General features: G+C 35.9%; 2 protein-coding genes across 12 annotated transcripts; both read right to left on the minus strand.

Moving 5' to 3' along the window:
* Positions 1-31793: 31793 nt before the first annotated feature.
* Positions 31794-36916, minus strand: LOC112803596 (ATP-dependent Clp protease proteolytic subunit-related protein 2, chloroplastic). 11 transcript variants are annotated; one of them, XM_072198362.1, is made up of 10 exons: positions 36570-36904; positions 36286-36319; positions 35289-35461; positions 35085-35207; positions 34177-34297; positions 33855-33992; positions 33626-33742; positions 32669-32737; positions 32476-32571; positions 31794-32147 (listed from the first exon to the last, which is right to left on the minus strand). In XM_072198362.1, exons 3-10 carry the CDS (start codon positions 35327-35329, stop codon positions 32010-32012), a joined length of 843 nt encoding a protein of 280 aa, XP_072054463.1. In that variant the 5' UTR covers positions 35330-35461; positions 36286-36319; positions 36570-36904; the 3' UTR covers positions 31794-32009. The 11 variants fall into 11 exon arrangements, with proteins under 11 accessions (XP_072054463.1, XP_072054448.1, XP_072054458.1 ...); XM_072198347.1 differs by having other exon boundaries at positions 33855-34013; XM_072198357.1 differs by having other exon boundaries at positions 36269-36319.
* Positions 36917-40292: 3376 nt separating this feature from the next.
* LOC112803623 (protein cornichon homolog 4) lies at positions 40293-43025 on the minus strand. The gene is made up of 4 exons (XM_025847111.2): positions 42602-43025; positions 41785-41966; positions 40637-40759; positions 40293-40554 (listed from the first exon to the last, which is right to left on the minus strand). The coding sequence occupies exons 1-4, from the start codon at positions 42671-42673 to the stop codon at positions 40518-40520; spliced, it is 414 nt and encodes a 137-aa protein (XP_025702896.1). The 5' UTR covers positions 42674-43025; the 3' UTR covers positions 40293-40517.
* Positions 43026-72089: the final 29064 nt, after the last annotated feature.

Here is a 72089-nt window from a genome sequence, read left to right on the forward strand (position 1 = left end):
CAATTATTCAATGTAACTATCTATATGCAATCTATCTATATGTATGTAACTATTCTACTTTATACTATCTACCAATGTGCATTTACTTAGTAATTTCCAAGAAAGCATCTATATCAATCAAGGGCTAATACAATCATATCCAAATCACATTCACAATTGAATTGAGTTATATAAAAGAATTTAATCAAACTTGTAAGATAAGCAATGATCATAGGTGGAAATATAGAATTGAGTAATTGAATCCTCACCGGATGTGTATATACACCTTAGTCACTCAAGTGTTTAGGGTCAATCCACTCAATTCTCCTCTAATCATCCTTTCTAAAATTTTTTCTTCATCTAACCAATCAACAAGTATTTAATGTACATATGCAAAAATCGTGAGATCTTTTCAAGGTTGTAGTAGGGCTAAGGGTAAAGGTAAGGATATATATATATATATATATATATATATATATATATATATATATATATATATATATATATATATATATATATATATATATATATATATATATATATATGGCTAAGTGAGCTTGCATTTGAATCTTTGGTTAATCTAAGTTCTCACCTAACACATACACAACCTATACAACTCTACCATAATCTCACTTTTATATATACACACACTCATGCATCAAATTCAATTCCATCACATATGCATTGATTATTGAATTCCATATTGGGGTAATTTTGTCCCCTTTTTATTATTTCTTCTCTTTCTTTTTCTTTTTCTTTCTTTTTTCTTTCAAGAACATAATTTATATACCAACACATCAATGCATATGGTTTCCATAATCCTACATGAGCATGTATCCAAATTCCCAAGTTTTTTTAATAAGAATTAAAACACATATTTTCATCAACCAATGTTTCCCATCTTTCCCCACACTTAGTTGACACACACATTCACTATCCTAAGCTAAGTAAAGATTCAAATAGGAAGATCAATTATTTTTCACATAGGGTTAGTGGTCTGGCAATATAAAGAACAAAAGGGGATTAAAAAGGCTCAAAAGTGGTAAACAAAGGTAAATAAAATGGTAGACTATTTGGGTTAAGTGAGTTATAAAGAAATAATGACCTCAATCACATAAATTCATAAATATACATTAAATAATGGATATATAGACTTAAACAAACCAAAGATTGCAATTATAGAGAAGAGCAACACACAAGAATGAAATAAGTGGTCAAATGGTGTAACCACACAATAAGGTTAAAAAACTCACAAGTTGTATATTCTTTAACTCAAAACAACATTCCACAATGTATAAATCATGCAAGTTTCAAAAAATCTCAACTCAATTCAATTTGAATTTCAATGCCCTATATAAAAAGTAAGCTTCTTAGAAATTTCATTAAATTGACTAACATTTATTCTATATATGTATATATAATGTAATTGGATGGAAAAGGTCAAAAATCCTAAGTTTAATTCCTACTTTCAATCAAATCAAAATAACAAGTGTATAGAAAATCAAACTAGGTGCAATCATCACATCATCCAAATCACAATCATAACTAAAAATTAAAAAGCATATGTAAAAGCCAAAATTAAAGGCAAAATGTAAAGATATGCATCACTATAATATAATACTAGGTTATGTACAAGCAAAATTAAAATGTGCAATAAACTAAGAAAGTGCAATAAACTAAGTAAAAAGGTTTTCAAAAAGATAAACTATATACAAAACAACTAAAAAGCATAAAAAAACTAAACTAAAAGTGTTCGGAAATGAAATTTTCACTCGAAAAGTGCTGCTGAAGTTGGACAACCTCCCCACACTTAAGATGTAGCACCGTCCTTGGTGCTCAAGATCATGCCGAGTGGAAGGTGTCGTTACTGCGTCACCTCCATCGTTAGCTGGTGGGTCTCGTGCCTCCTCCGGCTCATGATGCTGGGCCTCCTCCTCCTTAGAATGCTCGGATGGAGTGTCTGGTATCGTGTGGAATATCGGTGCCACCGGAGAGGATAATCCTTCTCAAGTGAACAGAAGCAGAAAACTGAATCACAAAATAATATATATATGAAGTGAATAGATAATGTAAATTTGAATGGAAGCATTCATGAGATTCAAGTTAAAAGCAAACAGTAGTAACAGTTATCTAAGATAGCTAACTTGCTTGTTTATCAAAGATAAAGAGAAGAAATGAATGTTGTTGCCATGCACAAAGAGAAAGAAAACAGTTAGAGGTTAATGTTAGTTGAAAAAGAAAAAGAAAGTTAAAAGTTATGTAAGAAAAAAGAAAATGGTTAGTTGAAAAAGAAAAGAAAAGTTAAAAGTTAGGTGAAGAAAAAGAAAAAGTTAGTTGAAAAGGAAAACAGAGGTCAAAAGTTATGTGAGGAAAAAGAAAGAGTTATTTGAAAAAGAAAAGAAAAGTTAAAAGTCATATGAAGAAAAAGAAAAAAAAAGGTAGTTGAAAAAGAAAATAAAGGTCAAAAAGTCATGTTCATAGTAAAAACGTTCCTTAATTCCAAAAGTTTCCAAAGTTTCAAAACAAGCAAGTTTGTATTCACTTCTCAACAATTCAAGATGCCAAAATAAGTAATGCAAATGTATGTGTAGAGCACATAATCAAATGAATATCAATCACAAGCAATTGGCATAAGTGCAAATAATTTGGTGTTGACAAAATTAAAACATTGAGAAACAAGTTAATCAAGGAACATTCAAACACTAAATTCCAATGAGGCATGAAAGTCACAAAGTTGAGTCAAGAATTGAAAAGTTAATTTAGCCATGGAGAAATTGAATCAACTTAGCTACATAAGTAAAAATAAATCTGCAACTTTGTAGGGTCATGCAAGAGAGGTTTCAAATTAAAAGAAATTCAAGTTTGTGGTCAATTTGAAATTTCATTTAAGGCTTTTTCAATGCTCAAGTATAACACACAATTTAAAACAAGCAAAGAAGTTAAACAATTGACCAAAACTTGTAGGGAATCTCATGAAGAAATTTTGAAAACCATTTAGCAAACAAGATTCTTTTTGACACAGAAATCCGTCAAATAGAATCTTGTTGCACCAAATAAAATAATGTCATTTAATGAAACATGGTTAGGAAAAATCCGGCAGCATTTCAACAGTAAATTGGCCTATTTCCCAATTCCAATCAAGCAAACCAAGTTTCATATAAATGTATCAATAACTAAACACACAAAAACCACATGTGAATTCATATGAAATAAACATTTAAGCCAACATACAGCAACAACAGTAGTGAATAATTAAGCCATAACCCATTAAGTAACAAGCAGCATGCTTTGTTTGAACAATGAACCAAAATAATGGCTTAAAATACAGTACCCAAACAGCACAATAAACAAAAGTAATATATTCAAGCAGTATTCTATTTGTTGAATTCAACAACCAATTACAAGTAAGCAATAAGAATTCAAACAATTACACCCAATTGAATCCAACAATGAAGGTCACTTTGAAACAAGAACTTAACAGCAATAACAACTTAAATTTATACATTGAGCAAAAATAATCACTGCACAAGCAACCATTAACAATATTTAGTAGCTGGTTCACTCCAAACAACCATGAACAAAAGCACAGTAGCAAGAAATAGGCGTGCACCAGAATCAGACAAGCCAATTTAGCACTGGGCAAATCAAGATGAAACAGCAACATTTCCAAACAGCAACATTAATAAAAATAAGCCTAAATCCATTATCCACGCCATATTCTCTAACCACCTAATTTAACAAACTAATCTAACCTAAGTAAAATGAACTAGATAGAACTAACTAACAAGATTAAACTAACTGTAAAAACCAAACAGACTAAACAGAAAGGAAAGATGGAGACCTGGGAAGCAAAAAATTGGAGCAGGGAAGGGAAGAAGACACTGGAAGTGGCAGACCAAGGTGGCGACACGAGACTGGAGCGGCGGAGGGGATAGATAGTGTCGCGCGGAGGAACAGGGATCGCCCCCTGTCCTTTTCTTCGAACAGAATAAGGAGGATGAGGTGGTGGAAAATGAATGGAAAGAGGAGTAATAGAAGAAGACTGGTAGTTGTGAGAGTTTGAGGGGTGAGGCTGCTGGAGCAGAAGCGGCGGTCTGGTGGTAAAGCGGCGGTCGGGTGGCCACACCGGCACTAAGGGGCGCGGCGAAAGCAGGGCAGTAGTAACGGCGATGGTGGAATCGTGGAGGTAAGAGAGAGGAAGAAGAGAGGAAATGGGTGAGAGGCGAGGGGCGAGGGTTAATTGACGACAGTGGTGGGTGGTCGTGAAGTTCGAATGGAAGGGGAGAAGGAAGAAGGTAAAGAGAGGTGAACGTTGGGCAAGGGGAAGAGGGGTATTGAGGAGTCACAGGATCGTACGGGGAGCGTCACGCGTAGGCGTGACTTGCAAAAGTGGAGATCTACCCGTACGCGTCTGGCAGGCGTGCGCGTGATGGGGTGAAAACAGAATGTCACGCATACGTGTAGGTCACGCGTACGCATGACAGGCATACTTGAGAAGAAGTGTGCACACGTACTGGGGTGTGCGCGTGCTCTGGACAAAAGGGTGGTATGAAAGTGTGCGTACGCACAGAAGGCAATTTTTTTTTTCAAAACATAATTTCACCCAACATTCCAAAATGCATATAACCAAGAAATTAACAAAAATATGCAACTATTTACATTAAACTTTAAAATTAACCAAAATTTTATTTTCCAAATCAAAATCGTTGGACTATTCAAAGTACTTGTAATATACATAAACAAGAATCTACCAAAACTATTTCAACCATCCAAAAACTAATTGAATATTTTAAACATGCAATTCAAGTCAAAAAGGCAATTTAAAACAAAATTTCCAACTATTCACATATGCATTTTAAAACAAAAATTTATTAAGGCAAGCTAACAACCAAGACACATTTTTACAAGCAAAAACAAGCAACCAATAAAAAATAAACTATTCACATATTAACAATAGACAACAATATAACACTATTGCAACTCTCCGGCAACGGCGCCAAAAGCTTGATGATAGAATTTATGTTGGTCTAGAATTCACAAAATAGAATCTCTTCATTGCAAGTATAGTCTAGACCAACAATATATTCTCCATCAAAATTTACAATAAAGATAAGTCACAATTCAAATCAAATAACCGGGAATTTTAAATCCAGGGTCGTTCTCCCTAGGAATTGAAATAAGGTGTCCTATTATTGGCTATGAGGGAATATGAGATTTTGGTTGAAATAAGCAAGAAATATAAATTGCAATAATTTGAACAAGCATGCAAGGAATTAAATGGAATGAGCAATTAAAGCAATGAAAAATGGAAATTACGTGGCAAAAAGAAACTCTTGGCAAGGATTGGGGAATTGAGGATTCCTATCCTAGTCATGGATCACAAACATGGTAATTGCGTAGAATTAATCCCAATTAGGCTGTCCTAACATCGAGGATAAGTCAAAAGGGCATTATTAATCTCAATCCATAAGTTCTAGTCAACTCACTAATTAACTTAGTGAAAGACTAGCGTCAATGGAAACTAAACCAACTAATAACCTAACACAATCTAGAATGGACATCCATAACTCAAGTTCACCCAATTATCCAATTCTAAGCCAAGAGTGTGAAAAACTATACAAAAGCTAAAAGAGACATTTTATCAAACACGTAGCATGCATAAAAGAAAAAATATCATAAATTGCAATAAAAATAAAATCTATACTACAAATTGCATGAGAATAATAATAGAAACACAACAAGCATTAAAGAAAGATAAAATATCAAAGTTGCATTAATGGAACCAAAATTTACAAGTGTTTATAAACTAAAAGTGGCAAAATTGAGAAAATAACAAGAGAAATGAAGAGAATCAAGACAAGAAAGCATGAAAACATAAATGAAACAATACTAAAATAGGAATTAAAGACTAAAATTAAAGAGAAATTAAACGAGAAACCCTAATATTTAGAGAGAAGGGGGAGCTTCTCTCTCTAGAAAAACTAAGCTAAAACATGTAAAAACCTAAACCTAATTGCTCCCCCCTTCATCCCTCTTCAATTTGGCTTGAAATATAGCTTCAGAAATGAGTTAGATTGAGCTCTGGAATCCCAAAAAAAGCTGTCAGAGAGTTGCAATTAATGAGGTCACAAGTCAGGACTTGTGCGTACGTACAACTGTGTGTGTACGCACACCTAAACCCCATCTCCACTATAGACATATGCGTATCATTTTGAAGCATCGAATGTTAGCTTTCTAATGCCACTGAAATCGCCTCATTTGGACTTCTGTAACTCAAGTTATGATAAATTTAGTATCGAGAGGTCAGGATTGACAGCTTTACAAATCCTTCATTTCTTGAATTCTCCCATTTTACATGCTTTTCTTCCTCACTTCTTCAATTCATATTTGCCTTCAAAACCTTAATTCACTCAACAAACACATCAAGGCATCAAATGAAATTAAAGTGAATAAAATTTAGCAATTTTAGAGCCTAAAAAAGCATGCTTTTACTTTTAAGCACAATTTAGGAAAAAATCATGAAACTATGCTATTTCAATGAATAAATACAAGAAAAGTCAATGAATTCCACCTAATTAGAGCAAATAAATACCATGAAATATAGATTCATCAGAGGTCCATATTATGGTGTAATAAGGCGATGAGTTGTGTCTGTGTATCATCCTTTAGAGCTTTGCCTATATAGATGGATTTTGTTGAGTTATCAAATAATTGCAACTTTTCGAAGTTCTCCATAGGAATTGGTTGATTTTGAATATACGCTCTTAGATCCAATTCAGTAAATGTAGGAACACTTTTTGAAATATAAACTTCATGTACATGATGCAGAGCTTTGGATTTTGTCACTGGCTGACACAAACTAGCACTATAACATTACCAACGTTCCTAATAATAGGTATGAATAATAGCAATAATGTTGTCCTACACAAGAAACTTAACAGAGAGATAAATAATGGAAATAGTAACATTCAAAGCATTTAAAGAAAGGTGACCAAGAATAATGTTATATGGACTAGAGAAGTCTACATCATGATATTAAATATCCAAAGTTGTAGTATGAGATTGCTCACTAAGGGTGGCTTGGAACAACACATAATCAAGAACTAGGACGCGGTCACTTGAGAAACCTACCAACTCATCAAAAAAGGGTTCTAAGGATTTATCAATGAGCTTCATCTTTTGGGAAGTGGAACAAAACAAGATGTCAAAATTATTTCTTAGATCCAAAAGAATTTTACGTACCAATAGGTCCCCCACTTATAAGAATATAACGACTGGATCATCCAAGTTGTTTGTTGTTGCCTACAAATTGAAAAGGTGGAAGACGATCCCAATAACAAAAACCTCAAAAGAGTTTACAGGGAGAGCTCCTTCAATTTTCCACACAATTTAGTATGTTCATTTCCTAGCAAAGTTAGTAGTACATCCATCTGCAAAACCACTAGAAATAAAATTTATGATGCGTCGAGGTTGACCAGGTTGATTAGCCAAAGTTTTCCCCTTGTCTTTAAAATGGTGTCACCCAGAAGAGTGTTTGTCGACCTGAGTTGAGTTAGGGGTAAATGTTGAACATTTTTGGACATGACCATCAATGACATGCCATACTTCTAATGGAAAGCAGAAAACTTGGATTCGTCAACATGTTTCTAATCTTGGTATATGCCAGCCTTCCGAAGAGGTTTGATGAATTTTACATTTAAGAATTATTTGATGATATCTTCCCTCGTAGTGTTAAACTGCGTGTAGGAATCTTAACGTGGGGTTAAACAAAAAGGAATTTTCGTTGTCATGATCACGATCATAATCTTTGTTACTTGTGGACTTTTCTGAATGACGAGCTTGTCGGAGCTATTCAATCTCCATTTGACCTTTTACTTTTTCTCAGAATTCAATGAGAGTTTTAGACTTGACCACTATGATACTTTTTTGGAATTTTCACTCTTTAAAGAATGCAAGTGAACCATGTGATCAAGATTAGGTATGTCCATGACGATTTTCTTAAACTGAGTTACATAATCTCAGAGGCTCTTATGTTGTCCTTGCTTGATAGTGCTGAGTTAGTCCAAATCATGAACTTATATAGAAGTAGCAAAGTTGTCTTCAAATAGATCAGTTAAATCCTAAAAGGAAAAAATAGACACGATATCAAAGATGAAAACCAAACAAGCAAAACAAGGAAAAAGAACAACAAAAAATAGGATCAAAAGCACAGATTAACAACATCATTGAACGAAATTTTTGAATATGTACCCTAGGATCACTGAGACCATTGTATGGCTTCAAAGTTGTTAGGAAAGCAAAATTTCTAGGCAACTAGAAATCCATGATGTCGAAAGTAAAAGTTGCATTAACACCAATATAATCAGAACATGCTTTTGGAACGGTTTGCCTTTGACTTTGTGGTCTTAGACACATGAGTAGGATTAGAATCATAATCCCCTTCCTCAATGTGTTCTGCCCGAGCATTCTGAGGCTCGGCCAACTACTGAGCCATCCTCTGGTTATCAGCCTGTAATGTTGTTACTGTCGCCAATAGTTCAACTTGAGTTGGTGGAGGTTGTTCATCAGCCATTGCAAATGGCAAAGGTTTAGTTGAGACAGAAAAACAAAAACTTTAATTTTTGCCCCATGATGGGCACCACATATTCTTGTTCAACACGTCATTAGTTCGTCTACCTTGAATAAACTCAAAGTTGGTTCAGAGAGAATATGAAAAATGGATACTTGAAAAAGGCATACTAAATCTCAAGTAAGTGCTTGATACATTTTTTTGAGAAGATAAGATTAGATAAAAAAAAAAATCATACATCCTTTCTGTAGAGTTGTTTCTTTTTGTAAGTATAATATAATTGTAGTTGTTGGCCAATTACTAATAAACTATTAAAGACAAATAATTGTAACCAAGTTATAATGTTCAATTCCAATTCCAAGATATAAGTCAGTAACAACGAGTTATAGCGAGTAGATCAAATATAGTTTGTTGTGTTCATATAATTTTTTTAGTTGATTTCTATAAATGATTTAAAAGATAAAGAAAGATATAATGCATCGGCCCAAGAGTCTAGGAACCATAAGTCTATAAAATAATGGAAAAACACTTACTTTATTTAGCAACATAAAGCTCATCAATTGCCCTTTTCTCACAAACCACCAAACCAAACGGTTTTTGGTCAATTGTTCACTAGTTTTCTTGGGTCCAATTTTTTTATTTTTGATTTGGTCTACTATGATCTCTGTCCAAACCAGACTGATCAACAGTCATGATTAAATTAGTTCGACTGGTCAATCTGATTCGATTTTCAAATATTGCTGCCAAAGTATATGGCACCCACAAAAACAGTTATAACATTGCATGTTAAAATATGATACAAAAATACAGCTATATAATATTAATAACTAAACACTAAAGATACTACTTACATCTGTTGATCATAACATATCCAACCTCACCCTCGTCTGCACAAACCTAACATCTCTCATATGATAGGATGGAGAAAATTCTCACCACCTATAATGCAATCATTTTACCATTATCAAGGAAATAAATAAACCTAAATTAATACACTAAACGATATAATTTTATCAAAATAACTTTACTCGGTAACTAACAAGAGGTGCAGCTAATTTTAGCCAACTCCTATTTGGGCTATATCCCAAGACCCATGAAGAAAAAAATAAGGGATTGTGAATGATTTTTCTTAGTGATTGGATGTTTTATTCTGTAAATATTGGACTTTTTTTATTTGTTAGGATTTGTGAGCTGAAAATTTATTCTCAAGGAGTTGTGGTTGTTTCTTTCTTTGTAATTGGATATTTCTTTCTTTGTAAGAGAAACATATGCATTCTTAATCCCAATAAATTTCCTATTAAGGGACAAAAAAACATCTACAACATACAAACAAAGTCTAAATTATATTGAAAAATTCAAGTTACGTGAAAAACACATCCAAATCACATTAAACTCATTCTCTTGGGATTGTAGATATTTCTTTCTTTGTAATTGGATGTTTTTTGTAATTGGATGTTTCTTTTATCTAAACTATAATACATTTCCTACTAAGGGATTAAAAAACATCCACAATATACCAAAAAAATCCAAATTATATCGAAACAAATCAATTTTCATGAAAAAAATTACAAATCACATCGAAAAAAATTCAAATCCCATTAAATTCATTCTCATGGGTTGTGAATGTTTCTTTATTTGTAATTAAATATTTTGAAATTGGATGTTTTTTTAAAAGAAACATCCGCATTCTAAACCACAATACATTTCCTACTAAGGGACAAAAAAATATTCAAAATATATCAAAAAATATCCAAATTATATCAAAAAAATATCCAAATTACATGGGAATGATGGCGGCAGAGGGCGCGATGCGATGAAGGATGGCGACGCGATGGAGGACGCATCCACTGTGGCGCAATGCAAGAGTGCTCGCGAGGGAAGGGGCGCGATGCCATGGGTGACGGAAGGAGTGCAACGTGATGGCAAGGGCACAGCACAATGGGCGACAGCAGCGCGATAGGGGGTAGGAAGCAAATGTCAACAGTGACAGACGTCAATGACACCAAGGATGGGAGGAAGAGTGATTAAGAGAGGATGAGAGATCGTATAGTGAGTGATTTAATGTCTTGCGATTGTACGACGCAGATATGTAGAGAGTGTAAAAACCTAATTTTTTGAATTTCAAAATCAGATTGACAGGGGAGTTGGCTGAGTTGGATTATAGGGGAGTTGACCCCGTATACTTTTTCTTATAAAAATATTACCTAGAAGCGAATGGCCAATCAAATGTATTGTAAGGTCTCAATGACGGGAAACACCAAAAAGTCAATGAATGGAGTAGTATCGAAAGACCTATTAGCTAGATAATATTTCGGTTAGTTATGCGACATATGCAACGGTATTACAGTACAACCATGCCAACATGGCGAAGGACCAACTGTACTTTCTCAACTTATCCAGATGGGTAACATAGGGAAACCGTCGAATGTGAACTCGAGTCCTGAGCTTATCTCTGAACAGTTGGGTCGATAAATGCATCATAATGTATGTCAAAGCATAAATCTTCACAGTATTCTCATTGGTATCAGTTGGAGAATCCTATATCTCCCTTGAAACTAGGTATCAGTGATAGTGTACTTTAGAATATACTTGTCAACAGAAAACTCACCAAATGACCGAATAACTCCTAAATCAAATCTATGCAGACTTTTCTACAGGCATAAATTTCTCAAAATCTGAAAAACAGTTACTCACAACTCACCATCTATTGAAAGATCAAACTAATAATCAACATTCTATAACGTGATCGTACACTCCCCAAATGACATATTCAGAATGTGCTTATTTGGACGACACCACTTTATAAATGCACTAATAAAGACCTCATCGAACTTAAACCACTACTCATGAAACCTGGCAAGATGGTACAACCTAGCAAGTTAAAAATAAGGGGTGATACGATCATGTAATAGCATCTTCTACTGCCTCGTCATATTAATGATAAAATGGCTAGGCCACAAAAAAAATCACACAAAATGCATGCATATATTTAGATCATATTCAATCAAAGTTCAACCCAAACTAATAGCACGTTCGGATTAATTTTTTAAGACCAATCTCACATGCTTCAAGTATACAACTAATCGATTGTTAAACACAATGTATCACAACCAAATTTCTAACATCGAACAATCACCTATATCCGCTTCATTAATCTGACATGAGCTATAAGACAAGTCTACAATTATCAACATGTTACCATCTAACAGAATAAAACAATATAATTAAAAAATTAATAAATCGTAACACATGAGCAATTCACACTAAAGATATCTATTATACTCAAAACACTACAAAAATTAATAAAAAAATATTAAAATTACTAACCCCGTGATTTATGACACCTACCGTATGGGCAATTCTATTTATCTGGTATAGTTGATCCAAATAATCCCATTATTTTTTGTTGCATGTTGTAGTGAATCCCGCTGTGACATCTCTTGGCAGTGTTTGAAGATGCTAAATCGTAACTTTAGATAATGTTTTAATCATCTAGCTCTTCTATTAAAACGGCTTCACACCAGATTTATATAGCATCCTGCTTCACACTAATTCGTGGGATTTCACTATGATTTAAGCAACCTCCATATTAAATCGTGGCTTTTCACCCTAATTTATCCACACTACACAAATCCCACAATTTACCTCCATGTGCCTATGTTAAATCGCTGTGTGTTTTTCTATGTTTTATATTAGTAGCTTTTCACGCATGTAAATCGTTGTATTCACCGTAATTTATTGCATTCTGCACCTAAAATAGGTTCAGATACCATGATTTAGCCTAGCTTTCCCTCTGTCATTAATCATTGTTTTAATAGGTAGTGCTAGCGAGGGCAGGGGCACGACGCCATGGGTGACAGAAGGAGTGCGACGTGATGGTAGGGGCGCATCACGATAGGCGACAGCGGCGCGATAGGGGGCGGGAGGCAAATGTCAACGGTGACAGACGTCAACGACGCCGTGGATGGGAGGAAGAGTGATTGAGAGAGGATGAGAGATCGTATAATGAGTGATTTTATGTCTTGCGATTGTACGACGTAGATATGTAGAGAGTGCAAAAACCTAATTTTTTGAATTTTAAAATTAGATTGATAGGGGAGTTGGCTTAGTTGCCTTATAGGGGAGTTGACTCCATATATGTTTCCTTATAAAAAAACATTATCTAGAAGCCAATGGCCAATCAAATGTAATTTAAGGTCTCAATGTCGGAAAACACCAAAAAGTTGATGAATAGAGTAATATCAAAAGACCTATTAGCTAGATAACATTTAGGTTAGTGACGCGTGATGAGCGGATATTTTATACGCTTTTTGGAGGTAATTTCATGTAGATTTTAGTATGTTTTAGTTAGTTTTTAGTATATTTTTATTAGTTTATAGGCAAAATTTATATTTCTGGACTTTACTATGAGTTTGTATATTTTTTTGTGATTTCAGATATTTTCTGGCTGAAATTGAGGGAGCTGAGCAAAAATCTGATTCAGGCTGAAAAAGGACTGCTGATGCTGTTGGATTCTGACCTCCCTGCATTCGGAATGAATTTTTTGGAGCTACAGGAGTCCCATTGGCGCGCTCTCAATTGGGTTGGAAAGTAGACATCCAGGGCTTTCCAACAATATATAATTGTCCATACTTTGCTCGAAGATAAATGACGTAAACTGGCGTTTAACGCCAGTTCCATGTTGCATTCTGGCGTTGAACGCCAGAAACAAGTTGCAAGTTGGAGTTAAACGCCAGAAACAGGTTACAACCTGACGTTTAACTCCAGAAATAGCCCAGGAACGTGAGAGGCTCAAGTCTCAGCCCCAGCACTCACCAAATAGGCCCCAGAAGTGGATTTCTGCACCATCTATCTTAGTCTACTCATTTTCTGTAAACCTAGGTTACTAGTTTAGTATTTAAACAACTTTTAGAGACTTATTTTGTATCTCATGACATTTTAGATATGAACTTTGTACTTTTTGATGGCATGAGTCTCTAAACTCCATTGTTGGGGGTGAGGAGCTCTGCAGCGTCTCGATGAATTAATGCAATTATTTCTGTTTTTTATTCAAACATGCTTGTTTCTCTTTAAGATGTTCATTCGTACTCAACCATGATGAAGGTGATGATCCGTGACACTTATCACCATTCTCAATCTATGAATGCGTTCCTGATAACCACCTCCGTTCTACCTTCGATTGAATGAATATCTCTTGGATTTCTTAATCAGAATCTTCATGGTATAAGCTAGAATTCATTGGCAGCATCCTTGAGAATCCGGAAAGTCTAAACCTTGTCTGTGGTATTTCAAGTAGGATTCAGGGATTGGATGACTGTGACGAGCTTCAAACTCGCAAGTGTTGGGCGTAGTGACAGACGCAAAAGGATCAATGGATCCTATTCCGACATGATCGAGAATCGACAGATGATTAGCCGTGCGGTGACAGCGCATTTGGACCATTTTCACTGAGAGGACGGATGGTAGCCATTGACAACGGTGATCCACCAACACACAGCTTGCCATAGGAGGAACCTTGCATGCATGAAGAAGAAGACAGGGGGAAAGCAGAGATTCAGAAGACAAAGCATCTCCAAAACTCCAACATATTCTCCATTACTGCGTAACAATTACTTATTTCATGCTCTTTCACTTTTTACAATTGAAACTGTGCACTTGCTGGTTAGTTGTGCGGAATTACATAGTGTGAGTGCAATTTTTGTGCATCAAGTTTTTGGCGCTGTTGTCGGGGTTTGTTTGAGTTTGAACAACTGACGGTGAATTTTGTTCCTTAGATTAGGAAAATTTTGTCTTTTGGGTCAAAGTCTTTTATTTTCTTTTCAAAAAATTTTTCAAAAATATTATTTTTTATTTTTATTTTTTCTGTGAGTTTGGTGTCATGTTTTAAGTTTGGTGTCAATTGCATGCTTTTCTTTGTCTTTCAATTTTCGAATTGCATGTTCTTTGTTTTTCCTTGATCTTCAAATTGTTCTTGTCAATTTTTCTTGTTTGATCTTTGGTTTGTCTTGTTTTGTGTCTTTTCTTGTTTTTCTTGTGCTTTTTCAAATTTTTAGTTTTGAAAAAAATTTTATTTATTAAATACTTTTTTAAAACATGTTAAATTTATAGCTCAGTTGGCTAGAGCGTTGGCTTATGTTCTTGGCAATTGGGTATCTTACTTTTAAAATTTTTTCAAAAATAAATTTTCTTTGATTAAATCTTGTGCCAAACCTTAAGTTTGGTGTTCTCTTGTTAATTTTATTTAATTTTCGAAAATTTATTTTGGTTTTCCAAAAATTTTAAGTTTGGTGTTCTTTCTTTTGTTCTTGTTGTTCTTGTGAGTCTTCAAGGTGTTGTTGAGTCTTCTTCGTGTTTTTTCTTGAGTCTCTCTTTCATAATAAAATTCAAAAATAAAAATATCTTTTTTAACTATTTTTAAGCAAATATTTCGAAATTTTTCATAAAAATTCAGATTTCAATTTCAAAAATTGTTCAAAATCTTATCCTTTTAAGATTTTTTTTAAAAAAATCACATCTTTTTCAAAAATATCCTAACCACTTTCTCTCTCCCCACTTTTTCAAAAATCTTCATAAAATATTTTCAAAATCTTTTTTTATTTTAGTTTTTATTTTATTTCATTTTATTATTTCGAAAATTATTTTTCTTATATAATAAAATAAATCCACATCATCTTCCTTTCTCCATCATGGACTTAAGTGGAACTGAACAGTCCAGAAGGACTCTGGGGTCATATGCTAACCCCACTACTGCTTCGTATGGGAGTAGTATCTGTATACCCTCCATCGGAGTTAGTAGTTTTGAGTTGAATCCTCAACTCATTATCATGGTGCAGCAAAGTTGCCAATATTCTGGTCTTCCACAGGAAGAACCTACAGAGTTTCTAGCACAATTTTTACAAATTGCTGACACAATACATGATAAGGAAGTAGATTAGGATGTCTAAAGATCATTACTCTTTCTATTTGCTGTAAAAGACCAAGCTAAGAGGTGGTTAAATAACCAACCTAAGGCTAGCATAAGGACATGAAAATAGCTGTCAGAAAAATTCTTGAATCAATATTTCCCTCCAAAACGGATGACATAGCTAAGGCTGAGCATCCAAGGCTTTAAACAAGGAGATAATGAATCCCTTTATGATGCCTGGGAGAGATACAGAGAGATGCTAAGAAAATGCCCCTCTGAAATATTTTCAGAGTGGGTGCAGTTAGACATCTTCTATTATGGGCTTACAGAGAAAGCTCAGATTTCTCTAGACCACTCAGCTGGTGGATCTATCCACATGAGAAAAATAATTGAAGAAGCTCAAGAGCTCATTGATACAATTTCCAGAAATTAGCATCTGTACCTACGCAGTGAACCTTCCATGAAAGAAGAGGCTAAAACAGTAACTGCTGAACTCAGTCCTGCAGAACAAGTTACTGAATTCAATCAGCAATTAGATTTTCTAACAAAATAGCTAGCCGAATTCAAGGAGATACTACAAGACACAAGAATGACTAATATGAATATGGAAGTGCAGTTGAAGCAAACAGAACAGAAGTTATCAAAACAAATAATAGAAGAGTGCCAAGCAGTTCAATTAAGAAGTGGGAAAACATTAAATACCTCACTTCAAGGCAGTAGGAAGCCAAGAAATGAACAAACTGCTACCCAAAATCCCTCTGAGGACAGTAAGAGCCCAGAGAGGAATAATTCTGGCGTTCAAACACCAGAAAAGGGTGGAGAGCTGGCGTTAAACGCCCAACCCATGCTTAGTTCTGGCGTTCAAACGCCAGAAACAGGCAAGGAGTTGGCGTTGAACGCCCAAAGGAAGCTCAGTTCTGGCGTTCAGATGCCAGAGACAGGTAAGGAGTTGGCGTCTAACGCCACTCCAGCTTCCACCCTGGCATTCAAACACCAGTGGGGGATCAGACACATACAAGTGCTGATAGCAACCCCTCTAAAAAGGCTTCTCAACCCACATATGTAGGCAATAAATATGCAGCAACTAAGGTTGAGGAATACAAATCCAAAATGCCTTATCCTCAGAAACTCTGCCAAGCAGAACAGGATAAGCAATTTGCCCGCTTTGCAGACTATCTCAGGACTCTTGATGCAGAGGCACTTAAGCAAATATCCTCTTATGCTAAGTTCGTGAAAGAGATCTTAAGTCATAAGAAGGATTGGAGAGAAACTGAAAAAGTTTACCTCACTGAAGAATACAGTGCAGTCATTCTGAAAAGCTTACCAGAAAAGCTTAAAGATCCCGGAAGCTTTTTGATACCGTGCACATTAGAGGGTACTTGTACCAAGCAAGCTCTATGTGATCTTGTGGCAAGTATCAACCTAATACCTGCATCTACTATCAGAAAGCTTGGTTTGACTGAAGAAGTCAAACCAACCCGGACATGTCTCCAACTTGCTGATGGCTCCATTAAATACCTATCAGGCGTGATTGAAGACATGATTGTCAAGGTTGGGCCATTTACCTTTCCCACTGACTTTGTGGTGCTAGAAATGGAGGAGCACAAGAGTGCAACTCTCATTCTAGGAAGACCTTTCCTAGCAACTGGACGAACCCTCATTGACGTCCAAAAAGGGGAAGTAACCCTAAGAGTCAATGAGGACGAGTTTAAGTTAAATGTTGTCAAAGCTATGCAGCATCCAGAAACCCCAAACGAATGCATGAGCATTGATATTATTGACTCTCTGGTAAAAGAGGTCAATATGACTGAGAGTCTCGAATGAGAGCTAGAGAATATCTTTAAAGATGCTCAGCCTGATCTAGAGGAACCAGAGAGAATAATAGAACCTCTGAGAATCCCTCAGGAAGAGGAGAAACCTCCCAAACCCGAGCTCAAACTATTACCACCATCCCTGGAATATGCATTTCTGGGAGAAGGTGATACCTTTCCTGTAATCATAAGCTCTACCTTAGAGCCACAGGAAGAGGAAGCACTAATTCAATTGCTAAGGACACACAAGACAGCTCTTGGGTTGTCCATCAGTGATCTTAAAGGCATTAGCCCAGTCAGATGCATGCACAAGATCCTGTTGGTGGGTGACGCTAAGCCAGTGGTTCAACCACAGAGGCGGCTGAATCCAGCCATGAAGGAGGTAGTGCAGAAGAAAGTCACTAAATTACTAGAGGCTGTGATTATTTATCCTATTTCTGATAGCTCCTAGGTAAGCCCTGTCCAAGTCGTACCTAAGAAGGGTGGCATGACAGTGGTTCATAATGAAAAAAATGAACTAGTTCCTACAAGAACAGTTACAGGGTGGCGTATGTGTATTGATTACAGAAGGCTCAATACAGCTACTAGAAAGGATCATTTTCCTTTACCATTCATAGACCAGTTGCTAGAAAGACTAGCAGGTCATGAATACTACTGCTTCCTGGATGGATATTCAGGTTATAATCAAATTACAGTAGATCTCCAAGATCAAGAGAAAACAACATTCACATGTCCATCCGGAGTATTTGCATACAGAAGGATGCCATTTGGTCTGTGCAATGCACCTGCAACATTTCAAAGGTGCATGCTCTCTATTTTCTCTGATATGGTGAAAAAATTTCTGGAAGTCTTCATGGATGACTTTTCAATATTTGGAGACTCATTCAGCTCCTGTCTTGACCATCTAGCACTTGTTCTAAAGAGGTGCCAAGAGACTAACCTAGTTTTAAACTGGGAAAAATGTCACTTTATGGTGACTGAAGGAATTGTCCTTGGGCACAAAATTTCGAACAAGGGAATAAAGGTGGATCAAGCTAAGGTAGAGATAATTGAAAAATTACCATCACCTGCCAATGTTAAGGCAATCATAAGCTTTCTAGGGCATGCAGGATTCTATACGAGGTTTATAAAAGATTTCTCAAAAATCGCCAAACCTCTGAGTAATCTGCTAGCTGCTGACACATCATTTATCTTTGATAAGGAGTGTCTGCAGGTGTTTGAGACTCTGAAAGCTAAGCTGGTCACAGCACCAGTCATCTCTGCACCAGACTGGACATTACCATTTGAATTAATGTGTGATGCCAGTGACCATGCCATTGGTGCAGTGTTAGGACAAAGGCATGACAAGCTTATGCACGTCATTTATTATGCCAGTCATATTCTAAATGACACATAGAAGAACTACACAACCACAGAAAAAGAGTTACTTGCAGTGGTTTATGCCATTGACAAGTTCAGGTCTTATTTAGTAGGATCAAAAGTGATTGTGTACACTGACCATGCTGCTCTTAAATATCTACTCACAAAGCAGGATTCAAAACCTAGACTCATAAGATGGGTGCTGCTTCTGCAAAAGTTTGATATAGAAATAAGAGACAGAAAAGGGACAGAGAACCAAATAGCAGATCACCTGTCCCGAATAGAACCAGTAGAAGGGGCGTCCCTCCCTCTTACTGAGATCTCTGAAAACTTTTCGAATGAGCAACTCTTTGCCATTCAGGAAGTACCATGGTTTACAGACATTGCAAACTACAAGGCTGTGAGATTCATACCCAAAGAGTATAGTAGGCAGCAATCAAAGAAATTGATCACAATGCAAAGTACTATCTTTGTGACGAACTATATCTCTTCAAGAGATATGCAGACGGAGTAATCCGTAGATGTGTGCCTGGTGCACGAAATTGTGATTTCTAATAATGGCATTCAACTTGGTATGCGCATCTACTAACTCAGCACTTTCTTCACAACTTCGCACAACTAACTAGCAAGTGCACTGGGTCGTCCAAGTAATAAACCTTACGTGAGTAAGGGTCGATCCCACGAAGATTGTTGGTATGAAGCAAGCTATGGTCATCTTGTAAATCTCAGTCAGGCAGATAATAAATGGTTATGGAGTTTTTGAATAATAATAATAATAAATAAACAGAAAATAAAGATAGAAATACTTATGTAGATCATCGATGTGAATTTCAGATAGGCGTATGAAGATGTTGTGCTCCTTCTGAATCTCTGCTTTCCTACTGCCTTCATCCAATCCTTCTTACTCCTTTCCATGGCAAGCTGTATGTAGGGCATCACCGTTGTCAATGGCTACATCCCATCCTTTCAGTGAAAAAGGTCCAAATGCTCTGTCACGGCACGGCTAATCATCTGTCGGTTCTCGATAATGTTGGAATAGAATCCCTTGATTCTTTTGCATTTGTCATCACGCCCAACAATCGTGAGTTTGAAGCTCGTCATAGTCATTCAATCCCGAAATCCTACTCGGAATACCACAGACAAGGTTTAGAATTTCTGCATTCTCATGAATGCCGCCATCAATTCTAGCTTATACCACAAAGACTCTGATCTCACGGAATGGAAGGCTCAGTTGTCAGCTGAGGGCAACCATGCGTCGTGCATCAGGAATCCAAGAGATACATACTCTAGCCTTCGCTTGTAGAACGAAAGTGGTTGTCAGGCACGCATTCATAGGGACGGATGATGATGAGTGTCACGGATCATCACATCCATCAGATTGAAGTACGAGTAGTATCTTAGAATAGAAATAAGATTGAAATTGAATAAAAGATAGTAGTAATTGCATTAAAACTCGAGGTACAGCACAGCTCCACACCCTTAATCTATGGTGTGTAGAAACTCCACCGTTGAAAATACATAAGTGATGAAGGTTCAGGCATGGTCGAATGGCCAACCCCTAAAATGTGATCACAGGATAAAAAATACAATCCAGGATCCAGGATGTCTAATACAATAATAAATGTCCTATTTATACTAGGCTAGCTACTAGGGTTTACAAAAGTAAGTAATTGATGCAGAAATTCACTTCCGGGGCCCACTTGGTATGAGCTTGGGCTGAGCTTGAACTTTACACATGCAGAGGCTTCTCTTGGAGTTGAACACTAAGTTGTAACATGTTTTTGGCGTTCAACTCTGGTTCGTGACGTGTTTCTGGCGTTTGACTCCAGAATGCAGCGTAGAACTGGCGTGAGCGCCAGTTTGCGTCGCCTAATCCCGAATAAAGTATGGACTATTATATATTGCTGGAAAGCTCTGGATGTCTACGTTCCAACGACGTTGAGAGCGCGCCATTTGAAGTTCTGTAGCTCCATAAAATCCATTTCGAGTGCAGGGAGGTCAGAATCCAACAACATCAGCAGTCCTTTGTCAGCCTCCTTATCAGAGTTTTGCTCAGGTCCCTCAATTTTAGTCAGAAATTACCTGAAATCACAGAAAAACACACAAACTCATAGTAAAGTCCAGAAATGTGAATTTAGCATAAAAACTAATGAAAACATCCCTAAAAGTAGCTAGATTATACTAAAAACTATCTAAAAATAATGCCAAAAAGCGTATAAATTATCCGCTCATCAGTGCCTAAAGAAGAAGCACAAAAGATCCTATGGCATTGCCATGGATAACAATATAGAGAACATTTTGGAAGTGAGCGAACAGCCACAAGAGTCCTCTAATGTGGCTTCTATTGGCCTACTCTCCAAAAAGACTCTCGAGAGTTTGTACTTAATTGTGACAGTTGCCAAATATTTGGCAATCTACCTCATAGTTATTCCATGCCTCAACAAGGGATCTTGGAGATTGAGTTTTTCGATGTATGGGGTATTGACTTCATGAGGCCTGGTGGACGAAATTGTGATCTTTAATTAATGGCTCCTTGGCATGTGCCAAGGAGAACTAATTTAACTAACTGATTACTTGCTCAGAGCACAATTCCGTTCAACTAACCAGCAAGTGTACTGGGTCGTCCAAGTAATACCTTACGTGAGTAAGGGTCGAATCCACAGAGATTATTGGTTTGAAGCAATCAATATTTATTTTATTAGTCTTAGTCAGGATATCAATAGGATTATTTGGATTTATTTGTAAAAAGCCAAACTGCAAATTTCATAAAATTGTAAGTTAAAATAATAGAGTTACTTGATTTTCAGTACTGGGGAATATGTTGGAGTTTTGGAGATGCTTTGTCCTCTGACTTCAACTCTTCCTTGAAATCCTCTTCTCACACGCAGGTTCCTTCCATGGCAAGCTCTATGTAGGGTGTCACCGTTGTCAATGGCTACTTCCCATCCTCGCAGTGAAAACTATGCACGCACTCTGTCACAGTACGGCTAATCACCGGTTGGTTCCCGCTCCTACTGGAATAGAATCACTCTTTTGCGTCTGTCACTAACGCCCAGCAGGTTAAAGTTTGAAGCACGTCACAGTCATTCAATCCCGGAATCCTACTCGGAATACCACAGACAAGGTTTAGACTTTCCGGATTCTCATGAATGCCGCCATCAATCCGACTTATACCACGAAGATTCTGTTGGGGAATCTAAGAGATATTCATTCAATCTGATGTAGAACGGAGGTGGTTGTCAGGCACACGTTCATGGGTTGAGGAAGGTGATGAGTGTCACGGATCATCACCTTCTCCACAGTTAAGCGCGAATAAACATCTTAGATAAGAACAAGCGTGTTTGAATGGAAAACAAAGGAATTGTATTAAATCATCGAGACGCTGCAGAGCTCCTCACCCCCAACAATGGAGTTTAGAGACTCATGCCGTCACAAAGTATGTAATTCAGATCTGAAAATGTCATGAGGTACAAGAAATGTCTGTAAAAGTTGTTTAAATAGTAAACTAGTAACCTAGGTTTACAGAAAATGAATAAACTAAGATAATTGGTGCAGAAATCCACTTCTGGGGCCCACTTGGTGTGTGCTGGGGCTGAGATTAAAGCTTTCCACGTGTGAAGGCTGTTCCTGGCGTCAAACTCCAGGTTATGACGTGTTTTGGGCGTTCAACTCCGGATAATGACGTTTTTCTGGCGTTTAACTCCAGACAGCAGCATGAACTTGGCGTTTAACGCCAAGTTACGTCGTCTATTCTTGCGCAAAGTATGGACTATTATATATTGCTGGAAAGCCCTGGATGTCTACCTTCCAACGCCGTTGAGAGCGCGCCAATTGGACTCTTGTAGCTCTAGAAAATCCATTTCGAGTGCAGGGAGGTCAGGATCCAACAGCATCAGCAGTCCTTTTTCAGCCTAAGTCAGATTTTTGCTCAGCTCCCTCAATTTCAGCCAGAAAATACCTGAAATCACAGAAAAACACACAAACTCATAGTAAAGTCCAGAAATATGATTTTTGCCTAAAAACTAATAATATTCTACTAAAAATTAACTAAAACATGCTAAAATCTACATGAAATTACCCCCAAAAAGCGTATAAAATATCCGCTCATCAAGGCCTTTCCCACCATCATACTCAAACACTTATATTCTGGTGGCAGTGGATTATGTATCCAAATGGGTGGAAGCTATTGCAACACCCACTAATGATACTAAGACAGTGCTGAAATTCCTCCAGAAACATATCTTCAGCAGATTTGGTGTCCCTAGAGTACTAATCAGTGATTGGGGCGCTCATTTCTGCAATAAACAGCTTTACTCTGCTATGGTTTGATATGGAGTCAGCCACAAGGTGGCAACTCCATATCATCCACAGAAAAATGGGCAAGCTGAAGTCTCTAATAGAGAACTTAAAAGAATCCTAGAACGGACTGTGATTAATCGTAGAAAAGGATTGGGCAAGAAGCTTGGATGATGCTCTGTGGGCATACAGAACAGCATTCAGGATAATGATTCTAACAAAAAGTTCATTGTCAATGGACAGAGAGTCAAACATTATCTTGAAAGCAATTTTGAGCAAGAATGCTCAAAACTGAGACTTGATTAAAGCTCAGTAATAGTCCAGCTAAAGACAATAAAGAAGCACTTGCTGGGAGGCAACCCAGCCATTTTGTTAATTAATTGAATTTTATAGGTTCATACTAATTATCTTCAAGGTAAAATAGCAATTGCATGAGTTCACAGAGTTACAGAAGGATTCAGAGGATAAAACAGCAACAAGAAGCTCACTGGTGCGAAAAAGCCAGTAAGAGCTGTTTTGGGCGTTAAACGCCCAAAAGGAGCATCTACTGGGCGTTTAACGCCAGATTCGCAGCATCCTGGGCGTTCAGAAAAATGCCCAGTGATATAGGATTTTCTGGCGTTTAACGCCAACCAGATGCTACAGCTGGGCGTTAAACGCCCAGGAGAAGATACAAATGGGCGTTAAACGCCCAAAACATGCAGCGTTTGGGCGTTTAACGCCAGGATTGTGGGGAGGAGGTAAATTCGTTTTTCACTTCAAATTTTTTCCATTTTTCATGTTTCAATTCATGATTTCTTGCATAAACATGTTACAAACTCTCATCTCTCAACTTCAATTCCAAAAATTTTTAATCCTAAACTTTTTTCTTAATTCTTCAAAATCTTTTCAAACCTTTTTCAAAACTCAATTATCTTTTTAAATTCTTTTCAAATCTTTTTAAACTCATCATATCTTCTTTTCAAAATTCAGATTTATCTTTTTCAAATATCTTTCATAATAACCTTTCAAATTTTAAATTATATCTTTTTCCTATCATACTTATCTTTTACAAATCATATCTTCTATCTTATCTTTTTCAAAATTTTCGAAAAACCCACCCCCTTCCCTTTAAATCCACATTCGGCCTCCCTCCTCTCCTCCACCATTCGAAATTGGCTCTGCTTCTATCCCTCTCATTTCCTTTCTTTTGCTTGAGAAAAAGTAAACCTCTAAGTTTGGTGTGTTTATCCGTGATCACTAAACCAATACCCACTAAGATCATGGCTCCTAAGGAAAAACAAACCACTCCAAGAGGCAAGAAAGAGAATATTCCAAAACCACTTTGGAATCAAGGGAAGTTCTTAACCAAAGAACATTCAGACCATTACTACAAAATAATGGGTCTAAGGTCAGTGATCCCGGAAGTTAAATTCGATATGAAAGAAGACGAATATCCAGAGATCCAAGAGCAAATTCAAAACAAGAGCTGGGAAATCCTAGCTAATCCTGAAACAAAGGTGGGAAGAAACATGGTTCAGGAATTCTACTCTAATCTGTGGCAAATAGACAGGCAAAGAATAGCTGGAACCACCTTCTATGATTATCGGACCTTGGTTAGAGGGAAGATTGTTCACCTTCACCCTGACAAAATCAGGGAGATCTTTAAGCTACCTCAACTGAAAGATGACCCAGACTCCTTTAATAGGAGAATGATGAGAACAAATAAGGGCTTGGACGAAATTCTAGAGGACATATGCCTCCCTGGAACCAAGTGGATAACCAGCACCAAGGGTGTCCCAAATCAACTCAAGAGAGAAGATCTCAAACCAGTCGCCAGAGGCTGGCTGGACTTCATTGGGTGTTCTATACTGCCCACTAGCAACCGCTCTGAAGTCACCATCAAAAGAGCAGTAATGATCCATTGCATTATGTTGGGAAAAGAAGTGGATGTTCATTAGCTGATTTCTTGTGACTTTACACAATTGCAAACAAGAACTCCAAAGATGCCAAATTGGCTTTTCCAAGCTTAATCTCTAAGCTATGTAAAGATGCTGGGGTAAAGATGGGAGTAATTGAGTATATCTCAGTTGAGCGACCAATCACTAAAAAGTCAATGGAAGGACAACAAGTGCAGGACGACCCCATCAAGAGGAAAGCACAGGAGTTCCTCCCGAAAATCCCTCAAATTAAATACTGGGAGCGCTTTGAAGCATCTGTCACCAAATTGCAAGAAGCTATGGAGCAACTAAAGGAAGAATAGCAAAATCAAAATAGCATGCTTTGCAAACTGCTTAAGGAACAAGAAGAGCAAGGGCATGAACTGAGAGAACTGAAGCGTCAGAAGCTGTCTCTTGAAGGGCCAAGCACCCCAAAGATTAAAGGAGCATCCACCTCCCAAAATAAAGGTTGTTGAGTCCTAATCTTTGCCTTAACTCTGTGATAATTGTACTTATTAGGAATTTACCTTAGAAGTTATATATTAGTAGTAGTAATTAGTATATCTATTTTGATTTTATCTCCAATTAAGCTATAATTTATTTTTCTCATCATCATCAAACATAAATAAAATAGTAGATTTTTAGAATAAAGAGGCAATATTTTATCGAGTTTTTAATAAGGAAAATTCTAATTATTTAGATGTGGTGGCAATACTTTTTGTCTTCTTAACGAATGCCTGAACAGTGCATATTTTTTATGTTGAATTTTATGAATGTTAAAATTGTTGGCTCTTGAAAGAATGATGAACAAGAGAAATATTATTGTTGATCTGAAAAATCATGAAATTGATTATTGAAGCAAGAAAAATCAGTGAAAAAAAAAGAGAGAAAAAAGAGAAAGAGGAGTAGAAAAAGCCAATAGCCCTTTAAACCAAAAGGCAAGGGTGAAAAGGATCCAAGACTTTGAGCATCAATGGATAGGAGGGCCCAAGGAAATAATTCTAGGCCTAAGCGGCTAAATCAAGCTGTCCCTAACCATGTGCTTGCGGCATATAGGTCCAAGTGAAAAGCTTGAGACTGAGTGATTAAAGTCGTGATCCAAGGCAAAAGAGTGTGCTTAAGAACTCTGGACACCTCTAATTGGGGACTCTAGCAAAGCTAAGTCACAATCTGAAAAGGTTCACCCAGTTATGTGTCTGTGGCATTTATGTATCCGGTGGTAATACTGGAAAACAAAATGCTTAGGGCCACGGCCAAAACTCATAAAGTAGTTGTGTTCAAGAATCAACATATTAAACTAGGAGAATCAATAATACTATCTGAATTCTGAGTTCCTAATGGATGCCAATCATTCTGAATTTCAAAGGATAAAGTGAGATGCCAAAACTGTTCGGAAGCAAAAAGCTACTAGTCCCACTCATCTAATTAGAATCTGAGCTTCACTTAAAACTCTGAGATATTATTGCTTCTTAATTTCTTTTTATCCTATTTTATTTATCTAGTTGCTTGGGGACAAGCAACAGTTTAAGTTTGGTGTTGTGATGAGCGGATATTTTATACGCTTTTTGGGGGTAATTTCATGTGGATTTTAGTATGTTTTAGTTAGTTTTTAGTATATTTTTATTAGTTTCTAGCAAAATTCATATTTCTGGACTTTAACATGAGTTTGTGTGTTTTTCTGTGATTTCAGGTATTTTCTGGCTGAAATTGAGGGAGCTGAGCAAAAATCTGATTCAGGTTGAAAAAGGACTGCTGATGCTATTGGATTCTGACCTCCCTGCACTCCGAATAGATTTTTTGGAGCTACAATAGTCCAATTGGTGCGCTCTTAATTGGGTTGAAAAGTAGACATCCAGAGCTTTCCAACAATATATAATAGTCTATACTTTGCTCGAAGATAAATGACATAAACTGGCGTTTAACGCCAATTCCATGTTGCATTCTGGCGTTAAACGCCAGAAACAAGTTGCAAGTTGGAGTTAAATGCCAGAAACAGGTTACAACCTGACGTTTAACTCCAGAAACAGTTCAGGCACGTGAGAAGCTCAAGTCTCAGCCCCAGCACACACCAAGTGGGCTCCAGAAGTAGATTTCTGCACCATCTATCTTAGTCTACTCATTTTTTGTAAACCTAGGTTACTAGTTTAGTATTTAAACAACTTTTAGAGACTTATTTTGTATCTCATGATATTTTAGATCTGAACTTTGTACTTTTTGACGGCATGAGTCTCTAAACTCCATTGTTGGGGGTGAGGAGCTCTGTAGCGTCTCGATGAATTAATGCAATTATTTCTGTTTTCTATTCAAACACGCTTGTTTCTCTTTAAGATGTTCATTCGTACTTAACCATGATGAAGGTGATGATCCGTGACACTCATCACCATTTCAATCTATGAACACGTGCCTCACAACCACCTCCGTTCTACCTTCGATTGAATGAATATCTCTTGGATTTCTTAATCAGAATCTTCGTGGTATAAGCTAGAATTCATTGGCAGCATCCTTGAGAATTCCGGAAAGTCTAAACCTTGTCTGTGGTATTCCGAGTAGGATTCAGGGATTGGATGACTGTGACGAGCTTCAAACTTGCGAGTGTTGGGCGTAGTGACAGACGCAAAAGGATCAATGGATCCTATTCCGACATGATCGAGAACCGACAGATGATTAGTCGTGCAGTGACAGCGCATTTGGACCATTTTCACTAAGAGGACGGATGGTAGCCATTGACAACGGTGATCCACCAACACATAGCTTGCCATAGGAGGAACCTTGCGTGCATGAAGAAGAAGACAGGGGGAAAGCAGAGATTCAGAAGACAAAGCATCTCCAAAACTCCAACATATTCTCCATTACTGCGTAACAATTACTTATTTCATTCTCTTTCACTTTTTACAATTGAAACTAAAGAACCCTATTGGTATCCTGACTAAGAATAATAAGATAATCATAGCTTGCTTCAAGCCGACAATCTCCGTGGGATTCGACCCTTACTCACGTAAGGTATTACTTGGACGACCCAGTGCACTTGTTGGTTAGTTGTGCGGAATTACATAGTGTGAGTGTAATTTTCGTGTACCAACGCGACACATGCAACGGTGTTACAGTACAACCATGCCAACATGGTGAAGGACTAACTTTACTTTCTCAACTTATCCAGATTGGTAGCATAGGACAACCATCGAATGTGAACTAGAGTCCCGAGCTTATCTCTGAACAGTTGGGTCAATGAATGCATCATAATGTATGTCAAAGCATAAATCTTCATAGTATTCTCATTGGTATAAGTTGAAGAAGGATAACTCTCCCTTGAAACAAGTTATCAGTGATAATGTACTTCATAGTATACTTGTTAAGAGGAAGTTCACCAAATGACCAGATAACTCCTAAATCAAATCTATGCAGACTTCCCTTCGGGCATAAATGGCTCAAAATCTTAAAGACAGTTACTCACAACGTCACCATCTATTGAAAGATCAAACTAATAATAAACATTCTACAATGTGATCGTACATTGCCCAAATGACATATGAATAATGTGCTTTTTTGGACGACACCATTATATAAATGCACTAATAAGTACCTCATCGAATTTAAACCACTACTCATGAAACCTGGCAAGATGGTACAACCTAACAAGTTAAAAATAAGGGATGATGCGGTCATGTAATAGCATCTTCTACTGCCTCGTCATGTTAATGATACAATGGCTCAGCCATAAAAAAATCACACAATGTATGTATATATTTAGATCATGTTCAATCAAAGTTCAACCCAAACTAATAGCACGTTCGGATTAATTTTTTAAGACCAATCTCACATGCTACAAGTATACAACTAATCGATTGTTAAACACAATGTATCACAACCAAATTTCTAACATCGAACAATCACCTATATCCGCTCTATTAATCTGACATGAGCTATAAGACAAGTCTACAATTATCAACATGTTACCATCTAACATAATAAAATAATATAATTAAAAAAATTAATAAATCGTAACACATGAGCAGTTCACACTAAAGATATCTATTATACTCAAACCACTACAGAAAATAATTAAAAATATTAAAATTACTAACCCCTTGATTTATGACACCTACCGTATGGGCAATTCTATTTATCTGATATAGTTGGTCCAGATAATCCCATCATTTTTTGTTGCGTGTTGCAGTGAATTCCGCTGTGTTTGAAGATACTAAAACATAACTTTAGATAATGTTTTAATCATCTAGCTCTTCTATTAAAACGGCTTCACACCAGATTTATATAGCATCTTGCTTCACACTAATTCGTGGGATTTCATTATGATTTAAGCAGCCTCCATATTAAATCGTGACTTTTCACCCTGATTTATCAACACTGCATAAATCCCACAGTTTACCTCCACGCGCCTATGGTAAATCACTGTGTGTTTGCTATGTTTTATATTAGTAGCTTTTCAGGCACATAAATCATTGTATTCATCGTAATTTGTTGCATTATGCACCTAAAATAGGTTCAGATACCATGATTTAGCCTGGATTTCCCTCTTTCATTAATCGTTGTTTTAATATGTAGTGCTAGCGAGGGCAGGGGCGCGATGCCATGGGTGACGGAAGGAGTGCGACGTGATGGTAGGGGCGCAGCATGATAGGCGACAGCGGCGCGCTAGGGGGCGGGAGGCAAATTTCAACGGTGACAGACGTCAACGACGCCGTGTATGGAAGGAAGAGTGATTGAGAGAGGATGAGAGATCGTATAGTGAGTGATTTTATGTCTTGCGATTGTACGACGCAGATATGTAGAGAGTGCAAAAACCTAATTTTTTGAATTTCAAAATTAGATTGAGAGGGGAGTTTGCTTAGTTGCCTTATAGGGTAGTTGACTCCATATACTTTTCCTTATAAAAAATATTTCTAGAAGCAAATGGCCAATCAAATATAATTTAAGGTCTCAATGTCGGAAAACACCAAAAAGTCAATGAAGTAATATCAAAAGACCTATTAGCTAGATAACATTTAGGTTAGTGACGCGACATATGCAACGGTGTTATAGTACAACCATGCCAACATGGCGAAGGACCAACTATGCTTTCTCAACTTATCCAGATTGGTAACATAGGACAACCATCGAATGTGAGCTCGAGTCCCGAGCTTATCTCTGAACAGTTGGGTCAATAAATGCATCATAATATATGTCAAAGCATAAATCTTCATAGTCTTCTCATTGGTATCAGTTGGTGAATCCTAAATCTCCCTTGAAACTAAGTATCAGTGATAGTGTACTTCATAATATACTTGTCAAGAGGAAGTTCACAAAATGACCAAATAACTCCTAAATTAAATCTATGCAGACTTCCTTTCGGGCATAAATGGCTCAAAATAGTAAAGACAATTACTCACAACCTCACCATCTATTGAAAGATCAAACTAATAATCAACATTCTACAACGTGATCGTACACTCCTCAAATGACATATGAAGAGTGTGCTTCTTTGGACAACACCACTTTATAAATACACTAATAAGGACCTCATCAAACTTAAACCACTACTCATGAAACCTGGCAAGATGGTACAACCTAACAAGTTAAAAATAAGGGGCGATGCGATCATGTAATAGCATCTTCTACTGCCTCGTCATATTAATGATACAATGGCTAGGCTACAAAAAAAATCACACAAAATGCATGCATATATTTGATCATGTTCAATCAAAGTTCAATCCAAACTAATAGCACATTCGGATTAATTTTTTAAGACCAATCTCACATGCTTCAAGTATACAACTAATCGATTGTTAAACACAATGTATTACAACCAAATTTCTAACATCGAACAATCACCTATATCCTCTCCATTAATCTGACATGAGCTATAAGGCAAGTCTACAATTATCAACATGTTACCATCTAACATAATAAAACAATATAATTAAAAAAATTAATAAATCGTAACACGTGAGCTATTCACGCTAAAGATATCTATTATACTCAAACCACTACAAAAAATAATTAAAAATATTAAAATTACTAACCCCTTGATTTATGACACCTACCGTATAAACAATTCTATTTATCTGGTATAGTTCATCCAGATAATCCCATCATTTTTTGTTGTGTGTTGCAGTGAATCCAGTGAATCCCGCTGTGACATCTCTTGCCAATGTTTAAAGATGCTAAATCGTAGCTTTAAATAATGTTTTAATCATCTAGCTCTTCTATTAAAAAGGCTTCACACCAGATTTATATATCATCCCGTTTCATACTAATTCGTGGGATCTCACAGCTTCCATATTAAATTGTGGCCTTTCACCATGATTTATCCATACAGCACAAATCCCACAATTTACCTCCCTGCGCCTATGGTAAATCGCTGTGTTTTTATTATGTTTTATGTTAGTAGCTTTTCACGCACGTTAATTGTTGTTTTCACCATAATTTATTGCATTTCGCACCTAAAACAGGTTCAGATACCATGATTTAGCCTAGCTTTCTCTTTTTCATTAATTGTTGGTTTTAGTAGGTAGTTATGAACAAAAGAAAATCGTTAAATCCACACAATTTACATAATAGATTGGAGGACAAACATGTATTGGAATCGCTTTTAGAATAATCATGTAGTTTTGCTTCCCAAATGATTTATACAAGTAAATTATCCTGAAAAAGTATACAAATATCTAAATTACTGCTACCATTGTTTATTTCCTAATGTGTCACGTATAGATGCATACCATGTACTAGTGACTTGACAAGAGAAATTGCTACCTATTTCAATCGGAGCAGAAATTTGTTTCTCTTCGGTAACTCACTCTAATTTTTGTGTTAACCACTATGCACAAAAATCTTAAAATATCTAATCATCTTTTTGGGTTAATTTTCCAGGGAATGATATATCTAGCATTTTGGGCAGGAGCAAGTCTTATATAAGATCATGATAGAACTGTAAAAGGGGAAGAAATGAGGATGTGGTAGAGTTACGAACTTAAAGCTTCAACTGCATTATTTACTGCTTTCAACAAGTTGAATTCATCCATTTCTGAACAAGAACCAATTATCTTTGCCAACAATTTCTAACTATTCAAATATTATACATATTCCTGAAAATAATTAAGGAGATAAATAAAACACGAGAAACAATCCTGGTTCTGTAATATTATGAGTACTCTGGCTGGGTGACAAACCATGAGTTCTTAACCAAGGCCTGTTCCTGCCTCCTTGTTAGGCGCATCAGCCTTAATGCGTGGTGGCCTCACAATTCGATCAATAAGCCCATAATCAAGAGCCTCCTGTGCGTTGAACCGTTTCATCCTGCCCAGGTCTTGGGTGATCTGAATGCCATTAAAAATTAGTTTCAAAAGATAAACACTTATAATTTAATATAAACACCCAGGAACTGACACAAATGATCATAAAATGGAAGCAAACTACAAACTTAAGGGCCTATTTGGTTTCCATTTCCACTTTCAGTATTTTCTATTTTCAAGATTATGCGAGGAAAGGTAAAAACAATAAAATCTTGATTGTTGTCATTTTTTTCCTCGCAAAATCATCAAATTGGAAGTAGAAACTAAAAATAGAAACCAATCAGGCCTTAAGTTTTTAAGATAGCAGGTTTTCATGTTCATCGCCATGTATTTCATTGTTGAATGAACTGACCCTCTCAACAGGCTGGCCTGTTTTCTTAGCCAACTCGTTAAAGAGGTAATCTCTGATTCTTAAAAGCTCATTTGCTTCATTGCGGATGTCATCAGCCTGTCAAAATTTTCAAGGCGTTAGCATAAAGAGTAAAAGCAATTCACACATCTGAGGAGTGATCATAACCTCAATCTCAGAAAAGATATCTACATACCTGACCCCGAGCAGCTCCCGCTGGAGATTGCAGAGCAACTCTGGAAAGAGGCATTGCAAAGCGGTTGCCCTTAACAATACAGCAGAACATCATCACAAAGTTAATAGATGTCAGGAACGATTTTCATAACCCATTAGAGATCAACAAACACAGATACAAGCACATCACAACAAATTGCAGAAAAGTAAACAATACGACATGAATGTGACAACAAAATGGAATGGAACAGAAAGTGAAAGCTTAAGGTGCAAATAAGGATGGACTTCACAGTATAAATTAGGAGACTTTGGAGAGAGATACTGCCACTCCCTTTTTGTGTGATTTTTCAAAATTATGTTCCATCCTCACTATTTAATTTTCCATAGTGATGAGAAAAATTTTTCATTGTGAGAGTAATTTGGGAATAATATTCGTAGAGGATTGGCATTATCAATTAGGGAGTGATAATATCCACTCCCTATCAATTACCATTCTTTTTTTTTTTTACTGAATTTTTATAAAGAGCTGGAAGGAGGGAGATCGGGCCTTTCAATGTGATACCAAGTCTGTATATAGTAGATTGCCCCCTATTTAGATTCAAACTACAAAACTTTCCATCTTTTACCTTATAACAAATGTAACACAATTGATGTTACTAATAACAAATTGAAACGTCATATCAAGAATGCACTAGGCACCACATAAGCAGCATAAGAAATTATATTTTTTCATTTTTTTTCTTGTTATATTGACTACTCAGTGATTTATTAATGCTCCAATTATTTCAACCGTCTCCTTGTCTCGGGCATAATTTTTATTCATATTAATGGTGAAGAAACAACTGTAAGATGCAACAATAAATCTCGTCAGTCACACAATGTCATGCATGATTACATGATGTTGGAAATCACTATAACCTCTGAATCAAACAGAGAACTTTCACAGTTTGTATTAACAGATAGTAATATAACTCGATACCTTTTCTCCAGCTGCAAGAAGAAATGCTGCAAGATTATAGGCATAGCCAACACAATGGGTGGTTACAGGACTTTGCAAGCTCTGCATAGTGTCATAGATAGCCAAGCTTGGTGTAAGCTGCACAAATAACAAGCTTAAGCATGTTAAAAACATGACCAAGCAACACGAAGGTGGGCACAAAAGAGAAATATTTAATTGACTAAACATCTAACACTAGAAGAAAACTTACATCTCCACCAGGACCATTGATGTACATATACATCCTCTTGGCATTATCTATACTGTCAAGATACAGCATGGTTGCCAATACTTGGTTACTAAATTCTTCATCTATGTTTTGTCCAATGAAGAGAACACGCTCTCGATACTGCATCCAATAACCCTTTACCTTTAGAAATGTTTTAAAGAGTGATGGAAATCATAAGAAAACTAGAGGTTCATTCGTAACAATCTATTTCTATGTGAGTATGTGACGCAATGTGAACCAGCATCTTTTAGATGCAGAAAAACATAATATTAATGGTATATATTAAGATGTATTATTGACTTACAAGGGCATTCCACAAATCAACCCATTGCCAAGTTCCTTCACCAGGTGTCCTATAGGGAACTCTAGGGGTCCCTATGGGCATCATCTGAATTTGTGCCCTTGCTGGTTTGTGATTAGCATACCTGAAAATATGCAAGATTTATACACCTTGTATCAGTCTCTTAATTAAAAGACGTGTTTGACATTAGTCAAAACTCTTCTGAGTATATCATTTTTATCTGACATAAACTATGCTTTATTTGTTAACTTCACTTTCACTATGTCAAAGATTATCAACTATTGTGTAAAGCCGTAAAGACTAAAGAAGATTTTCATAATGCAAATTTGTTAGAACTTACAAAAAGAATAATCCTTGTTATAATATATAACAGTAATCATGACAAACTCAATTGCAGTTTAAAATTACTTGCTAATCCAAATAACAACAATATCAAAGATATGATACAGCATAGCTTTCTGCAGCAAGAAAAATTGCATTAGAGTGGACTGAACACATTATGTTGCAAAATTTAGCAATCAAAGGGCTGTACCTACAAAGCATACAGTAGCAACATAACATAATAGACCAACCACAAAATTTAAGCATAAAGAGACAATTCACTATTGCTTTCAATCTTCAAATTTTGCAAAAAGATCGTTCCTTCATGGAATGTATCAGCTGAAAGCGCACAATTCTAGGCATATAACCAATTATATGTTAATTGCGCATATGAATACAGGTATAAGAAAAGCAATTCAAATACAAAACTATCATCATCCATGCCAAAGCTTATTTTTGCAAGGTTAAGCACACACCAAAAAATGGCACCAATTCAAATAAGGCACACCGCAGAAGCTAAAGAACAACACTTTCTCCATAAAAAAAAAACAGAAAAAAGGGAAAAATCATAAATGAGGTCAGACAGTTACCCGCAATGCAGACTCTTGTGAACTTTTCCGTAGAACTCAGCGGAGACATTAGGTTTACACGCAAGGGAATTAGGGATACTTAGAGATTGAAGTTTCAACCCAGAGTAGAGTTTTGTGGCGCAACTGCCACATCAAAAAGAGAAAAGAAAGAGTCAGTAATTTATAGAAACTGTGGGAAACGCACAATGGGAAGGAGAAGCAAACCTAGGAGGTGCAGCAGCGTTGATATAGGGTGCAACCGCCATATTAGCTTTTTGAGGTAACGAAGAGATGGGAGGGGGGAACACACTATTTGAGCTTGAAGAAAACTTCAACCAAATACAACACTCGCTCAGCTCTGAAGATGAACTTCAACGACAACGCCGTTTCGATCTTCCCTGGAATTAGAACCTCCCTCTTTTATTTATTTATTCGCAATGATACCCAAGGTTGCGTGAACCGAATCGATCAATGAATCGGTGAAGTGACCGGTTCAATAATTTAATAGTTCAATTGAAATTCAGTCGAAATTTAACCGATTTAATTAAATATAAAATAAAAATATTAAAAATTTAATACATAATTTAAAATATTTAAATTCAATGAATTATAAGCTAATAAAATTCAAAATACAATTCCACGTAATAAATTATCTATAATTTACCATTAAAAATTCTGAAATAACTTCAAATATCAAAATTTATAACTAAAAATAAAATCAAAATACACATATATACTATTCATCACAAATCATAATCATCAAAAGTAAACTAACATAAGTATTCAATATTAGTTAAAATCAATTATTTGGTATTCTTCAAACCAATTAAAACATTCCCATATAAGGCACACTATTAAAGAAACTAACATTAAGTCATATATGAAACTTAACACAGATTCATATAACCTAGAATGCCACATCCCAACTCCAAGAGAATAACAGAGTGAAATTTCAGAGCTTTTCAACAATTTTCTTATGAGCTTTAGCTGAGGCTATTATTTCGCAACATTGGCGCCGCAAACAAGCTTATTCATCCGGGATTTCAACTGAAAACCCAACCCTTCTTCTAGCATCAATCAGAGCCGGATCCAGTTGAAGAGCACAAGTTTTTAAGTTTAACTAATTTTACTCAGCGACAAGCCAACAAATAACAAATTAACTCAAATAGAATAATAGCACAAAAATAACTCAGAACATCACCAACAGTCAACAATAATTAACCCAGAAGTCAGAAGAAGATAACAACAGTCCAGCCCTGTTAACAATAATGAACAACGGAGAAAATTAACTCAGCAAACAACAATTAACCCAGAAAAACAACAATCAACAAGCAACATAATTAAATCCAGAAAAACAGCAGTTAACTCCCAAAAATGAAACTGAAGCAGTGTAGGGATGGAGGTTTACAAACCCAGAAAAATCAGCAACTCAAAATCAGATTTAAGCAACTCAGAATCAGTAAAATAACAAAATAAGAAAACACAAATTGAAGCAGCTTTGCTTACGGTGGCGAGGGAGGAAGAGAAGTGACCGCGAAGGAGGAAGGAAAGTAAGTTCGGGCACAGAGGGAATTGAAGACAGAGGCTTGACGCGCGAGAGACAGAGAGGGATCGACGATGAGGACAGAGACACGAGTTCAGGGTGGCCGACGACGACGAGGACAGAAGCGGCGACCCAACAGCAGCTCCGAGCAGACCTGACGGCGGGGCCGGACGCTGGCAGGCTGCTAGGGTTCCGTCTTCGGTGGAGCTCAGAGAGAGAGAGAGGCTGGGTGGTGGGTGAGAGAGAGACGGGGAGGGTTTATGTATTTTACTATTTTTTATTTAATTGAAAACCGGGAAAAAATAGTCGGGTTCAAGCGGTTCACTTATTTTCAGAATCGGTTAGAACATCAGATTTTCGGTTAATCTAATTAAACCAGTTAGTCTGGTTTAATTTTAGAACATTGATGTTATTTAAACAATAAGTTTTTTTTTTTTGGGTTGATAATTTAAACTTATTGGTTAAATAACATGAATAGATTCTACATGCATTCAAACAATTAGATTCTATTTATGATATTCAATGAGTGATTTTTTATTCGTAGATACCGATAGATTTGTAATTCCAAATTTGAGAATTGACTCGAATCAGAATAAATTGCTTGTTCCAAGTACAGAGTCCTCAAATTCTGCAGCAAAGGTCAGTTCAAAGTGTATATTCTTATTGTGAATTTGTGGCTGTTTCTTATAATTGTTTATGATCATTCTATGCAGTCTCTGAAGTACAAACTTCTCTTAAGTTGTTAAGATAATGTATACTAAATATAAAATTTGTCAATTACATTTGAGTTGTTTTACATTTCATCCTAAAGATAGTATTTCTTTAGTCTTATTGAACTGGGACTGTACATTATTTGTAAGTAGTATAAGCGGTATTTAGTTTCAATTTTTCATAATATATCTTGAAAACCTCTTTTTTAGTTTCAATTTAGATAAGATCAAGTAGCTTATAAATTACTGCAACGAATCATAGAAGTATATAAAGATATGATTGTGCTAGTTTTAAGTCATGATTCAGATTTTAATAACATAGAAGTTTACTTTTGTAATTGCTCTTGATCATCATACAGTTTAAAGAATTTGGCTAGTGTATCTAAACATTGAGACATTAAGCGCTTGTTCAAATGTGTGCTGCACTTTAATATAAACACCACAACTCTGCAAAATGTGTTTGAATGTTGCATGAATATTATTAATGTTGCATCTTTTTCTCATGTTATGGCTGAACAGGTGGTATTTATTTATTTTTCGCTTCTAATACTAATTACATTGAAAAGGAAGAGTATATCCTCCATTTGATTTGCTGGGGCCCTTATTGGCCTTAGATATTTCCTCTTATTTTGTGATGTTTTCTTTTATTATTAGCTCTTCTCTTTTGTTAGTTTGCATGTAGCTAGGTGATGATCATATATTCATATAGGTTGTGTTAATGATAGAAAGTTACCAAGAAACCTGATAAAATGATAGAAAGTGATAGGAAGAGTATATCCATATATTCATATATTCACCTGATAAAATGATAGAAAGTGACCAAGAAACCTGATAGTATGCCTAGAAAAAGTATATAATGCTCATGCAATCCTTTGATATACTTGTTAATGGTTGCAAACAAGAGGATCCTAGTGATCCCTTGATGATTTCACATACTTGTGTTAATGATATACGGTTATTATTTCAGCAGAGACGGCTATTCTATTGAACCAGGATCTTGTATTTGGCACCACATCAATAGAAGACTTAGTCAAGTAAATGGAATACACACTTTGGCATTTTGGGACAGTCTACTTTGTTTTATAAATTTATAATATAGATTTAAATTTATAATATAGATTTACTCTTAAATCTTTTTTTTCTTGTAGTATTATTTATATATTGTGGTTCTGATCTCCGTTCTCCAACAGCCATGCTTTTATTTTGGAAACTCAACCTAAAATTCGTCAGGATGCAGCAAAATTGCCCTAAATGCAAAAAAAAAAAATTCGTATTCAGAAAATTAAAATTCAAAAATCTTGTTTGGGAAAATATTTAATTTTTATTTATCTTAAGAAAAAAATCCTATATATATATATATATATATATATAATTAATTTGAAAAGAAATGAAAGCCTCAGCAAACAGCATGACAAAAATCATCATAAGTAACCCCAAAAAAAAAATCATAAAAGACTGTCTATTTCCATGCAATATTCCTATTGCAAGTTGAAGGGTATGTTTGGCAAACTCGTTTGAGAAGAAAAAGTACGTTTAAGCTCCTTAAAAGCTTCACATTTTTGTTTGGCAAACGCAAAAGTGATTTTGTATTTAAAACCACGTTTACCAGAAGCAACAATTTCTAGCTTCTGCGTTTCACCAACGGGCTTTTAGCCATTTACCCTCAACATCTATTTTTTCTTTACCAATTTTATCCTATAGACATGTTATTGTATTATTTATGAAATTCTTATTAGGTGAATGGGTCTTCTTTTCTTATTATTTATCTTTATATAAGCTCTTTTTTTTATTATTTATTATTTTTATTTTTTGTTAAATTTTTATTTGACATTATACATTTTTATAATTATAATTTTTGTATATTATATTTATTATTATCTTTTTATAATATGATTTATTGATTCCATTAGGTAAAGTAAATTAAACAAAAAATTAACCATAAATAATAATAATAATAATAATAATAGTAAAAAATTATAAGGTACTAAAAAAGAGTACTAAGAAAACTAAAAATATATTATATAAAATACATTATTAAGAACTTTTAGATTTGTTTCCATCACTGTCAAGATAAATATTTAATTTTATTATTTTTAATATTCTTTTTTATAATTATAATTCTGATATATATAGTTTTTTGTTGTAACTTTTTTATAATATAGATTATGATCCTATTAAAAAAGACAATTAAATAAAAAATTAATCATAGGTATTAATAAAATCATACACGTTAGATTCTAAAATAATATTGAGAATAAAATTATTAAGAGTATGAAACCAACAAGACGATGTAAAAAAAATACTAAATTAACATTTTTAGGTTAATACTTAAAATTTTTAAAAAATATAACAGATTAAATACTCTTATATATATAGTCACAAAAAAAACTCATATATATAATTTTATTTTGCTAATTTTTATATATTACTTTAATTTAGTAAGTAAATATTAACTTTATTTAAAAATGAATTAATAAGATCTATTCAAATATTTAAAGTAAAATAATAGAATATTATAAAAAATTATTTTAATTGATGTTTCTTTTAGTAATTTTTCATCTAAAAGTGATTTTGAATAGTATAATCCAAACATCATTTATTTTACTATAATCAATTTTGATATAAAAATTGCCAAACATAAATCACGTTAACACAAACTTACTTTACATCAAAATCAAGTTTACAAAATCAATTATATGCAAACTCTCGTTTGCAAACTGAAATCCAAACACACACTAAGTGTTTGCTTCTTGTTAAGCACATAATTTAAAACCAGGAGTTTGCTTCTTGAAATGTATAGCTGAACACAGATTTCGCATTTACGCATATATCATTGTTATGCTACAATGACAAGTAGAGAAGTTTGGTTAACGGTTTGTCGCTTTCCATGCTAATCAGACCTCTACACACAGCGGTGTTCCACTCCACTGAGAATTTCTACACAAGGAATAAAATGCAGGGAACAAACAAAGCACAGAAGGTACAGGCAATGAAACTGCCTCAAGTGAATTAATAATTTTAATATAAATCCCTAATATATTATTGTCCAACAATCAAAACAATTCCCCAACTCACTAAGGTACACATTAATACACAATGATCTTCAATATCGGAAGTTCATGGCCGCTCTCAACTGCAAAAGTATGCAATTTAATGCACAGGAGACTTCCAGAAAGCGCTCCACAAAAACAAATGATTAAATTAGGCATCGTGATCATCCAATGACACATAGATCATCCTGCATAAAATGCACATGTAATATAAGAATGATAACATCTATTGCTGATGAAAAAACGATGCTTATTTTGTAGTAGGCATACCAGAATATGGAAAGGAAGAGGAGCAAAACAAGATAGAAGAGCTTAATGAGTCGTTGCTTCTTTTCCCGAGGGAGCAAGTTGAATATCTCTGTAACATCAACCAAATGCTTTCCTTGATTGTACCTGAAACAAAGGTACAAAATACATCAAATAAGTAGGATTCAAGTGAGAAAATTCAAGTCTATTATGACATAATGTATGACAATAGCAGAAACACAAATATAACAAGTTCTCTCCTTTGATAGTCTAACTGCGGCGAATTCTGAGACCATCTACTGAACAAGCAGCATGTGCCTCAATACTTGAGTGTTACTGGCCTGCTGCAGCAGATCGATCAATTCTGCCACTAGTTACCAGTTTAGAGAACAAACATTCTTCCCCTCAAATAGATATGTTAAGAATTGCAGCCTACCTAGCAATGTTCTAATATATAAACCAAAATGCTGTTTGTGTCTGTTAAATCTGTTTTTTATTTATGCACAACGAAAATATCACTCCTACTTTTGTGCTAGTCAGCAATAGAGATGCTAATCGTTGGGTAATTGAGTTTGGTTTGATGCAGAAACTGCACTAATCCACAACTATTAGAAACCAATCAGAGACCTGGAAACTTATTAAAATGGCCAAACTTAATCACTGACCCTGGTATCAAACTGACCAAACTTAACAACTGATCCCAGATTGTTCAGTTCTTAGTTCTTACGAGACAAAAAATGAAGTTAACATCATAAACTCATTAGTTATAAAGCTGAAATAAATGGGTTAGTTAGCTTGGCTTTCGTTCTCTTCAAAGAATACACTTAAATTGAAATGAAGAAGAATGAAGGACCAAAATATCCAAATCCAAAATTCAAACACTCCTCCCTCACCACACTACTGTACATGGATACCCACCAACAAAACCAAAAATGAAGTTACAATCATCCTCGGCTTATCTCATGTCAGAAAAGAAGTTATTACTATTCTAGGCAGTCATACATATACGCTGCAGAGGAATGAAAACATCATCCTTATTCAATTTGCTGTCTATAATGTAGTAGTTCCAATTAGGGGCTCCACAAAACATAATATTCATACTTCAGTTATTGTAATCATTCCGAAACAAAAAAACTTGCTCAATTCATGTTTAGAGTTTATGGAAAACTTACAATCTATAATTGTAGTAGAGGTAAGGAACACAAAATAGTGACATAACCCAATGCCCTGTTATAAGGTAGAAGCAGCATAGGACACCTTGTGTTATAAACTCAGGTAAAATCACTTTGTTTATTCGCGATGAGGAATCGTAAGGATTTATATAATCAAACTCTAGATCTGCCAAACACATTAACTGCAACAGATATAAAAAGGAAAAGAAATAAGTTAGCTTACGTTAGATAGCAAAAAAACAGAAGCTTGATAATAAGCAAACAGCTGCAAGGACAATTTGGTGGCATTGCAAAGAACACTTAACTAGAACATGATAGACCAACATGAAGAACATACAATCATAAGAAACTCAGGTCCTCTCTACTAGATGTACCTAATTCAAAATTAGACTAAATAGCATACTCTACTTAACTACGATCATATTTTTCCAGTCTTAGAACTGAGTTTAATATACAAAAATTTCACATGCATTCTGGCCATTGAATCACATCTTCTGAGGAAAATTACACAAAAAAGAGCCCCATCGTACCACAAATTTTCATTCTTCACTGTCTTCTGTTGCAGAGAAAAGTAAAAGTTTCACTTTTTAACCTATTTTGAAAGTAAATTTCTTCTCGTTCATCAACTTCAGAGAATTAATGAAGCTTAACACCCAAAAGAGAGAGAACGAGTGAAGCCTTTTTTTTTTCTGAAACCGATACCTAAAATCTATTACCACAAATGAACAAACTAACCAGAGAAATTCTTTCCGTTGCAAATTAAGAACTCAAACAAAAATGCACATAAAAGAGGGGTTGTCGTTTGGGAAATTTTGACCTGGTAAATAACGATGACAAGCAAGGCAATAAGGATGAAGAAGGAGATGAGCCACGCAAACAGATCAGCCATATGCTATTTGTCCCTCTTCTCCTTCTTTACTAACTTACAATTTCAGGGCTTTTCACTTCTCTCTCTTCCACGCAGTGGTGTGAGAGTGCGCACGATAGCGGGTGTGCAGAGCTCGTGCGCAGTGCGCACGGCTTGCTCGATTTGAATAACTGAATGTAAGTAGTGAAAGGCAGAGAGAGAAGCAGAAGGCAGAAACCTAGAACCAATGGAAGGCTTGGAGGATCGGTATTCACTATTCAGTTGCGCAAGTAATCGGGGGAGGAAGCTAAGAATCCTGTTCCAAGTTGAATTTCACACACTCTCCAATAATCATTCTACTAGGAGTTTGTTTAGGTGAGCGCTTCTCAAAAAAAGATTTTTTTGAGTTATTTTTTTTTTAAGATTTTATAAAAAATAAAAGTAAATTTATATTCGAATATCTTATACAAATTTTTTTTTATTTATTAATTATATTTGAATATAATAATATAAAAATATTTTTTTATTTATTTATTACATAAAAAATATTTTTTATAAAAAGAATTTAAAAAAATATAAATTATAACTTCTCAAAAAAATATATTTTTTATTTTTTTAATGTTTTTATGAATTTTTTTAGGTGAGTTTTTAAGAAAATTTTTTTTTAAGTTATCTTTTCTTAAAAGATCTAGTAGAAAAGTAAAAGTAATTTTATATTTGGATATTTCATAGAAAAAAAATTTTTTATCTATCAATTATGTTTGGATATAACAACATAAAAGTACTTTTTGTTTATTTATTACATGAAACCTTTTTTTAAGGAAAAAATATTTTTTAAAAAATATGTAAATTACAGCTTCTCAAAAAAGATGTTTTTCTGATTTTTCTAGTGCTTTTACTTTTATTACTCGAAATTTGCCAAACACGCTAAAAAATAAAAAAAATCTTTTTCATTCAAAATTTTTTTTTATCAAAATAATGGCGCCCAAATAAGCACTATTTTTACTATTAAAAATTTGTCAAACACATTAAAAAAATATATTTTTTCATTAAAAAAATCTTTATTTTTATCAAAATAATAACGTCCAAACAAATACTAAAAAGAAGAGTGGAATTAGCTAAATAAATATTAAAATTAGTATTAATTAAAATTATTAAATTTTTAATAAGTATCTTCAAAATTTGAGAAATATTTTGTATTTTTATGGAAGCTTTTTAAATTATCAAATTTACCAAATACTTATAACAAGTTTAATAACTCAGGTTATGCTTTGGAGTTATTTTTTAATATATATTACTATATATTTTAGAATAAAAATTTACGAGACTAATTAATTTATTAAAAAATAATAATATAAGAATTTAATTTTGATGCGCTATCAGTATAAAGTAATTTTACACACGCATCTAATAGTGATTATACAATTGGATAAAAGACCTTACACTATCAATCTATCAAAATTAAACTCATAATATAATCTTAAAATACTTTTTGATATTAAACAGCTCAAAAAATAATTACTAAAGTTGCAATATTGTTATACTAAAATAATTAAAAAAAATTTATCATAATTTATAATTATTAATTTATTTTTTGTACACTAAACTTTTGTCTGTATTGTACTCTCACGTATAATATGAGATTCTTTTTTAAAATAAATAATTTAGTTCTTTTCTTTATTGATATATGGAATTTGTAGAGTATTTACAATTTTGCATTACTTTACTTATCTTATTTATACGGTAAACGAGTTGAATTTAAATGTATCTTATTTATACTACATTTTGGGATGAATGTATTACGTTTGCACACGCAATATCTGAAAGAGGACGAACTACACGTATCTTATATACATTGTTAACGAGATGTGTAAAAAACTATTTTATTTACACTGTAAATGAAATACAATACGACAAATTTCGACTAATTATAAAAGGATATGCAAGCATCAGTCTTCTCCACAAACATTTTACTTCTTCTCCCCTATTCTTTCAATAAATTTAGTAAAAATATCTAGTAGAGTAGTAGTAGTAAATATATTGTCGTAAGTCTATATCCTAAATTGTCACATGAAAAATAGTGACAATGGAATTGTGTTTGAGTGTGATAGTCTTATTCCCTTACGTACTCAGAGAGACTAAGTTCTTTTTTGAGTTAAAGAGTCTAATATTGATGAGTCTCGGAACTAATAGGATAAATGAGGTTGGAAGAGTTCGGTATAAATTGCAAATAATATTCAACAAAATAAGTTACTAACAATACATTTTACCACCTAATAAAAACTAATCTGACAACTAATTTATTTTATGTTACCAAAATAACATCTATTCTAGTCATATATAATAATACTAAATTTATAAAGTAACTTAATTATAACTATATACTTATTTATTTAAAAGAAAAAAATAATAACACTAACTGAAAATCGATTGCTTCAGCGATATGTCATATCGTGTTCAAGTAATTGATGTCGTCATCTTATATATCCGCGTGCGCCGCATAATGTCCAATTACCTCTAAAATATCAAGAAAATGTCTAAAAAAAAGAGAGAAGAAGTGTAAAAATGAATGAAAGTGACATTTTTATTAGAATTATTTCATTTACAGTGTAAATGAAATATACTCAAAATTAATTCATTTACAATCTAAATGAGATATGTAAAACAATACAAATTGACAAATAAATTACAAATTACATATATCACTAAATAAAATAATTAAATTATTATTTTTAAAAAATCCAGCATAATATGTTCTTGTTAATTTAACAGTGTTTTTTTAATTGTCATGATTATTCGATACTTATTAGAATTTATTGAATATCTAAGTATTAAAAAATATAATTTATTAATCATAACATTTTTTTATAATTATAATATTTATTAATATTTTATTTTTAATAAATACTCAATAATTATAATAATTATAAAGTAATTAATAAGTTATTAAAATCCAAAAATAAGAGCGTTAATTTTATAAAAAAATACTTATAAAAATAACGAAATAAAATTTTATATAATTATTTAATTATGATCCAGTTTAACTAGTAACCTAACAATTGAATTATGGATAAAGATAAAAATAGGACGAGTTGAATTTAATTTTAAATTAGATGAGTTTGCTTATGTTGTAAATAGATGTTTCAAGTTTAAGTCTGTTGTTTTTTGTCACAATATTTCCGCTCGATACAATGTAACTGAAAAACGACTGAGATATAAGAAGGATAATTGTCATTTTTAAAAAAAATTGTGCTATAAAATTTGAAGTTGCCACTAATTAATTTTTCACTAGAATGAAGTAGCTCAGTGAATATCAACAAAATGAGAAAAGTTATCATAATAGAATTTGAGATACCTTAATGAAAATTGTTGCACAAAAATATGTGATATCTTAGTCAAAATTATTGCACAAGCCATTATTATAGTCTTGGATTTGAAATAAAAGGAATAAGAAGGCATATTCCTTGTTCCAAAAAATTAAATAAAGAAGAACAAATAAGTAAACTAATATACAAGGAGACAAAATAATAATAAAATAAGCTAAAATTAAAAAAATTAAATAATTGGAATAATAATAATAATAACAATCATACATTACTCGAGGTAGTATCTACACACAACACACATCTCAAAATACTCATTCTCATCTTTCAGAGTATTTCTTCTCTTCTCTAATTAAGGTAAGCTTCTATTTCCCTTTTTTTATATATTTTATTATAGAATGATAAAATTTATATATTAAGTCTAAAAAAATTTCAAAAAAAAATAATGAAAAAATTTTATACTAAAAACCTTTAGTTTCACTAGTTCTTTGAAACTTTTTTAATAAGTCTCCATAGATCTTTCTTTTTTTCTTTTTTTTCGATGTATTAAAATTTCAAAATATTATTTTTTTTGAAATTTTTATTAACAATCAATAATAGTCTCTCTGAACTATTTTTTTTGTAATGTTTTTTCCTTTTTATTCTCTTCTTCCTCTCTTTAAACACCGATGCATTTTGATATTTATAAAAAAAAATATAGTTCAATCAACTCAAATTGAAGATTTCTTAGCACACTACAAAATTTTTACTTATTTATGAAAGTTTTTTAGAGGAGATTTTTAGAAATCTCTATAAAATAATTTATTTATGGCAATTTATTAAATTCCTCTTGATAGAAACTCTCACTATTTACAGATGATTAAAACTCCCATCCCACAAATACACCCAAACAAACAAAATAGTGAAACCTCCAAACCAAACCCTAAATATAATTTCTCTATTTCAATGCAGGAGAAACACCGCGATGCCGCACCTCCAATTCATTTTGCCACTGTCGACTCATTCGCATCTAAGCCTACATCCACAAGGCCAGATCCCTTTCATTAGGGCGCATCAAATCTGCGCGGTGTCGTTGCTGCTTCGTCTTTCGCGGCTGGTTCTGCTGCTGGTTCTCACTACAAAAAATGTTGAGAACTGTAGAATTTACCGTTAGATTTAGTGTCGGATATTAGCAGCGAGTTTTTCATCAAATTTACCATCAAAATTGGTAATGAATTCCTCACCCTAAAATATTACGGTCGGAGTTGATATTGTGATGGTAACGTCGATGGTAAAAATTGGAGGGAAAAACATTTTGGTGCACTAGCTACCGTCGGATTCACCAGCGAGTAAATCCGACGCTTAAACTTATTTTGTGAAACGCTATATTTTGGTATGTGCACAATGTTACCATCGAATTTATCCACCGGTAAATCCGACGATAATCGTGTCCTAAATTCGAACCGCGAACCCTCTTCCTCTTTATTTCAAAATTGGTTTCTTTCTCTACTCACTCACCTTCCTCTCTCTCTCTCTCTCTCTCTCTCTCTCTCTCTCTCTCTCTCTCTCTCTCTCTCTAACCTCTCACCCCTCCAGGCCCCTACCGCCAGTACTGCCCTGTCCTGCCGCTGTTGGAAACACCATTGCCGCTGTTGTTCGAAATGCTCCCTTCTATGTTCTCTGTTATTGCCGCTACTGCCCTACCGCCACAGAAAAGGCTGCCGCCACCGCTGCTTGAATTGTCCATTTTTGTTCTAGATTTTCTCTATTCTCTCCTCAAATTAGTTTAATTAGATTGATTTCTATTTTAGTTGATTTTAGATGGTTAGGGATTTTCATTGAATTAGTTTTCATTGATTTTAGGTAGATTAATTTCTATTGTAAATTATTTTTAGGTGGTTAGGTTAGGATAATTTAGTTAGATTGATAGGTTCTGATCTCTACTCAATATGTTTGAAAATATTATCTGAGATTGCCGATCCTTGTTGCTGGGATTATGTGAATTAGTCTGAATCATTAATTTCTTTTTTACTGTTATTTTGGCTGAAGAATTGTTGCTGAATTTGTTTGAGCAATGCTTAACTGTTTTGATGATTCATTGGTTGCTGTTGTTTTGTCAGGAAATTACTATTTTAATTCTTATTTTGCTTATTTATATTGCTACAGGAACTGTCAGTTTATGCTGATTAATTATATCATTTTGTGGTATGCATTGATGTTTCATCATGTTATTTTGTGCTTTCTTGAGTTTGCATATGATAGTATTTTTTTATTGTTAGAATGCTTTGAAAGTTGGAATGTTTTGAAACATTGTTAACAAAGTTAGAATGTTTTAAGAGTTAGAATACTTCAAAAAGAAAATACGATAGAATAATATTAAAATGGTTTAAAAGTCTAATTTAATTATTTTCAAACTAAAACACTATGTAATTTCCTCTTTTTATTTACTAAGCTAAACCACTTTTTGAATTATTTGTTATTTCTTAAGTTTTTTCTTATGTTATTATTTGTTCGTGTTTGCTATGTTATTAGTATGTTATTAATATATTTGCTGTACAGGCATGACGATAGTCAGCAGAGGTAGGTCAAGTGAGACACATGGTCGTGATAGAAGGCGAGCTTCCACCGAATCCCCCAGGGCTGCTAGTCATCGCCCTCTACCCCAGCTACCCCATCGACCACTGTGACATCATAAGCGGGTCCATCGGACCAGCAATTTATTATGGTCCCAAACTCGAACTAGGTGCCTCCTTCTACTACGCCCCCTACAGATACAATGATGACGTCGACAGAGCCTGCGGTAGGTGATACCTCCAGTGCCCTCGAGTAGGATGCCCCTCCAACACCGCCCATCATCTAGAGTGTCTATACATGTTAAATTAGGTTATCTAACTGATATATGTGGCATGAATGTCCATGAGCATACATTTAGGGCTTTGAAGCACTTGACTTGTGATACTGAGACTGATCAACTTGATATCACTTGTTTGGTGTGAACAAGAACCAGATGTCGACTCGCAGACGCGGTCCCGAGCGAGGCAGAGGTAGATTAGGGAACGCAAACCCTGAACCGGCAGGGAATAACATTGTGGACTTTATAGCTGCCCTGGAAAACATGATTGCGGCTATGCAGGCGATAGCTGAGGCATTGGGGAATCAGATGAATAACGGGAATAATGGGAACAATGGTGAAGAAGGGCCAATGACGCTTGCCTCTTTTCTGAAAGTGCACCCTCCAACCTTCAGGGGGACCACAAATCCTACTGAGGCGGATAACTAGTTTCAAGCAATGGAGCAGGCCCTGCAGGTTCAGCAGGATCCCGAAGAACAGTGGGTTGAGTTCGAGACCTACCAGTTACAGGGTGAAGCCCAGTACTGATGGTAGAAAACACGACGTATTCTGTAACCAGATGGTGCTGTGGTACATTGGGAGATGTTCTGAATGGTGTTTTATAGAAAGTATTTTTCCAGTTTAGTTAGGAATGCCAAGGAGCTTGAGCTGCTGCAGTTGAAACAAAGCTAAATGACTATTACAGAGTACACTAATAGGCTTGAAGAATTGTTCCAGTTTTTACGAATCTGTCAAGGTGCTCCAGAGGATTTTACTGAATGGAAGTGTATAAAGTATGAGGAAGGACTTCAGAGCGATATTCTGAGCTCCGTTGGGCCGATGGAGATCAGTGTCTTTTTCGAGCTTGTGAATAAGAGTAGGGTGGCTGTAGAGTGTGTGAGGAAGGCAGCATTAAAGAAGGGAAATCAGAGGATGCCTTTTCAGAGAACTCAAGGAAGGAATTTCGCACCAAGGGGTAGAACCTTTAAGTGGGGAGTCTTCGTTCTATAGCATAATCAAGGTCATTGATGATCGGATTTTTGCTGGTAAAGAATTTCACAAATAAATTCTCGTTGCAAGTATAGTTTCTAAACCAACAAAGAATCCTTTCATAAAAAAAGTTTGGTTGTCACAAGTAACAAAACCCCTAAAAAGTAATAACCGAAGTATTTAAACCTTGGGTCGTCTCTCAAGGAATTACAGGGAAGTGTTCTTATAATTGGTTATGTAAAGATATATTTTCGGGTTTTTGAATAAGGAAACAAGAAAAGTAAAATGCAAAGGAAATCAAATGACTAGAAAAGCTCTTGGCAAGGTATGAGAACTGGAAGTCCTATCCTAGCTATCCTTATCAATTGTGATGAGAATTGTTCATTGCTCTCACTTAGTTAACCCTCTAATTTTGAAGGAAAGTCAAGTGGACGAATCAATTTGGTTCCTCAAGTCATAGTCAACTCCTAAGGAGAGACTAGCTTTAGTGGAATCCAAATCAATCAGTAACTTTCAATTATCAATCAACAAAGGAGTTTGATAACTCAAGTGTCACCAATTACTCAACCAAGGCCAAAAGGATAAAAATCTACTCTAGAATCCAACCAAGAATTTTATCAAACACTTGGAAGGCACAACACAAAAGCATAGAAAAGCAATAAGAGAGAATAAAATCCAAACAACCAATTGAGAGCATTAATAACATAAATTGAAGAAAGCGATCATAAATATGAAATACCTCAAATTACATTAAATAGAAAATCAAATCTAACATGGAGTTCATAAACCAAATTAAAAAAGAAGCGAATCAACAAGAGGAATAGATAAACCAAAGTGCTAGAATAAATAAGAGTATAAGAGAACTAAATTAAAGAAACATTGAACCTGGAATTGGGAAGAAATAAACCTAAACCTAAGAGAAATCCTAAAACCTAGAGAGAGGAGAGGCTCTCTAGAAACTATATCTAAAACCTAAAATTATGAAAAGTGAATAATGAGAAGTGTCCGAATAATGATTGAATGCCTCATGATTCCCTCACTCTGCAGCTTCTATTCTGTGTTTTCGGGCTTGGAACTGGGCCAGAGTGGAGCCCAGAAATCGCCCCCAGTATTTTCTGCATTTTCTGCACGTGGCGCATGTCACGCGTACGCGTCAGTCACGTGTACGCGTTAGGTACGCACGCGCATCGCTGTGCAAACCTTCAAATGACGTGCACGCGTCGCTCCTCGCTGGTTATCTCCTTTAATTCTTGTGCTCCTTCTATTTTTGCAAGCTTCCTTTCCATCCTCTAAGCCATTCCTGCCCTATATAGCCTAAAAACACTTAACGCATGGATCACGGCATCGAATGGTATAAAGGGGGATTAAAAATACACAATTTAAAGGCTTAGGAAGCAGGTTTTCAATCATAGAACAAAATTGGGAAAGAATTATAAAATCATACAAATTGTATGAATAAGTGTGAGAATAGTGGATAAAATGCACTCAGTTAAGTACAAGATAAACCGTAAAATAGCGGTTTATCAGTCATAACAACTTCAGAAGGCCAAATAACAATGGTAATCAAAGGAGAAGGTTCGGGAATCAGCCACAGAATAAGCTAAGTTGTCAGAGGTACGGGAATTATCATCCTAGAGTCCCTTACAGATTAGGTTGGGAGTGTGTTGCTTTTGTGGACAACTCGAACACCTGGCCTAGAATTGTCTAGAAAAGAAGAAGTATGAGACCGGTAGAGTACAAGAACCAGGGAGAGTGTTCACGACTTCTGCCGCAGGTGCTGAGGGATTCAAGACATTGAATAGAGGTAACTGTGAGGTGGCTGGTAAAATTTTAAATGCTTTGTTTGATTCTGGAGCAACGCATTCATTTATAGCATCTGAAAAGACTAAAGAGATAGGATTAAAGATGGTAGTGTTGGGTGATGACTTGAAAGTGCATAATGCTACTTCTAAAGTCATTGTGACTAGAATAGGTTGCTCACAAGTTTCATTCCGAGTTAAATAGTGAGATTTTGTTCATGATTTAATTTGTCTGCCGATGACTGGTCTTGATCTCATCTTGGCATTGAATTGGTTATCTAAGAACCACGTGTTATTAATATGTTCTAAAAGAAAGTTGCACATTAGTCGGAAGGATCGGAGGGGCCAGTTATAGCCAAGGATTATTATTTGAACTCTGTCATTGTGAACTGTAGTGGGTGTTATACTGTTGATAAACCCCAATTTGGCGGTTTGTCTTGTGTTGAATTTAGGGAATTTTATCAACTTTTCCCACATTTATTCACTAAAATAGCATAGTTTTGTTAATTCTCCTTAAATTGTTCTTAAGAGTGAAAATATGCCTTTTAGGTTTTAAAATAGCTAAATTTAATTCACCCTGATTCCATTTGATGTCTTAATATGTGGTGGACGAAATTGTGATCCTCTTTGTATTTGCATGAGATTTAAAAATTGGCTCTATTGGAATTCATGATCACAACTTCATTCAACTTAACCAGCAAGTGTACTGGGTCATCCAAGTAATACCTTACGTGAGTAAGGGTCGATCCCACAGAGATTGTTGGTATGAAGCAAGCTATGGTCACCTTGTAAATCTCAGTTAGGTAGATTAAATGGTTATGGGTTTCGAAAATTAATAATAAATAGAAAATAAAAAGGGATAGAAATACTTATATAAATCAATAGTGGGAATTTCAGATAGGTGTGTGGAGACGCTAGAATCCTTTTGAATCTCTACTTTCTTATTGCTTTCATCCAATCCTTCTTACTCCTTTCCATGGCAAGCTGTATGTAGGGCATCACCATCATCAATGGCTACTTTCAATCCTCTCGGAAAAATGGTCCTATGCGCTGTCACTGCACGGCTAATCGTCTGGAGGCATCACCCTTGTTGATAGCTACATCCCATCCTCTCAGTGAAAATGGTCCAAATGCTCTGTCACAGCATGGCTAATCATCTGTCGATTCTCAATCAGGTTGGAGTAGAATCCATTGATTCTTTTGCGTTTGTCATCACGCCCAGCCTTCAGAAGTTTGAAGCTCGTCACAGTCATTCAATACCGGAATCCTACTCGGAATACCACAGACAAGGTTAGACTTTCCGGATTCTCGGGATCCTACTTGGAATACCACAGACAAGGTTAGACTTTCCAGATCCCCATGAATGCCGCCATCTATCTAGCTTATATCACGAAGATTCTGTTGGGGAATCTAAGAGATATGCGCCCGGCCTAGAGTAGAACGGAAGTGGTTGTCAATCACGCGCGTTCATAGGTGAGAATGATGATGAGTGTCACGGATCATCACATTCATCAAAGTGTTGTGCAACGTATATATTGGAATAAGAATAAAAGAGAATTGAATAGAAAGTAATAATAATTGTATTGAAACTTGAGGTACAGCAGAGCTCTACACCCTTAATCTATGGTGTGCAGAAACTCCACCGTTGAAAATACATAAGTGAAAGGTTCAGGCATGGCCGAATGGCCAGCCCCCTGAATGTGATCAAAAGACCGAATGGTCAAAAGACGACTAATACACTAGTAAAAAGTCTTATTTATACTAAACTAGCTACTAGGGTTTACATGAGTAAGTAATTGATGCATAAATCCACTTTCGGGGCCCACTTGGTGTATGTTTGGGCTGAGCTTGATTTATCCATGAGCTGAGGCTTTTCTTGGAGTTGAACGCCAAGTTATAACGTGTTTTGGGCGTTCAACTCCGGATCATGACGTGTTTCTGGCGTTTAACTCCAGATAGCAGCATGTACTTGGCGTTCGACACCAAGTTACGTCGTCAATTTCCGAATAAAGTATGGACTATTATATATTGCTAGAAAGCTCTGGATGTCTACTTTCCAACGCCATTGAGAGCGCGCCAATTGGAGTTCTGTAGCTCCAGAAAATCCATTTTGAGTGCAGGGAGGTCAGATTCCAACAGTATCAGCAGTCCTTTGTCAGCCTCCTATCAGAGTTTTGCTCAAGTCCCTCAATTTCAGCCAGAAATTACCTGAAATCACAGAAAAACACACAAGCTCGTAGTAAAGTTCAGAAATGTGAATTTAACATAAAAAATAATAAAAACATCCCTAAAAGTAGCTTAAACTTACTAAAAACTACCTAAAAACAATGCCAAAAAGCGTATAAATTATCCGCTCATCACAACACCAAACTTAAATTGTTGCTTGTCCCCAAGCAACTGAAAATCAATTAGGATAAAAAGAAGAGAATATACTTATAAATTCCAGAATATCAATGAATATTAATTATAATTAGATGAGCGGGACTTGTAGCTTTTTGCTTCTAAACAGTTTTGGCATCTCACTTTTTCCTTTGAAGTTTAGAATGATTGGCTTCTCTAGAAACTTAGAATTTTGGATAGTGTTATTGATTCTCCTAGTTAAGTATGTTGATTCTTGAACACATCTACTTATGAGTCTTGGCCGTGGCCCTAAGCATTTTGTTTTCCAGTATTACCACCGGATACATAAATGCCACAGACACATGACTGGGTGAACCTTTTCAGATTGTGACTCAGCTTTGCTAGAGTCCCCAATTAGAGGTGTCCAGAGCTCTTAAGCACACTCTTTTTGCTTTGGATCACAACTTTAACCACTCAGTCTCAAGCTTTTCACTTGGACCTTCATGACACAAGCACATGGTTAGGGACAACTTGATTTAGCCGCTTAGGCCTGGATTTTATTTCCTTAGGCCCTCCTATCCATTGATGCTCAAAACCTTGGATCCTTTTTACCCTTGCCTTTTGGTTTTAAGGGCTATTGGCTTTTTCTGCTTGCTTTTTCTTTTTCTTTCTATTTTTTCGCCATTTTTTCTTTTTTTTTTCGCAAGCTTTTTACTTTTCACTGCTTTTTCTTGCTTCAAGAATCAATTTCATGATTTTTCAGATCATCAATAACATTTCTCTTTGTTCATCATTCTTTCAAGAGCCAACAGTTTTAACATTCATAAACAACAAGATCAAAAGACATATGCACTGTTCAATCATTCATTCAGAAAACAAAAAGTATTGTCACCACATCAATATAATTAAACTAAATTCAAGGATAAATTCGAAATTCATGTACTTCTTGTTCTTTTGAATTAAAACATTTTTTCATTTAAGAGAGGTGAAGGATTAATGGATTTTATTCATAGCTTTAAGACATGGTTACTACATACTAATGATCATGAAATAAAGACACAAAACATAGACAAACACAATATAAAAACTGAAAAGCAGAAAGAAATAAGAACAAGGAATGAATCCACCTTTAGTGGCGTCTTCTTCTTGAAGGACCAACAATGTCCTTAAGCTCTTCTATGTCCCTTCCTTGCCTTTGTTGCTCCTCCCTCACTGCTCTTTGATCTTCTCTTATTTCATGGAGAATGATGGAGTGCTCATGATGTTCCACCCTTAGTTGTTCCACATTGTAGCTCAAATCTTCTAAGGAAGTGTTGAGTTGTTCCCAATAGTTGTGGGGAGGAAAGTGCATCCCTTGAGGCATCTCAGGGATTTCTTGATGCATGAGCTTCCTCATGCATCTCTTGAGAACCGTGAAGGGTCTCTCTTGCTTGCTCCATCCTCTTCTTGGTGATGGGCTTATCCTCTTCAATGGAGATGTCTCCTTCTATGATAACTCCAGCTGAGTAACATAGATGGCAAATAAGGTGAGGAAAAGCTAGCCTTGCCATGGTGGAGGGCTTGTCGGCTATTTTGTAGATTTCATTGGAGATGACCTCATGAACTTCTACTTCCTCTCCAATCATGATGCTATGAATCATGATGGCCCGATCCACAGTAACTTCAGATCGGTTGCTAGTAGGAATGATGGAGCGTTGAATGAACTCCAACCATCCTCTAGCCATAGGCTTGAGGTCCGGTCTTCTTAGTTGAACTGGCTTGCCTTTGGAGTCTCTTTTCCATTGAGCTCCTTCCACACATATGTCCGTAAGGACTTGGTCCAACCTTTGATTAAAGTTGACCCTTCTAGTGTAGGGGCGTACATCTCCTTGCATCATGGGCAAGTGGAATGCCAACCTCACATTTTCCGGACTAAAATCTAAGTATTTCCCCCGAACCATTGTGAGATAATTCTTTGGATTCGGGTTCATACTTTGATCATGGTTCCTAGTGATCCATGCATTGGCATAGAACTCTTGAACCATTAAGATTCCGACTTGTTGCATGGGGTTGGTTAGGACTTCCCAACCTCTTCTTCGGATCTCATGTCGGATCTCCGGATACTCATTCTTCTTGAGCTTGAAAGGGACCTCAGAGATCACGTTCTTCTTTGCCACAACATCATAGAAGTGGTCTTGATGGCTCTTGGAGATGAATCTTTCCATTTCTCATGACTCGGAGGTGGAAGATTTTGTCTTCCCTTTTCCTTTTCTAGAGGATTCTCCGGCCTTAGGTGCCATTGATGGTAGTGGAAAACAAAAAAGATTGTGCTTTGACCACACCAAACTTAAAATATTGCTCGTCCTCGAGCAAGAGAAGAAAGAAGAGAAGAAGAAGAAGAAGAGAATATGGTAGAGAGGGAGAGATGTAGGTTCGGCCAAGGTGAAGAAGAGGGGGTTGTGTTGTGTGAAAATGAAGTAGAATGGAAGGGTATATATAGGGAGAGGGGAGAGTGAAGTTTCGGCCATATAGGGTGGGAATAGGTGGGAAAATGTTTTTGAATTTTTGAAGGTAGGTGGGGTTTATGGGGAAGAGTGGATGGATGTGAGTGGTGAAGGGGGTGATTGGGAAGTGTGACATGGGGAAGAGTAAAATAGGATTAGGAGGTAAGGTGGGAATCCTGTGGGGTCCACAGATCCTGAGGTGATCCTGTGGGGTCCACAGATCTTGAGGTGTCAAGGAATTCCATCCCTGCACCAAATAGGCATGTAAAATGCTTTTGCACACCATTCTGGCGTTTAAACGCCGAGTGGTGCACATTCTGGGCGTTCAACGCCCACATGTAACATGTTTCTGGCGTTGAACGCCAGTTTCATGCTTGTTACTGGCGTTCAGCGCCAGCTTTTCCTCTCGGCACATTCCTGGCGTTCAGCGCCAGAATGTTGCTTGTTTCTGGCGTTCAGCGCCAGTTTCATGCTCTATTCTGGCGTTGAACGCCAGCCAGATGCTCCTTACTGGCGTTGAACGCCAGCCTGTGCTTCCTCCAGGGTGCGAATTTTTTTCTGCTATTTTTGATTCTGTTTTTAATTTTTATATTTTTTTTGTGACTCCACATGATCATGTACCTAATAAAACACAAAATAACAATAAAATAAAATAAAATAAAAATTAGATAAATAAAATTAGGTTGCCTCCCAACAAGCGCTTCTTTAATGTCAATAGCTTGACAGTGGCTCTCATGGAGCCACAAAGGTGATCAGGTCAATGTTGTATAGTCCCAACACCAAACTTAGAGTTTGGATATGGGGTCTTAGCACCAAACTTAGAGTTTGGTTGTGGCCTCACAACACCAAACTTAGAGTTTGACTGTGGGGGCTCTTCTTGACTCTGAACTGAGAGAAGCTCTTCATGCTTACTCTCTTTTGTCACAGAGGGATGGCCATGTGCCTTAAACACAAGGTAGTCCCCATTCAATTGAAGGACTAATTCACCTCTGTTGACATCTATCACAGCTCCTGCTGTAGCTAGGAAAGGTCTTCCAAGGATGATGCATTCATCCTCTTCCTTCCTAGTGTCTAAGATTATGAAATCAGTAGGGATGTAAAGGCCTTCAACCTTTACTAACACGTCCTCCACTATTCCATAAGCTTGTCTCAATGACTTGTCTGCCAATTGTAATGAGAACAAGGCAGGTTGTACCTCAATGATCCCCAGCTTCTCCATTACAAAGAGTGGCATAAGATTTATCCCTGACCCCAGATCACACAGAGCCTTTTCAAAGGTCATGGTGCCTATGGTACAAGGTATTAAGAACTTGCCAGGATCTTGTTTCTTTTGAGGTAGAGTTTGTTGAATCCAGGTATCTAGTTCATTAATGAGCAAGGGAGGTTCACTTTTCCAAGTCTCATTACCAAACAACTTGGCATTCAGCTTCATGATAGCTCCTAAATATTGAGCAACTTGCTCTCCAGTCACATCTTCATCCTCTTTAGAGGAAGAATAGTCTTTAGAGCTCATGAATGGCAGAAGGAGATTTAATGGAATCTCTATGGTCTCTATATGAGCCTCAGATTCCTTTGGATCCTTAATAGGAAATTCCTTCTTGCTTGAGGGACGTCCCAGGAGGTCTTCCTCACTAGGATTTTCGTCCTCCTCCTCCCTTGTGCATTCGGCCATATTGATCACATCAATGGCCTTGCACTCTCCTTTTGGATTCTCTTCTGTATTGCTTGGGAGAATACTGGGAGGAGTTTCACTAACTTTCTTACTCAGCTGGCCCACTTGTGCCTCCAGATTTCTGATGGAGGATCTTGTTTCACTCATGAAACTGAAAGTGGCCTTTGACAGATCAGAGATTAGATTGGCTAAATTAGAAGTGTTTTGTTCAGAATTCTCTGTCTGTTGTTGAGAAGACGATGGAAAAGACTTGCCATTGCTCAGCCTATTGCGTCCACCATTGTTAAAGCCTTGTTGAGACTTTTGTTGATCCTTCCATGAGAAATTTGGATGATTTCTCTATGATGAGTTATAGGTGTTTCCATAAGGGTCACCCATGTAATTAACCTCTGCCATGGCAGGGTTCTCAGGATCATAAGCTTCTTCAGAAGCTGCCTCTTTAGTACTGTTGGATGCATGTTGCCATCCATTCAGATTTTGAGAGATCATGTTGACCTGTTGAGTCAGCACTTTGTTCTGAGCCAATATGGCATTCAGAGCATCAATTTCAAGAACTCCTTTCTTCTGAGGTATCCCATTATTCACGGAATTCCTCTCAGAAGTGTACATGAATTGGTTATTTGCAACCATGTCAATGAGTTCTTGAGCCTCTTCAGGCATTTTCTTGAGGTGAATAGATCCACCTGCAGAATGGTCCAATGACATTTTCGAAAATTCAGACAGGCCATAATAGAATATATCTAATATGGTCCATTCTGAAAACATGTCAGATGGACATCTTTTGGTCAGCTGCTTGTATCTTTCTCAAGCTTCATAGAGGGATTCACCATCTTTTTGTTTGAAGGTTTGAACATCCACTCTCAGCTTGCTCAGCTTTTGAGGAGGAAAGAATTTATCCAATAAGGCAGTGACCAGCTTATCCCAAGAGTCCAGGCTATCCTTGGGTTGTGAATCCAACCATATTCTAGCTCTGTCTCTTACAGCAAAGGGAAAAAGCATGAGTCTGTAGACTTCAGGATCAACTCCATTCGTCTTTACAGTCTCACAGATCTGCAAGAACTCAGTTCAAAACTGATAAGGATCTTCAGATGGAAGTCCATAAAACTTGCAGTTTTGTTGCATTAAGGCAACTAGCTGAGGTTTCAGCTCAAAATTATTGGTTCCAATGGCAGAAATGGAGATGGTTCTTCCATCAAATTTGGACGTTGGCTTTGTGAAGTCACTAAGCATTCTCCTTGCATTATTATTATTTTCGGCTGCCATCTCCTTCTCTTGTTCTAATATTTCTGAAAGGTTACCTTTAGATTGTTGTAACTTAGCTTCTCTTAATTTTCTCTTCAGAGTCCTTTCAGGTTCTGGATCAATTTCAACAAGAGTGCCTTTTTCCTTGTTCCTGCTCATATGAAAGAGAAGAAAACAAGAAAAGAAAGAGGAATCCTCTATGTCACAGTATAGAGATTCCTTTATGTTAGTAGAAGAAGAAAGGGGATAAGACTTAAGAGTGAAGAAGAGTGGGTCGGATTTTTAGATGAAGAGAGGTGAAGAGAAGTGTTAGTAAGTAAATAATTAAATAGAATAAGAAAAGAGATGGAGAATTCGAAAATAATTTTAAAAAGGTGTTAGTAATTTTCGAAAATTAAAGATAAGATAAGATTAAAATTAAAATTTAAAACAATTAAAAAATTTTTTTGAAAAGGAGAGAAGTATTTTCGAAAATTAGAGAGGGATAGGTAGTTAGTTGGTTTTGAAAAAGATAGGAAACAAACAAAAAGTTAGTTAGTTGATTGAAAAAGATATTAAAATCAAATTTGAAAAAGATAAGAAGATAAAAAGTTAGATAAGATATTTTGAAATCAAATTTTGAAAAAGATAAAATTTTTGGAAAAGATAAGATAAAAGATAAAAAGATTTAATTAAAAAATTTGAAATTACTTACTTCACTAACAAGAAACTACAAGATAAGATTCTAGAATTTAAAGATTGAACCTTTCTTAAAAAGAAAGTAACAAACTTCAAATTTTTGAATCAATCACATTAATTATTAGCTAATTTTCGAAAATTCGATATAAAGATAAGAAAAGGATTTTGAAAATAATTTGAAAAAGATTTTTGAAAATTTTCGAAAAAAAACAAAGATAAAATTGAAAAGATATGATTTTTGAAAAAGATTGTGAAAAGATAAGATTTTTAAAATTGAAAATTTGACTTGACTTGTAAGAAACAACTAATTTTAAAAATTTTTGACTAAGTCAACTCAAATTTTCGAAAATTTGGAGAAAAATAAGGAAAAGATATTTTTTTGATTTTTGAATTTTTTAATTATGAGAGAGAAAAACACAAACATGACCCAAAACATGAAAATTTTGGATCAAAACACAAGATGCATGCAAGAACACTATGAATGTCAAGATGAACACCAAGAACACTTTGAAGATCATGATGAACATCAAGAACATAATTTTGAAAAAATTTTTGATGCAAAGAAAACATGCAAGACACCAAACTTAGAAATCTTTAATGCATGGACTCTAACAAACGAAAAATGCATATGAAAAACAACAAACAACACAAAACAAGAAATCATCAAGATCAAACAAGAAGACTTGTCAAGAACAACTTGAAGATCATGAAGAACACTATGAAGGCATGGAATTTCGAAAAATGCAAGAAAATTTTTAAAGCATGCAATTGACACCAAACTTAAAAATTGACTCAAGACTCAAACAAGAAACATAAAATATTTTTGATTTTTATGATTTTATGATTTTTTTTTGAATTATTATTAAATTTTTTCGAAAATATTTTTGGAAAAACGAAAAAGAAAAGAAAATTTTGAAAAAGAATTTTTTTTGAAAAAAATTTTGAAAAGAAAATTACCTAATCTGAGCAACAAGATGAACCGTCCGTTGTCCATACTCGAACAATCCCCGGTAACGGCGCCAAAAACTTGGTGGACGAAATTGTGATCCTCTTTGTATTTGCATGAGATTTAAAAATTGGCTCTATTGGAATTTATGATCACAACTTCATTCAACTTAACCAGCAAGTGTACTGGGTCATCCAAGTAATACCTTATGTGAGTAAGGGTCGATCCCACAGAGATTGTTGGTATGAAGCAAGCTATGGTCACCTTGTAAATCTCAGTTAGGCAGATTAAATGGTTATGGGTTTCGAAAATTAATAATAAATAGAAAATAAAAAGGGATAGAAATACTTATGTAAATCAATAGTGGAAATTTCAGATAGGTGTGTGGAGATGCTAGAATCCTTTTGAATCTCTACTTTCTTATTGCTTTCATCTAATCCTTCTTACTCCTTTCCATGGCAAGCTGTATGTAGGGCATCACCATCATCAATGGCTACTTTCAATCCTCTCGGGAAAATGGTCCTATGCGCTGTCACTGCACGGCTAATCGTCTGGAGGCATCACCCTTGTTGATAGCTACATCCCATCCTCTCAGTGAAAATGGTCCAAATGCTCTGTCACAGCACGGCTAATCATCTGTCGGTTCTCAATCAGGTTGGAGTAGAATCCATTGATTCTTTTGCGTTTGTCATCATGCCCAGCCTTCAAGAGTTTGAAGCTCGTCACAGTCATTCAATACCGGAATCCTACTCGGAATACCACAGACAAGGTTAGACTTTCCGGATTCTCGGGATCCTACTCGGAATACCACAGACAAGGTTAGACTTTCCAGATCCCCATGAATGCCGCCATCTATCTAGCTTATACCACGAAGATTCTGTTGGGGAATCTAAGAGATATGCGCCCGGCCTAGAGTAGAACGGAAGTGGTTGTCAATCACGTGCGTTCATAGGTGAGAATGATGATGAGTGTCACAGATCATCACATTCATCAAAGTGTTGTGCAACGTATATCTTGGAATAAGAATAAAAGAGAATTGAATAGAAAGTAATAATAATTGTATTGAAACTTGAGGTACAGCAGAGCTCTACACCCTTAATCTATGGTGTGCAGAAACTCCACTGTTGAAAATACATAAATGAAAGGTTCAGGCATGGCTGAATGGCCAGTCCCCTGAATGTGATCAAAAGACCGAATGGTCAAAAGACGACTAATACACTAGTAAAAAGTCTTATTTATACTAAACTAGCTACTAGGGTTTACATGAGTAAGTAATTGATGCATAAATCCACTTCCGGGGCCCACTTGGTGTATGTTTGGGCTGAGCTTGATTTATCCACGAGCTGAGGCTTTTCTTGGAGTTGAACGCCAAGTTATAACGTGTTTTGGGCGTTCAACTCCGGATCATGACGTGTTTCTGGCGTTTAACTCCAGATAGCAGCATGTACTTGGCGTTCGACGCCAAGTTACGTTGTCATTTTTCGAATAAAGTATAGACTATTATATATTGCTAGAAAGCTCTAGATGTCTACTTTCTAACGCCGTTGAGAGCGCGCCAATTAAAGTTCTGTAGCTCCAGAAAATCTATTTTGAGTGCAGGGAGGTCAGATTCCAACAGCATCAGCAGTCCTTTGTCAGCCTCCTATCAGAGTTTTGCTCAAGTCCCTCAATTTCAGCCAGAAATTACCTGAAATCATAGAAAAGCACACAAACTCATAGTAAAGTCCAGAAATGTAAATTTAACATAAAAACTAATGAAAACATCCCTGAAAGTAGCTTAAACTTACTAAAAACTACCTAAAAACAATGCCAAAAAGTGTATAAATTATCCGCTCATCAATATGTTTGTTAAGTGATTTCAGGTTTAGAAAGCAAAGATTGGATTGAGGGAATGAAGAAAAAGCATGTAAAAATTGAGAAGTCATGAAGAAATGAAGGAATCACAAAGGTGTCAATCCTGACCTCTTTGCATTTAATCGATCATAACTTGAGCTACAAAGGTTCAAATGAGGCCGTTCTAGTTGCGTTGGAAAGCTAACATCCGGGGCTTCAAAATGATATAAAATTTGCCATAGTTTCCTGGCGTTTAAGGATGCGTACATGTCATTCCATGTGCACGAGTCCTAGAATCAGCGTGACTAACTAAAGGCAACTCGTGGCCAGCGATTTCTGAAGCATTTTGGGCCCAATCCAACCCATTTCTGATGCTATTGAACCCAAGGATTGGAGGGGGATGAACCAAGTAGTGTTAGTTTTAGTTTTCACCATGCTTTAGGTAGAATTCTAGAGAGAGAAGCCCTCTCTTCTCTCTAGAAATTAAGTTAGGTTTAGATTAGGATTTTCTTAGATATAGTTTTAATTTCTTGTCTTCATCTTGTCTTGCTTACAATTTCTTGTTCTTATACCTTTGTTCTTCTCAATTCTCTTGTTAATTTTCCTTTTTATACCTCTTTTATGTTTATGCACTCTTGTTACTTTGATTTCCTTTTAATGCAATTTATGTTTTATGTTCTTTTATTGTTTAATTGCTTTACTATTGTTATTTCCTTGCCTTAAGTAGTTGTAGATTTACATTTCTTGTCATTTTACCATACTTTCCTTTTATGCCTTTCAAGTGTTTGATAAAATATTTGGTAGGATGTTAGAGTAGATTTTTTTCCTCTTGGCTTGGGTTGAAAATTGGAGACTCTTGAGTTATTAAACTCTCCTGTTGATTGATAATTGGAAGTTGCTAATTGACTTGAATGCCACTAAAGCTAGTCTTTCCTTAGGATTTGACTAGGACTTGTGGACTCAAGTTGATTATATCCACTTGTGGACACAAGTTGATTATATCCACTTGTCACAATTGATGATGATAATGAGGATAGGACTTCTAGTTTTCATTCCTTGCCAAGACCTTTTTTAGTTGTTAGTTTATTTCTTTTGCTATTTACATTTCCTTTTCCTTATTCAAAACCCCTAAAAGATACAATTCATAGCCAGTAATAAAGCACTTCATTGTAATTCCTAGGGAGAACGACCCGAGGTTTAAATACTTCGGTTTATTTTTATTGGGATTTGTACTTGTGACAAACAAATTTTTGATTGAGGAATTGTTTGTTGGTTTAGAACTATACTTGCAACAAGATTTCATTGAGAAATTCTTTACCGATAGACAATTTCTGTTCATCAACTGTTAGCTGCAAATGTGTCAGGTGAGGAACAAATCTTAGAGCAAATTCTGATTGTATGTGAATTTCCTGAAGTATTTCTGGACGACATTCTTGAATTTCGTCCTGCTCAAGAAATCGAGTTTGTGATTGAATTGCTGCCTGGATCTGGGCCAATCTCAGTTGCTCCTTATTGAATGTCACCGTTGGAATTAACTAAACTCAAATCTCAGCTAAAAGAACTAATGAGTAAAAGTTTTATCCGGTCGAGTGTTTCTCCGTGGGAAGCGCCAGTGTTACTGGTAAAGATGAAGGATGGGAGTATGCGTCTTTGTGTAGACTACCGGAAACTGAATAAAGTTACTATGAAGAATAAATATTTATTACTGAGAATCGATGATCCAATGGACCAGTTACAGGGAGCTAGGGTATTTTCTAAGATTGACCTTAGGTCGGTCTATCATCAGATAAGGGTTAGAGACGAGGACATTCCGAAGACTACTTTCAGAACACGATACGGTCACTTCAAATACACGATAATGTCTTTCAGGTTAACCAATGCTCTGGTAGTGTTTATGGATTACATGAAACGAATCTTCCGTCCATTCTTGAATAAATTCATTGTCATCTTCATTGATGGCATTCTCATTTACTCAAAAATTGAAGAAAAACATGCGGAGCACTTGCGGACTGTGTTACAGATCTTGAAGGAAAGGAAATTGTATGCCAAGCTATCTAAATGTGAATTTTGGAAGAGTGAGGTGAAGTTTCTTGGACATATAGTAAGTCAGCAAGGAATTGTTGTGGATCCTGCTAAAGTAGAGGCGGTAATGGATTAGGGGTGACCAACATCTGTAACAGAGATTAGGAATTTTCTTGGTTTAGCGGGTTATTATCGAAGGTTCATCAAAGGTTTCTCACAACTCACTTTGCCTCTAACTAAGCTGACTAGGACGGATGCACCATTTGTCTTGACCTCTGAATGCGAGAAAAGTTTCCAAGCATTGAAACAAAGGTTGACCACTGCACTTGTATTGGTGTTGCCTGAGCCAAATGAACCATTTGAGGTGTATTGTTACGCATCATTGAAGGGTCTGGGGTGTGTGCTAATGCAGCACCATAATGTTGTGGCATACGCCTCACGACAGTTGAGATCGCACGAAATGAATTATCTAACTCACGATCTAGAGCTTGCTGCCATTGTGTTTGCTCTAAAGGTTTGGAGGCATTATCTCAATGGCGTCAAGTTTCAAGTTTTCTCGGATCATAGGAGCTTAAAGTACCTTTTCGATAAAAAAGAACTGAATATGCGTTAGAGGAGGTGGATGGAGCTGCTAAAGGACTATGACTTCGAATTGAATTACTACCTAGGAAAAGAAAATGTTGTGGCAGACGCTTTGAGTAAAAAATCGCTAGGTGCTGCTTGGATGGTGCTACGAGAGGAAGAATTGCTAAAAGCGTTCGAGAGTCTGAATTTGGAGGTTAGAGAAGAGTCTGGTACTCTTGTTTAAGCCAATTGCAAATTTCAAGTGATTTTAAGTCCGAGATCGAAAAATCTCAACAAGACAAGAAGGAATTGCAAAAGCTGTCGCCGGTAATTAAGCAAGGGAAGCGATGGAGAGTTTCATGGGACAATGACAAATTATGGAGATTCAAGGGTTGTGATGACTTGCATCACCTACCCTTCTTTTTTGCAACAAGAAGACCATAAGAGAGCATAAATCTCATTTGATCATTGCAATTCATGCATTATTTGATGAATATTATGGTACATTGCTTTGAGATGAGTTGTGCTAAATTTCAGGTGAAAAAAACTTCAAAAAGGGGAAGAAAACAACAAAAATGAGCTAGGTGTGTGAAGTGGACGTGCCACTTAGAGCAAGCACCACAAAAATGAACTATCATGCCACGCCAAGAGCTGGGCGTGGCACAACAGTACTAAATTCCAGAGGAGGATTCTCAAGCATTCACATGGGCATGGCACGCTAGGAACTGGGCATGGCATGCTAGTACAAAGTTTCAGAGAGCAACAATGGAGGACACTAAAGCGGGCGTGGCATGCCAGGTTGAGCGTGGCACGCCTGAACCATCACCGTCTATGGGCGTGCCACTTGGTATCGAAGGCGTGGTACGCCAGCATTAAAAAGTCACTTGGGCGTGCCACTTGAGGAACCAGGTGTGGCACGCCAAGCTTGAGAAATCCACAAATGTATGGGTGTGCCACTTTAGCAGCATGGCATGGCACGCTGGTATAAAATCTCAGAGAAGGGGCTGAAGGCCAATGAAGTCTGGGCATGCCACTTGAAGATGAAGGCGTGGCACGCCAGGCTCTCAATCCCACTTAGGCGTGCCACTTGAGCGACCAGGCGTGGCACGCCAATGCACAAAGAGGACAAAGCAAGGACTGGGCGTGCCACTTGGTATCGAAGGTGTGGCACGCCAGTCCAAGAATCTCACTATGGCGTGCCACTTGAGTGCTGGGCGTGGCACGCCAGCTACTAGAACCAAGGCAAGATCATGGGCGTGGCACGCCAGCCTCTAGGCGTGGCACACTGGCACACGTTTCCAGAGAGGATGAGGGAGGCCAAACACATGGGCGTGCCACTTGGCGTCGAGGGCGTGGCACGCCATCCACTATTCCTCATTTGGGCGTGCCACTTGAACCCCAGGCGTGGCACACCAGTGTCATTTAAGAAGAAAAAGCCATTGGGGTGTGCCACTTGAGTTCGTGGCATGGCACGCCAAACAGAAGAATCATTTGCTTACAAAGGGCATGGCACGCCAGACCCTGGGCGTGCCACGCTAGTTCAAGTCTCTAGAGGCAAGAAAAAGAGGAAAAAGGCTAGGGCGTGCCACTTAAGCTCGAAGGCGTGGCACGCCAGGCTACATTGGGTATTAAAAGACCCTGGGCATGCCACTTGAGCTCGAAGGCGTGACACGCCAGGGATGTTATTGAAGAGGAGCGTGCCACTTGAGGGACCGGGCGTGGCACGCCAAGCCAGAATCGGAGGAGCACGTGGCACGCCACTGAAGCGTCAGCCACACGCCAGCTGGGAAGTCACGCTTATTGTGTTTCTTTTTCCTCTAAATTGTAATTTTCCTTTTTCACTTTTGTAATTCTTTTATTTTGAGAGCTAGGAGTAGTATAAATACCCCCAAGAAGTACTGAAAAGGGGTTAAGCAGTTAGAGAGCTAAGTTTTAGATCCAGTTTTACACTTCATCATTTTCTTTACTTTTGAGTACTTTCCTTTGAGCTATGAGTAGCTAAATTCCCTCTCATTAAGAGAGGGAGTTCTGTTGTACTTGATGGATTGATGATATTGAAATTCTTCTTCTCTTCATCTTCTCTTTGATTTGCTAGAAGGAATTTTGTTTTCCATGCTTAGTGTTCAATTATCTTGGGAAAGAGATTGAATGCAAAAATGGGTTTCATGGGGACCTTGGAAAAGGAAACATGAAACCATGCTTGAAATCCCTTCTCACACTTGAGTAGGATCTGGGTTTTGGTGTTTGGATATGGTGACATATAATCCTCCCTCTACTTGGACCTATGAGGATGTGTGATATAATTAGGGACTAAGCATATCTCTCTTCATGAACAATTAGACCAAGGAATTGGCTATTGATCAAGATCTGAGAGATTGAGTCACCAAGAGATTGGGGCTCAATCAATCATGATTGCCAAGAGGTCAATGAGTTGCATGATTGAAGTGGATATAAGCTGGAATTGATCCAAAGAGACAACATCTCTTGATTTCAATGAATTTTCCCATTCTTATCTACCACTTTCTTTATAGCTTGCTTTTACATTCTGCAATTCCCCATTCTCATTTACAATTAAGTTATTTATGATTCTGCACTTTACATTCTGCCATTTCCATTTACGCACTTTATTGCTTCCCTTTACAGTTTAGCTATTTACATTCTGCCATTTTCATTTACGCACTTTATTGCTTCCCTTTACAGTTTAACTGTTTATATTTCTGCCATTTATGATTTTGCAATTACAATCTATCTGTCCTGCTTGACTAATTCATCAATTGATTAAAACTGTTCAAATTTACCAATCTCTGTGGATACGATCCCACTCCACTGTGGGTTATTACTTGACGATAATTTTGGTGCGCTTGCCAAAAGAGTGGATTCATCATTTTTATATCGGGGGTGAATCCAAAACTCCATCAGGTAGGATTTGTGTGCCAAATGTTGGAACCTTGTGGCACGATATCTTAAAGAAGGTGCATAAAAGTGGATTCTCTATTCATCTAGGAAGCACTAAGATGTACCATGATATGAAAGCAATATTCTGGTGGCCGGAAACGAAGAACAACGTAGCGTTGCATGTATTTAAGTGCCTGTCTTGTTAGAAAGTCAAGATTGAACATTCAAAACCATCAAGAACCCTTCAACCCTTAGAAATTCTACAATAGAAATGGGAGAGCATTGCAATAGATTTTGTGTCGGGGTTGCTAAGAATCTGAGCTGGATTCGACGCTGTTGAGTAATTGTGGATTGACTGACAAAGTCGGCTCACTTTCTACCCATTCGGATGAGTTGTACGTTGGAGGAGCTAGCACGTTTGTACATTTAAGAGATTGTTAGGTTGTATGGTATGCCTACCACCATAATATCTGATAGAGATCCTCGTTTTACCTCAAGGTTCTAGGGAGCTTTCTAGCGGGCATTTGGAATTCAGTTAAGCTTGAGTACCGTGAATAATCCAAACCCTAGAGAATATGTTGAAGGCTTGTGTTTGGGACCAGCCGACGAGTTGGAATCGGTATATGCCGCTAGTAGAGTTTGCGTATAACAACAGCTACCATGTGAGCATCGGAATGGCTCGGTATGCGGCTTTGTATGGGAGAAAGTGTCAATCTCCGCTATGTTGGTATGAAGCTGAGGAGAAAAGCTTGTTAGGACCTGAAAGATACCTGAAACCACTGAACAAATTAAGAAAATCCGAAGCCGGATGCTTATTGCTCAAAGCCGTCAGAAGAGCTACGCCAATCAGAGGCGAAAACCTTTAGAGTTCGGGAAAGGAGAACATGTGTTTCTAAAGGTTACTCCAACAACCAGAGTGGGTTGAGCAATTAAACGAAGAAACTAAATCCCTGTTACATAGGCGCATTTCAAATTTTGAAGAGGATTGGACCGGTAGCCTATAGGATTGCCCTACCACCGCATCTTTCAAACCTGCATGACGTGTTTCACGTGTCGCAGCTTTGAAAGTATACTCCCGATGCAAGTCATGTTTTGGAACCTGAATTGCTTCAAGTAAGAGAATATTTAACACTTCAAGTAACTTCGATAAGAATCGACGACACTAGCATTAAGCATTTACACGGTAAGGAAGTATCATTGGTTAAAGTAGCTTGGAGTCGGGCTGGTATCGAAGAACACACTTGGGAACTTGAATTGAATATGCGGAAGGACTACCCACACCTCTTTTCAGGTAACTGAATCTGAATTTTAAGGGAAAAAGTCTTAATTAGGTGGGTAGGATGTAAACCCCGTAAAATTAACGAATAATTAATCAATAAATTAAATATGAATCAAAGAAATTAGAAATATGAATTTTATATTTAAATGAGACGGAGCTAATTAAAATAAGAATTTCGACACTAATTTTAAAGGATTTGGCCCAAGATTGGGCCGAATGATGCGTGAGCATATTTCTTATCTTTTCCTAGTGAATTTGCATTTAAATTGTTGAGTTTAATCAAGAATTAATTATCTTTTAGCCACTATGGATGCTACTTTGAGTTTCGTGAAATTTTGTTTATTTTAGGTAGCATTTGGCTGGATTTGGAACACAAAAATTAAAGGAGATGACCAGCGAGGAGCGACGTGTGCGCGTACCTAACGCGTGCGCATGATTTGGAGATTGGCACAGCAACGCGTGCATGTACCTGACGCGTACGCGTGACATGCGCCACGTGCAAAAAACACAGAAAATGTTGGGGGCAATTTTTGGGTCCCATTTTAGCACTCAAGTAAGGCGCAGCTCTTTGCCAAGTTAGGCGTGGATCCAGCGAAGCAAGTGGTCCCCATCCATCAATTGAAGACTAGCTGATTGCTATAATTAATTCTGATTTAAATTCAAATTTGATTTTAAAATAGGAAAATATATTATTTTAATTTTAGAAAATAGATTTTTAAATTAATTAGGATTAGACATAAGAAGGAGAAACTTTTCTTCTAGGAGGATTCCATTCTATTCCAATTTACATTCGGTACTTTACAGTTTACTTGAATCCTTATTTTTCTCTCTGAACCATGAGCAACTAAACCTCCATTGTTAAGGTTAGGAGCTCTGTCTATTGTATGGATTGATACTATTATTTTTCTATTTTAATTCATGTTTTGATTTATATTTCAAGAATTGTTTTTGTTCTTTATCTTATGAATTTGGGTGGAACGGAAGTATGACCCTCTTTCTAATTGAGTTCTTGTATAACTTGGAAAAGCTCTTTACTTGAATAACAGCTTGAAAACAATTTCTCCTAAATTCTAATTATCTGGACTTAACGGGATACGTGACATATGATTCTCTTATATTTGGATAATTAGGATTTTTGTGGTATAATAACTAGAATTAAACTTCACCCCCTAATTGGAATTAATTGACCAAGGAATTGGCGATTGATGAAAGTTAGAGGAGACTAGAAAGGTCTAAGGAATTAGGGTCTAGTCACATATAGTTTGTCATGAATTAAATCTTGCATGATTAAAATAGTTAGTAAGAAAAGTCAATCCGAAAAATAGATAACTCTGAAGCCTTAATTGCCTTCTTCATATTGTTTCTCCCAACTTATTTACTTGTCTGTTTTTCTAATATTTTGAATTTATTGTTTATGCTTTTGAATCTTCAAAACCATTTTCTGTTTGTTTGACTAAGCTAATCACTCAAGTATTGTTGCTTAATCCATCAATCCTCGTGGGATCGACCCTCACTCACCTGAGGTATTACTTAGTACGACTAGGTGCACTTGCCGGTTAGTTTGTGGGTTAGAAATTTCGCACCAAGTTTTTGGCGCCATTGCCGGAAATTGATTGTGATTGAAAACTGCTCATTGTTTGATTTCTTAGATTAGATAAATTTTCTTTTAATTAGTTTTATTTTATTATTATTAATTTTTATTTCTCTATTTGTTTATTTTTTATTCCTGTCAAAAATTTTTTTCTTTTCTTCTTTCTTTCATTCTTTAGTTCGTGCCCCCTATTTTGTTTTATTCTTTTTTTCTTTTTTTAGTTCTCGTAAAAAAATAAAATAAAAAATAAAAAAATAAAAAAATGTAATTAAATAATAATCTAATACTAATATTTTTCTTAATTTCTGAAATTAAATTTGGTGTCCCCTTAGTTGTTTTATTCTTCCTAGTATTTTATTTATTGAGTTTAAATTTTACACTCCTTTTTGTTTATTAGTTGTTTTATTTTCTTAATTATTCAGTTTATTTTTTTTATTTTTGTTTTCTTTTATATTTTACTTTATTTTTATTTTTTATTATTTTTATTTTTCTTTATGCTCTTTCTTCTTTACTTGCCTGTTTACCACATGGTGCGTTTAATTTTGTTTGGTGTTTTGTGCTAAGGAAAAATAATGGAGAAAGATCACATGGGTTACTATTCACACCCAAGTAGTGATTCATATTATTATGGATGGAGGAACTATCCGAATTTTGGTTGGCAAAGTCAAAACCAAAGAAATTTCAGTGCTCCATGTTCTAACTATCAAGAACCACCATCTACATATTCATATCAAGAACCACCATCTCCATATTCATATCAAGAACCACCACCTCTCTATCCATATCAAGAATCATCATCTTTCTACCTATATCAAGAGCCACCATCTCCCTATTCATACCAAGAACCATCCTCTTTTCTCTCTTATCAAGAACTATCATCTCCTTCTTATTCATATAATAAAGAGCCATCATCTCCTTATTCATATCAAGAACCATCATCTCTTGAGCTTCTCATGAAAGAATTCATACATGATATAAGGACAAGTGTCAAA

The sequence above is a fragment of the Arachis hypogaea genome, chromosome 1 (genome assembly GCF_003086295.3).
Source record: "Arachis hypogaea cultivar Tifrunner chromosome 1, arahy.Tifrunner.gnm2.J5K5, whole genome shotgun sequence".
Taxonomy (NCBI): Eukaryota; Viridiplantae; Streptophyta; class Magnoliopsida; order Fabales; family Fabaceae; genus Arachis; species Arachis hypogaea.

Coding starts and splice junctions, on each gene's coding strand:
- LOC112803596 (XM_072198347.1), bottom strand. CDS start 35,329: ATGGCGGTTGCACCCTATATCAACGCTGCTGCACCTCCTAG. Junction 33,743..33,854: donor TCAATGGTCCTGGTGGAGAT/GTAAGTTTTCTT, acceptor TTATTTGTGCAG/CTTACACCAAGCTTGGCTAT. Junction 32,572..32,668: donor CGGGAGCTGCTCGGGGTCAG/GTATGTAGATAT, acceptor AAATTTTGACAG/GCTGATGACATCCGCAATGA.
- LOC112803623 (XM_025847111.2), bottom strand. CDS start 42,673: ATGGCTGATCTGTTTGCGTGGCTCATCTCCTTCTTCATCCTTATTGCC. Junction 41,967..42,601: donor TTGTCATCGTTATTTACCAG/GTCAAAATTTCC, acceptor TATCTGTTGCAG/TTAATGTGTTTGGCAGATCT. Junction 40,555..40,636: donor CTCTTCCTTTCCATATTCTG/GTATGCCTACTA, acceptor CATTTTATGCAG/GATGATCTATGTGTCATTGG.